The sequence below is a fragment of the Heterodontus francisci genome, unplaced genomic scaffold (genome assembly GCF_036365525.1).
Source record: "Heterodontus francisci isolate sHetFra1 unplaced genomic scaffold, sHetFra1.hap1 HAP1_SCAFFOLD_255, whole genome shotgun sequence".
Lineage (NCBI taxonomy): Eukaryota > Metazoa > Chordata > Chondrichthyes > Heterodontiformes > Heterodontidae > Heterodontus > Heterodontus francisci.
Genome location: NW_027142012.1, coordinates 2,505,768 through 2,577,856, shown reverse-complemented (window position 1 = coordinate 2,577,856; position 72,089 = coordinate 2,505,768). Strand labels below are relative to the sequence as shown.

Here is a 72,089-nt window from a genome sequence, read left to right as displayed (position 1 = left end):
GTGTCTCTGCCTGTTTCTCCTCTCTCAGAACCTCAGTAAAACTCCACATACATCAATTTGCTATTTTAATTTGGCTGCTTTTGGTGATACCACAACTGCAGAGGGTGCACTTCCTTCTGCAGGCTGGTAGGAAACCCATATCCCGCTCTTTAACGGCATATTCTGTCTACTTTGTATACTAAATTGATGAATCCCTAATAATTCATCAAATCTGACATTGATTACTGTTTGAAAGTCTGCAGGTTTACTTTCCTCCCAGGGCTGATTAAAAGTTCGAGTTTCCCTCAGTGTTTTGGAAATATCAAACCCTGATCCCACACCCAGTAAAGTATTTTACATGATGGGACTCTGCAAATGTTGTTTTACTCAGTGCACACGGTACCTTCATGTTGTAATAAGATGTTATAATCTCTATTCAGATAACTCTCATGGCACAGGGGCAAAATTTCACTGGGTCAACATTCTGACCAAACACGAAAACATTACAGAAAGTGAGGCTCACAAATTCAACACAAGTTTCCTTTTCTGTGTCTCGCTGGTCTGTTCTGATTTTCTGTTGGGTGACATCAGCCTAGATTTTGTGTTCAGACCTGAACCCACAAACGTATAACTCAGAGGCAGGATTATTACCCACTGAGCTACAGCTGGCTCCAATGTTCCCAGAACATTTAGTTGTTGTGCACGGCAAGTTTTTTTGTCCCACGTGCAGTCCCTTTATATTTTTAAGAATCTTCGAAGACGTGTGTTATTTATCACGGAACAGGACCTGCGTGGTACCTTCCAGGCTGCTGCACACAGCTTTGCAGGAACACTGACCGACACTCTCCATCCCAATCTCTTCCTCTCTGTAATCTCTCCCCATTGCTATCCTTCCCTCTCTCTGTTATTCCCTCTCTATATCTATCCCTGTCTTTCTCACTGTTACTCTCTCCATCTGGATGGAGGAGGAGAAAGAGAGGCATATATAGAGGCAGCTTTACTCGGTATCTAACCCCACACTGTACCTGTCCTGCGAGTGTTTTATGGAACAGAGAGGACAGAGATTTGCTCTGTAGATAACTCCATTCTGTACTTGGCTTGGCAGCATTTGAAGGGACAGTTTAGACGGAGCTTTACTCTGTATCCCTGGAATTTTGAAGTGTAAGGGGTGTTTAGTTTAGATTAGTTTAGAGATACAGCACTGAAACAGGCGCTTCGGCCCACCGAGTCTGTGCCGACCATCAACCACCCATTAATACTAATCCTACACTAATTCCATATTCCTACCACATCCCCACCTGTCCCCATATTTCCCTACCACCTACCTATACTGGGGGCAATTGCTAATGGCCAATTTACCGATCAACCTGCAAGTCTTTGGCATGTGGGAGGAAACCGGAGCACCCAGTGGAAACCCACGTAGACACAGGGAGAACTTGAAAACTCCACACAGGCAGTACCCAGAATTGAACCCGGCTCGCTGGAGCTGTGAGGCTGCGGTGCTCACCACTGTGCCACTGTGCTGGGTGAATTGATCAAAGTTTACAAGACAATACTGGAAACTGATGGGGTAGATAGAGAGAAACTCTTCTCACTGGTTGGAGGAGTCTCGGACGAGGGGCACAGTCGAAAAATCGAACATTAGTCGAAGACCCTTTCAAGGGTGAAATTTATTAACACTTCCACACACAAAGGATGGTGGAATTTTGGAATTGTCTTCCACAAATGACCACTCCCTATCTCTGCAATCTCCTCCAGCTCCACAATCCACCAATATCTGCCATCCTCTAATTTTGACCTCTTGAACATCCCCTATTTGAATCGTTCCACCATTGGTGGCCGTGCCTTCAAGCTGCCAAGGCCCTAACTCTGGAATTCCTTTCCCAAACCTCTCCATCTCACTCACTCTCTTTCCTCTTTGAGGATTCTCTCTCAAACCAACCTCTGACCAAGTTTTTGGTCATCTGGTCTGATATCACCTGAAGTGACTCCGTGTCAAGTTTTTATTTTCTTGATTCATTTGTTGGATGTGTGCGTTAGTGGCCAGGACAGCATTTATTGCCCATTCATAATTTCCCTTGAGAAGGTGGTTTTGAGCCTCCTTCTTGAACCGCTGCAGTCCATGTGGGGTAGGTACACCCACAGTGCTGTTAGGAAGGGAGATCCAGGATTTTGACCCAGTCACAGTGAAGGAGCAGCGATTAGTTCCAAGTCAACAGTGTATGAGCTAGCGATAATAATACCAACAGAAGAACTAGGAAACTGCTGGTGTGTTCCCATACGTGTTTCTGTTTGTTTGCTCTCTCTCTCCCCTCCTTCTTTCCAGACCTCCCTGTCCTCCTGTCCCTCTGTGTTTTGAGAACCTAAGAACAGAAGGAAGTGGGTGCAGGAACAGAGAGACCTGGGGATGTCTGTGCACAAATTGAAGGTGGCAGAGCTAGTTGAGAAAGTGGTTAAAAGGCATATGGGATCCTAGGCTTTATAAATAGAGGCTTAGAGTATAAAAGCAAGGAGGTTATGATGAAGCTTTATAAAACACTGCTTCATCCTCAACGAGTATTGTGTCCAATTCTGGACACCGCACTTTCGGAAGGATGTGGGGGCTTTAGAGAGGATGCAGAAAAGATTCACGAGCAAGGTTCCAGGGATGAGGGACTTCAGTTACGTGGATGGATTGGAGAAACTGGTGTTGTTCTCCATAGAGAAGAGAAACTTGAGATGAGATTTGATAGAGGTGTTCAAAATCATGAGGGGTCCTGACAGAGTAGATGTAGGAGTAGGAATGCAGCACATAGGACATTCCAGACCCATTTCTGTTGAGTGATTACTTAAACAAGTGAATTGACCATTTAATATTTTTAACTTACTTAACCCTTGCGTTCCCACAAAGATCAAGCTGGCAAATTCAACAGTGGCCACTTTGACTTCATCCCATCGTGTCTTTTGTACATTCTGACAGGATTGCAGGTATAACTGTAGTCATAGTATTCAGCTGAAAATTGATCAGTTACATTGTTATTTCAGTCCATATTTACAGTACACACGGTATCTTACTGTTGTAATCAAGTCCCCAATGGGGCAAAATTTCACTGGCTCAACATTCTCACCAAATACTAAAGCATTCCACATTGCAAGACTCACAAATTCAACACATGTTTCCTTTTCTGAGTCTCACTGGCCTGTTCTGATTCTCTGAGTGATTACTGATGCTTATCCTCCATCTGAGCAGTCGTCCTAATCCCGTTCCGAAGAAGGGTCACTGACCCGAAACGTTAACTCTGCTTCTCTTTCCACAGATGCTGCCAGACCTGCTGAGTGAATACAGCATTTCTTGTTTTTGTCCTAATCCCGTGTGCCTGTCCTGCTCCCAAACCCGGCATCCACTTATGTTAAGGCAAGTGATACAGGAGCATCTCAGTGACTGAGGCAGGTGAGTCTTGAGGCTGAGCCGGGCACAGCCGGGTTAATCCGACACTCCAGGGAATGTTTAAACGGAGCTTTACTCTGTATGGAAGATATGCTGTACCTTCTCTGAGAGTGTGCGATGAGGCAGTGTAGATGAGGAGAGTTATTCCTTACCCATTTTAAACATGGAGAAGTGAATATCCAAGAGATTGTTTCAAATGTGATGAGGGTTTCTGCCTCTACCACCCTTTCAGGCAGTGAGTTCCAGAGACCCACCAGCCACTGGGTGAAGAAACTATTGATGTGTTTCGTTCAGTTAAGCTTGATGTCAATGTTTCCCCAGGATGTTGATGCTGGGGGATTCAGCGAAGGGATAATGCTTTGAATACGAAGGGGAGGTGGTTGAATTCTCTCTTGATGCAGATGGTCATTGCTTGGAACTTGTGTGACGTGAATGTTACATGCCACTGGTCGGCCCAAACCTGAATGTTGTCTGGGTCTTGGTGCATGTGGCTCTGGATTGCTTCATTATCAGAGGCAAAATACTGTGGATGCTGGAAATCTGGAAAGCATCGAGCTGAATCACTAACTCTGTTTCTCTCTCCACAGATGCTGCCTGACCTGCTCAGTATTTAAGCACTTTCTGCTGGGATCTCAGCTGAAGATGGCTGGGCTGAGGACACTACCCTGACAAACTCCTGCAGTGAAGCCCTGGGAATGAGATGATTGACTTCCAACAACCAAAACCATCTTCCTTTGTGCTCGGTATGATTCCAACCAGTGGGGAGATTTCCCCTTTTTCCCACTGACTTCAGTTTTACTCGGGCTCCTCGATGTCACACTCGGTCAAACACTGCCTTGATGTTAAGGTCAGTCTCTCTTCCCAGTAGCAGACAGGAGTGAATTGTTCCCTTTGACCCGTTATACACTGAACAAGCTGTGCTTCTTCACAGCATGATGCAGGACTGTACACGGCCCATTAATGTAGCCCATCAAACACTCCCAGAGCAGCTTCAGCACAGCTGAGGAACAGAGTAGAGTTCCTTCAACATTCTCTCTCTGTCTCTCCCTCCTGCTATCTCTGACATTAGGAGAGAGACAGAGGGAGAGAGGGTTAGATATGAAGGCAGAGAGAGGGCTGTCGAGAGGGACAAATTTGGAGAGAGAGAGAGGTTGTTGAGGTGGATGAAAAGGATAATGTAAGATATATTAATTTGATGTTATCCTTCACTGCTGTGCACACAAACATATTAGAGATAGATATGGAGAGAAAAAAAACATCGGGAGAGGGGGAAATGTAAATGAAGTTGGGGCCCAGGCGGATACTTTTGATGATCCAGAAGGAATAGCCTCCATTTTAAACATCCAGCAAGCTATTCCACTGTGGGAGCCATCACACCCAAACATACATAGACACACACACACACACACACAGAAACTCCCGCACAATGATATTGGTTGTGCAAATTTCATGCTGGTTTATTGGTTAATTTTTAAATCGGTGATTGATAGATTCTTGTTAACCAAAGGTATTAAGAGATAAGGGGCAAAGGCAGGATATATGGTGTAAGTTAGATCACAGATCAGCCAAGATCTCATTTGATGCCGGAACAGGATTGTGGGGTTGAATTGCATCTTCCTCTTCCAATATCCCCTGTGAAGTATCCTTCTATCTCTTTTAGTCACCCTGTCAGTCCATGTCTCTCTGTTTCTCTTTTTCTGTCTCTCTCTCACTGTCTGTCTCGATCAGACAGCGTAGAGTGAGATTCACTCTGTATCCACCCCATGAAGTTCCTGCCCTGGGAGTGTGTGATGGGACAGCGCAGAGGGAAATTTACTCTTTGTCAAACCCAACATTGTGCTTGGCTTGGGAATGTTTAATGGGACAGTGTAGCTGGAGATTTACTCTGTATCCCTGGAATTCTGAAGGCTCAGGTGTGATTTGATGATTGTTTTCAAGATAATAAGGGAAACTGATAGGGTAGACAGAGAGTTACAATTCCCACTGGCTGCAGAGTCTAGAACATGGGGGCATAGTCTAATAATATAAACCTCGTCTAAAAACCTTTCAGGAGTGAAATGAAGAAACACTTCAACACACCAGGTGTGATATCAGTTTGAAACTCTCTTCCACAATCAGCAATTGATGCTGAGACACTTGTTAATTTTTAAATCTGAGTTTGATAGATTTTTGTTAACCAAAGGTATTAAGGGACAAAGATAGGTACATGGAGTTAGATCACACATCGGCCATGAGCTCATTGAATGACAGAACAGGGTTGAGGGGCCAAATGGCCTCCTCCTCTTCCTCTGTCCTACGACAAATATCCTGCGATCACTCTCTGTGTCTTGGTCTCTGTCTCCCTCTTTGTCTCTCTTTCTGTCTTTCTGTCTGTCTGTCTCTCTCTCCTCTCATCTGTGGAAATCCACACACATCAGTCAGCCATTTTAGGTTCATTTTCAGTGGCCATTTTATGTTACCACAACACTAGGACATTTATCGCTGTCTATCCCAAACCATCTCACTTTGTCGTCTATTTGTGTTCTCCTCACAGCTTATTGTCCCACCTAACCTAGTATCTCTCTCTCCTTTGCTCCGTCTCACTCACACATTCTCCCCACTCTCTCTCCCCCCCATTTCTCTCTCACCCCATTTCATTCTTTCCCCCCCACCCCCCGCAATCTCTCTTTAAGTGTCCTGTTATCACATCCTTTATTATAGATTCGAGCATTTTCCCTATGACTGATGTTGGACGAACAGGTCTTTAGTTCCTCATTTTCTCTCTCCTTCATTTTGTAAATAGCGGGGTTACATTTGCTACCTTCTAATCTGCCTCTCTCACACTGCCTCTGTACCTCGCTATCTGTCTTTCCACCCCCTCTCTCTCTCTCTCTCTATCTCTCCCTCTCTCTCTTTTTCTCTCTCTCGCTCTATCTCTCCCTCTCTCTCTCTACCTCTGTCCACGTCTCAATTTGTGCCTCCCTCACACCATCTCTCCCTCTCTCTCTGTCTCTCTCTAGCTCTCTGTCTGCCTCTCTATGTCTGCCTCTCTGTGTCTCCTTCTCTCTCTGTGCCTCTCTCACTCTCTATCTGTCTCTCCCCCAGCTCTCTCTCTCTGTCTCTCCCTCGCTCTCTTTCTCAACCTCTGTCCATGTCTCAATTTGTGCCTCCCTCACACCGTCGCCCCGTCTCTCTCTGTCTCTCTCTCGCTCTCTGTCTGCCTCTCTCTCTCTCTCTGCCTCTCTCTCTGTCTCTCTGTCTCTCTCTCTCTCTGCCTCTCTCTCTCTCTGTCTCTCCCTCTCTATCTCTCCCTCTCTCTCTTTCGCTGCCTCTGTCCACGTCTCAGTTTGTGTCTCCCCCACACCATCTCTCCCTCCCTCTCTCTCTCCCTCTCTCTCCCTCCCTCTCTCTCTCTCTTTCTCCCTCTCTCCCTCCCTCTCTGTCTCTGTCTCAGAGTTACAGCTCAGATGATTAACCTCTTTATCCATGTGTTATGAACACGGGACTTTGTCTCTCTCCCATTTTCTAGGATGTTGCCAGGACTGGAGAATTGTAGCTATGAGGATAGGCAGGGGTTGTTGTCCTTGGAACAGAGAAGGCTGAGGGGAGATCTGATTGAAATGTACAAAATTTTGAGGGTCCCAGATGGAGTGGAGGTGAAGGGCAGAGAACCATAGCAGAAAGGTCAGTGACGAGGGGGCATAGATTTAAAGTGATTGGTCGAAGAATTAGAGGGGAGTTGAGGAAAATCTTTTTCACCCAGAGGGTCGCGATGGTCTGGAACTCAATGCCTGAAAGGGTAGTTGAGGCAGAGACCCTCAACTCATTCAGAAGGAGTCTGGATAGGCACCTCAAGTGCGGTAAGCTGCAGTGCTCGGACCAAATGCTGGAAGGTGGGATTAGAATAGGTTGATCGTTTTTCGGCTGGCACAGAGAGGATTGGCCAAGTGGCCACTTTCTGTGCCTTAAAATTTCTATGTTGCCCTCGCCAACTCTATTTTTCCATCTGTTACCCTCTGAATTCCAGTCTCTCCCTCTCTGTTACCCTCTGAATTCCAGTCTCTCCCTCTCTGTTACCCTCTGAATCCCAGTCTCTCCCTCTCTGTTACCCTCTGAATCCCAGACTCTCCCTCTCTGTTACCCTCTGAATCCCAGACTCTCCCTCTCTGTTACCCTCTGAATTCCAGTCTCTCCCTCTCTGTTACCCTCTGAATCCCAGACTCTCCCTCTGTATTACCCTCTGAATTCCAGTCTCTCCCTCTCTGTTACCCTCTGAAGCCCAGTCTCTCGCTCTCTGATACCCTCTGCATTCCAGTCTCTCCCTCTCCGTTACCCTAAGAATCCCATTCTCTCCCTCTGTTACTCTCTGAATCCCAGTCTCTCCCTCCATTTTTCCCTCTGAATCCCAGACTCTCCCTCTCTGTTACCCTCTGAATCCCAGTCTCTCCCTCTCTCTTACCCTGTGAATCCCAGACTCTCCCTCTCTGTTACCGTCTGAATCCCAGTCTCTCCCTCTGTTTCCCTCTGAATCCCAGACTCTCCCTCTCTGTTACCATCTGAATCCCAGTCTCTCCCTCTCTGTTACACTCTGAATCCCAGACTCTCCCTCTCTGTTACCCTGTGAATCCCAGATTCTCCCTCTCTCTTACCCTCTGAGTCCCAGTCTCTCCCTCTCTCTTACCCTCTGAGTCCCAGTCTCTCCCTCTCTCTTACATTCTGAATCCCAGTCTCTCCCTCTCTGTTACCATCTGAATCCCAGACTCTCCCTCTCTGTTAACCTGTGAATCCCAGACTCTCCCTCTCTCTTACCCTCTGAGTCCCAGGCTCTCCCTCTCTCTTACCCTCAGAGTCCCAGTCTCTCCCTCTCTGTTACCCTCTGAATCCCAGACTCTCCCTCTCTGTTACCCTCTGAATCCCAGTCTCCTCCTGCATGTGGCCCCTCTCAAGGGACTGTGTGAGGTTATACAATGACTGACGTGCGCCTCTCACCGAAATGCAGCCAAGCCTCAGGCAGCATGTCCTGCTGCCGTTCCCCAATACACATGACAGGGTGGTCACACCCTTTCCACCAAACACTCCCTCTCAGTCTGCCACATGCAATGTCCAAAGGGTCCAAAGTGTTTTGAGTTGTCGCCTGAGCAACCCGGATCTGGTCATTGACCCACTTCCTGTCCTGGATCCATGTTCTGGGGGTGACCCCACGTCTGCTGACCTCACCGACTATCTCCAGCTAGCTTTGCTTGGTCTGGTGGACAGGTCTCCACCTCCCATCCCTGGGGAAGAGGATCTTCCACCTTTCACTTGCCACCTGGAGGCGAACCTGCAGGGAAGCATCGCTAAATCGTTGGACAGCAGAGGCAGCAGAATGGATCCTGGGGCAGCAGAGGCAGCAGAATGGGCCCTGGGACAGCAGAGGCAGCAGAACGGGTTCTGGGACAGCAGAGGGCTCTCAGGAAGGCTCTCCTTTAAACCAGGCAGCAGTGAATGCAGGGCTGGCAGCCCTTTAAATATGGTGCCAGCACCTGCCGTTGTGTCAGATGTCGGTGCCATCGGCACCTCGTTCCCTACCTCTGGTCCTTGTTTACATGGGCCCCACGCCTCCCCTTCATTAATTGGTCGGCTGCTCCATGATCGGGGTCGGTCGGCCACATTTCACTTGTGTGGTGACGACACCCACTCACGGTGTCTCTGCCGAGAGCCGCACCGTTAGTTTAAAATTCAGCCCATGGGGTCAAGAGTGGAAAATCTCCCCTCTGATTCTCTCTACTTAAATTGATGGAGACACCAAATTAAAACTGATGAAACCAGGGATTGTATCCTGGTTCTTCAATCTCATGTTCTCCCAACTGAGCTATTCCATCCTCACTGTGAACTCATCTTCATTGGAGACAAATCTAACTCCAGGCGGAATTTCCTCACGCGTTCATTCCTCACTTCAGGGGAATGGGACCCGACCAGATCGCGGAACTCAGATTATGTTAATGTTCTGCTCTTGATATCTTGTGTTTGAGACACTTTTATTCAGGTTCATGGAAAAATTCTTCCATCATCCCTTCTCCCACATTCTCTCTCTCTAATTCATTCTTTATTCCTCACAATCCAGAAAGGGTGAGGAATCAGAGCTCACCTCCAAACCCTCTGCACACAGACCTCTGTCTGTTACCCTGTTTGATCCAAGATCCAAGAGACCAGTCAATAAAGTACACTCTTTATAAACACAGAAAGCTGCCTCACAGTGTTGGACACAGAGTTAAATACACTGAAGTCTTTTGAAAAAAGTTCATCTTATGGGTTGTGTAATGATGGAAATATACCTTCTGGAAGTAAATGAAACAGGGAATGGAGCGGTGTGAAACATTTCCAGACCATGTCCAACACGTTTCCACTCAGTGTGAAAACCCACCACGGAAAGAGTGGAACATACAATCATTTGATCACATCATGATTAACATCACTCAGATGCCTGAATCATTAGGTCACTGCAGCTGGCTGCACAGCCAGGAGCTGTGCTGAAGGTAACAGCCATGCTTGTGCAACTGTTAAGGTGGTTGCAAGGTTAAGGTAATGGATGGCTAATCCATTGTGTTCTGCACGCATGGGTTTGAATCGCATCCTTGTTGTTGGTTTGTGAGCTGTATAGTGCATTGTTTCCAATGGGGGACTTTTTGCATAAAGTCAGCCTGGAAACCTGTTCTTGTCAATTTCCAGATGGTGATTCCAGAATTGTTTATACTTTATTAAAATTGAGACAGACAATTGGGATTCTTCACCCAAATTGGACTGGAATGAAGATCAAATTGGGATCACGAAACGGAGCAAGATTTTCCCTCCCTCCCATCCTTCCATCTTTACTTTCTGTGGATTTACACCAAGTGAAAGACTAACGGGAAAAGCAAACGGCGAGGGAGCAGAAGCAGAACATTATCCTTTGGCAAGAAATGTATTTTCAAATCTTCTTGATAGATTAAGTGAATGAGCAATGCTTTGACAGATGAAGTTTAAAATGTGGGGTCATGTAGTACCGACGAAAGATAGATCAGAGTGTTTTTTTGTAAGAGGTGAGATGTTAGAAACTGTGGAGGAGCCGAGACCCGAATACAGAATTACTAAAAGCTAGTGGACTGGTAGAAAAATAATGTGAAAAGCGAACGGAATATGAAGTTTGGAACTCATGTTGCAGTTATATAAAGTTCTGTGCTCCTGAAGCGAATGTCCAAGCCCAGATTGTGGGGAATCTGTGGAGAGTGATTTGTTTTTTATTCATTCTTGGATGTGAGTATCGCTGATAAGGCTAGCATTTATTACCCATCCCTAATTGCCCTTGAGAATGTAGTGGTGAGCTGCCGTCTTGAACTGCTGCAGTCCATGTGGTGCAGGAACACCCACACTGCCGTTGGGGAGGGAGTTCCAGGATTGGTACCCAACAACAGTGAAGAAATGGCGATATAGTTCCAAGTCAGGATGGTGAGTGACTTGGAGGGGAACCTGCAGATGGCGAGTTCCCATGCGTCTGCTGCCCTTGTCCTTCGAGGTGGTAGAGTTTAAGGGTTTGAAAGGTGCTGTTGAAGGATACTGGACGAGTTACTGCAGTGCATATAGAGATGGTACATACTGCAGCCACTGTGTACTGGTGGTGGAGAGAGTGAATGTTTAAGGTGGTGGGTTAGGTGGCGATCAAGTGGGCTGCTTTGTCCTGGATGGAATTGAGCTGCTTGAGTGTTGTTGAGTTTGATGTATTCCATCCCACTCCTGACTTGTGCCTTGTAGATGGTGGACAGGTTTCGATGTATCAGGAGGTTAGATACTTGCTGCAGAATTCCTAATCTCTGACCTGCACTTATAGCCGCAGCATAGATGTGACTGGTCCCGTTTAGTTTCTGGTCAATGGTAACCCCCAACATATTGATGGTGGGGGATTCAATGATGATAATGCTTCTGAATATCAAAAGGTAGATTTTTTTCTCTCTCTCATTGGAGATGTTCACTGCTTGGCACTTGTGTGTCCAGAAGGTTGCTTGTCGCTTATCAGCTCAAGCCTGAATATTGTTCAGGTCTTGCTGCTTGTAGGCACAGACTGCTTCAACTGAGGAGTTGTGAATCATCAGCGAACATTCCCACTTCTGATTTATGTTGAAGAGAAAGCCATCAATGAAACAGCTGAGTTTGTTTGGGTCTACGACACTACCCTGAGAAACTACTGAAGCAATGTCCTGGGATGAGATGATTGGCCTCCACTAACCACAACCATCTTGTTTTGTGCGAGGTACGACTCCAGCAAGTGGAGAGTTTTCCCCCTGATTCCCATTGACTTCAATTTTGCTAGGGATCCTTGATGCCACACTCACTCAAGGGCAATCACTCTCACCTCTCCTCTGGAATTCCACTCTTTCGTCTCTGTTTGGACCAAGCTGCAATGAGATCATAAGAACAGAAGATCAGAAGAACTAGTAGCAGGAGTAGGCCATTTGGCCCCTCGAGCTTGCTCCGCCATTCAATAGGATCATGGCTGACCTGATCATGACCTCAACTCCACTTTCCTGCCTGCCCACATAACCCTTGGCTCTCTTGTAGATACAAATCTTGAAGACATTCAATGACCCAGCCTCCACTGCTCTCTGCGGTAGAGAATTCCAAAGACTAATGACCCTCTGTGAGAAGAAATTCCTTCTTAAATGAAAAACCCCTAAATCTGGAACTGTGTCCCCTAGTTCTAGATTCCACCACGAGAGGAAACATCCTCTCAGGATCTACCCTGTCAAGCCCCCTCAGAATCTTATATGTCTCAATACGTTCTCCTTTCATTTTTCTCAACTCCAATGAGTATCGGTCCAACCTGCTCAACTTTCCTCATACGACAACCCCTTCATCACTGGAATAAATCTAGTGAACCTTCTCTGAACTGCCTCCAATGCAAGTATATCCCTCCTTAAATAAGGAAACCAAACCTGTACCCAGTACTCTAGGTGTGGTTTCACCAGCACCATGTACATTTGTAGCAACACTTCTCTACTTTATTCTCCATCCCCCTTGCAATAAAGGGTAACATTCCATTTACCTTCCTAATTATTTTCTGTACCTGCATGGTAACTTTTTGTGGTTCATGTACGAGGACACCCAGATCCTTCTGCACCGCAGCATTCTGTAATCTCTCACAATTTAAATACTATTTTCCGTTTCTATTCTTCCTACCAAAGTGGATAACCTCACATTTTCCCACATTATACTCTATCTGCCAAATTATTTCCTGGAGCTGAGAGACCCTGGCAGAATCTAAACTGAGCATCGATGAGCAGATTATTGTTAAGTGTGTGGTGCTTGATAGCACTGTTGGTGACATCTTCCATCACTTTGCTGATGATTAATAGTAGACTGATGGGGCGGCAATTGGTCAGATTGCATTTGTCCTGCTTTTTTACAGACAGGGCACACCTGGGCAATTTTCCACATTGTTGAGTAGACGCCTGTGTTGTAGCTCGACTGGAACAGCTTGGCTGAGAGCGCAGCTAGTTCTGGAGCACAAGTCTTCAGTACTAGAGCCGGGATGTTGTTAGGGCCCATAGTCTTTGCTGCATCGAGTGCCTTCAGCTGTTACTTGCTATCATGTGGCGTGAAGCGAATTGGCTGAAAACTGGAAGCTGTGATGCTGGGGACCTCAAGAGGCCGAGGTGAATCATCCACTGAGCAATTTCTGACTGAAGATGGTTTCAAATGCTTCAGCTTCATCTTTTGCACTGACGTGCTCGGCTCCACCAACATTGAGGATAGGGATGTTTTTGGAGCCTCCTCATCTGGTTCGTTATTTAATTGTCCTCCACTTTCATGACTGGATACCTAGTTTCTCAGGGCAGTGTCCAAGGCCCAACCATCCTCAGCTGTTTCATTGATGGCTTTCTCTTCAACATAAATCAGAAGTGGGAATGTTCGCTGATGATTCACAACTCCTCAGATACTGAAGCAGTCTGTGCCTGCAAGCAGCAAGACCTGAACAACATTCAGGCTTGAGCTGATAAGTGACAAGCAACATTATTTGATCTGATCCTGAGGGAGATATCAGTGCGTGGAGCGGTGGGATGCATGGAGAGTGATTCTGAAGAGGATGTCTGAGCCTGGAGAGCAGAATCTGTGGAGAGTGGTCCTCAAAGGATGTCTGTGCCTGGAGTGTTAGGATCTCCGAAGAGGGTCTCCGAGCCCACAGTGCTGGGATCTATGGAGAGTGATCCTGAAGTGGGTGTCCGAACCTGGAATGGCGGGATCTGTGGAGAGTGATCCTGAAGCGGGTATCCGAGCCTGGAATGGCGGGATCTTGTGGAGAGTGATACTGATGAGTGTGTGTAAACCTGGAATGGAAACTTTCTGTGGAGGTACAGGAAGAGGCCATTCATTCCCAGCATTTTATAAAGGTTTAGCATAACTTATATGCTTTTACTCTATGCCTCTAGTAATAAAGCCAAGTGTCCTGTTTGCTCTTAGTTACCTTTTCAATCCTTCTAACATTGGTGTACATTGTCTCTCTGCTCCTGCACCCACTTTAGAATTGTAATGTTTCATTTATATGGCCTCTCCTCATACTTCCTTCCAAATTGTACCACTTCACACTTCTCTGTGCAAAATTTCATCTGTTATGTGAAAGCCGATTTTACCAGTTTTTTTTAAAGTTCCCCTGAAGTGTGTTACTATCACTGGCATAGGACAAAATTCCTGAGCATTCTTTGATGCTATCTCCATAGACAGAGCAATCTTATACGCGAGCTCAAATGTAGGATTTTGTGTGTTTAGTATCTTATTTCACCCACCAATAGAAGCACAAATATGTCACGTAAATCTTGTTCACTGCAGTCCCTGCTGCTGTTTGCTGCCTATATTTACAGACTTTTATCTCAACCTCGTCACCATGTTCTCTAACATATTCAGGGGGCATCAGCAGAGAAAATGTTCACCAAGGATGGCAAGTGCAAGGAAGTGTTTATTTACGCCATTATGTCATGAATATAATATACAAATACATTACATGTGTGAATCATCAAGATGTGTCTGAATAAATGGAACCCCGTTACAATAAACACTGTCACCTTTCAATGTTTAGCTGACAGGTTTGACGGCTTGATGTGTGTGATTCCCTCATTAATGTGTTTGCACAAAGTTCGGGGAAAGACGGAGATATGAATAATTTATAGGGAAATTTTTTAAGCATATCTCCACATCTCTCACTCACAAAGATCTGCAAACACATGGATTCAGAAAGAACCTGAATACAAAATCACCTAAAATAAACACAGCCAGAGAGTCTTACAATAACCTGTAGCTTAGGGAAAGTACATGCTGTTATGGAAGTGATTCTGTTTCTTCTGTTAAAATATTTTTTGAAGAAGTCATAATCAAACGGAATAAATGTAGGACCAGTTCTTTTTCAAGAGAGCACCAAAAGAGCCAATTTGGCAACTATGTTTACTGTTTGTCACATAATTCAAGTTAAATATAGAACAGAAACCATGGTAACAGGGAGATGTAGTTCGTGAAGTCATTCGCACCCCTTGATTGGACAAGCTCGGCAGCAGCAGCGTACACCTAAGACAGCAGAAAACTCACAAGCTTTTGGTTGTAGTCAGTGTGTTTTACCTGCTGGAGTGAGCAGCTGATAAAGTTAGCCTGAAGAAGTGTCAAGGAAGGAGAGAAGACCACAACCCAGCTTGTTTTCCAGAAAATCTTTAAAAGACCCTGAGAAGTCCACTGAGTTAATTCATCTTATCGCATGTCTTTGAAGAATGCCTGCTAAAATTAATTCTCAATGCCTTCTGAAAAGAACTGTTCTAAAATACCCTAGTGACCTGTCTACCTATACTCAGAAGTTAGACTGTATTCCAATTTTGGAGCAACGTATCTCATCTGATGTTTTCTTCAAAAATGAGCAAGTAAACAGCCCAAGAGGTTTTTTTTTGTGTTTGTGACATGTTGGAGAAATGTTCTTAGCTTTGCTAATTATTACTTAACTTTGTAGAAGCAGAAAAGCAGGAGACAGCTTGTAGCTAATCTAACCACAACCAACGGTCATAAAATGTAGACAGAGCAGCTAACCACAATCAGACGTTACGGCCAGATATGGTGGCTGAAGTGGACATTGAATTAAGGAACTAGCTTGTTATTGTTGAAACTGATGTTTTGCTGACCTCGGACCCTGCATGGTGCACAGTTACGTAGGCAGTCTTGTGGGTGCTTATCTAATTGTGAAACTGTTAGCTCTGCCTCTTTTATACTATATAAGTCCACGGCGATCTGTAGCTTTTTGGGAGTAGCACTGGACCGCCTTTAGGTAAGGTGTTATATCCCATGATATCATGCAATAAAGTGTTAGTTCTCAACGTCTGAGTCTGGAGAATTTGTTCAACAATTGGGCACAATCTGGATTTTCTCCAATAGTTTGGCGTAGTTGGCAGGATCCCTGAGTTCACGGGATCCAAAAGAACCTAGTGAAAAAATAATCAACGGGATCAGGGGTAAGTCAACTTTTCTGCAACCCTGATATCCCAATCACCCAGCCTGAGCCGGAATTAAGAGGACAATTGGGTCCCACGTGAAGGCCAGGAATTAAATGGGCGAAGGGAACAAAGGGGTCAAGGAAGAATTGGCTGAAACCTGATCAGAAAAGGTCTAAAATTGAGTAAGTTAAGCTCACACATGGGAAGTGAGTAATTCTGCGAAGGGAAGTTGAAAAGTAGATAAGTGGAAAATGCAGTAAATTTAGGAATCAGGCATAGTCGGCTGGGGCTAATACCTGATCCCATTGAGTATACGAAGTTAACTCTCACACATGGGAAGTGAGTAAAATATGGTGACAAGATATGGGACAGAGATGACTGGGGCTGTAACTAAATTACCAAATTGACCCAACAGGCACATTTTCGGGGCTCCTGAGTACACCCGCTGATCAGGCCCTAGAGAAAGATGCGGGTGACAAGAGTTGGAGAACGAAAATACCATTGACCTGAAGAGACAGGGATGAGCCGGTTAGCTGACCTTGAGAATTTAACATTAACTGCGCCTGTTTGTCTCCTTGTGTGTGGTTTTGTCTTTTGTTTGTGTTAATGTTGTTTATTCCATAGAAATTAACTCATAAAATTAGAAGGTTTTGAGAAAGTAGAAGTAAGAGTGGACTCAATGGCTTCCAAGAAGGAAGGGTTGCCCGCAGGGACGAGTAATCCATGTCCTCTGGAGAAAGGCGACCCACGTCCGTTTCCCCCCTCGAAGAAGACGCAGAAGCGCCACGGTAAATATGTGTTTTAAAGATAGGTATGTTTTAGAGTAAAACAAGTAACTGTGTCTTTGATGCGACTGTGAGAATGTAGGAAGCTTCCGTGAATGAATTGAATATCTGGATTTTACAGTTTGTGTTCTGCAGAACTGACTGTCGTTAACTCTTTGTTGTCTGGCTTTAATGTTAAAAGCATGAGTCTATTAAGTTGTTTGGAATTGAATGAGTGTGAAAAGTGATTGTTGAGTGTGTTCATTTCGATTTAGGATTGTGCACCCAGGAATGGGATATAAAATTGAATTATATTTTAAGTTAAAGTTTTATTTTTAGTTGTTTTTGCAACTGTGAAAAGGCAATGAACAATTTTCTGAGGGATAAGCTTCATCCTTGAAGGTCTGAAGATGTCCGGCAGAAATCTAATTTGGGGTTTGGAACATTGTTTTAATTGGAAACTTTGCTATTGTTTTATTTTACAGTCTAAATTTGAAGACATGTTTTATTGACTGTTATATTGTTTTAAGGGAGAGATAAATAAACAAAGGAGATATAGGAAAGATTCTGTCTGTTTAAAAAGCTGGTGTTAATTTTTTTGTTGTAAGAATGTTAAATAACTTTTTCTTTAGTTTTTGGTTTTATTACAGGCTGGCACCTGAAGAAAGAGCAAGAAAAATGACGTAATTTACCTATCTTTTAAAATAAGCACGTGCTATTCTGTTCTGTTGTGTGTCGTTAATAAGTATTTCTTTCTTTTTTTCTTTTCTTTCTTTTGGGCCTCCTTATCTCGAGAGACAATGGATACGCGCCTGGAGGTGGTCAGTGGTTTGTGAAGCAGCGCCTGGAGTGGCTATAAAGGCCAATTCTGGAGTGACAGGCTCTTCCACAGCTGCTGCAGAGAAATCTGTAATAAGTATTAATTAATAAGTATTATAAGTTAATAAGTCTGAATTGAATTAATACTGTTAAGGTTAATTGACCTGTTTAAGTTGAAGAACTGGAAATGTCATTTGTTGCAACAATGAACTTTCAAGTTTATTATGTCATGTTTTGGAGGAGTCTTAAGTTCCGGACGTGGGACTCACTCATATAACATCGGCAGTTTCGATTTTAAAAAAAAAATATTAATTGCAGTGAATTGGAATTTGGAAACAATTGGAGTTTAATCTAAAAATGCTGTCTTTCCTGATGGAGATGCTTTCCTTTGAAGTTGAAAATGTTACACATGATTTTGTTGTTTATAAACCCTAAGGATACCAAAAGGATTGAAAAAATTTTAAAATGGATAGTTCTTTTTGATCAAATTTTTTTTTTCGTAAAGTGACGTAGCTGAGAATGTTTTGCTCCGCCCCCTTGGAGACAAACAAAGAACTTAACCCGCTGCAGTTTTTGCATTGCTGAGAGTCAAATTTATACATATTGGACATTGCCAAATTTTACATTTCTAAGTTGCCAGATTGAATTGGACAAATTAACCCATTGGGCTCAGGGGCAGAAGCACAATGGATTCTTTTTAAGCAGGTGACGGCAGGTTCCAAGGCCACATGAGAACTGATGCCACAACAAGAGATCCAGCAGCTTTGAGAATTTAAAACTTAATTGCAGACATTAAATATCACAGCATCTTTATCAATGAGACAAAATGCTTGAGAAGGAAAGATAGTTGCAAGCATTTCTGTCCTTAACGTACAAAAAGCACAACCAAGTCTGGGCATAAGAAATTGGAATCAATAAACAAAATTTAATTGATATGAGTGGTTATTTAAAGCACTCAAAGGGATATCTATCTGATATTTAAGAGGACAATCAAAGTTTTAGAAAATAACAAAATCAGTGGTTGAACATTATCAATGGATTCTGGTCCATACAGTTGGCAGAAGAGTGTCAATATAAATTTGCGTTTACGTTCAAGGGATAACAGTACATCTGGACGTGTCTCTCCCAGGGATTTTGTAATAATCCATCGATATTCCACCTTCCTTCAGAAGGTCAGAGTGAAAGTTAGGCTGAAAATGGCACCGATAATGAAGGAAAAGGTTTCTTATTTGGGAATAGTAATAACACAGGGAAAGCATGAGACAGAGCAAAAGTGAGTGCAGCCAATCCTCGAACTCCCCCTAGCGCAAGATATTAAAGCTCTGAGGTAAAAAAAAGGACAGTTCCTATTTCAGGTTGTGAGATTAAACAGACAAGAAGCACCAACCCCCATGGTTAACCCCACATCCGAATTACCGACGAGTAAGGTTACGACCCAACAGCCACAAGTGACTGGTCTCCCTTGCCTTGCATTGACTACAGGACCAGAAAATGGACTTGCGATAATAAAAAACGAATAAAATTGTATATGATATTGTAAAGCTTGAGTTGGTACCGGTAATATTGATTTTCTCAGACATCCAGCTACCTGACTGGTGCCCTGAGAAGACCCAAGAGTTGTACAAGATATTACTGAGACAATTGTTGAGACAGGAATTTGGTAATGAGAAAATGATAAAAAGATTACATAAAATACAATGATGTGTTACCCGATGTTATGGAAATTGGAAAAGAGGTAATTGGTAAGGGCGGCACAGTGGTGCAGTGGTTAGCACCGCAGCCTCACAGCTCCAGCGACCCGCGTTCAATTCTGGGTACTGCCTGTGTGGAGTTTGCAAGTTCTCCCTGTGTCTGTGTGGGTTTCCTCCCACATGCCAAAGACTTGCAGGTTGATAGGTAAATTGGCCATTATAAATTGCCCCGAGTATAGGTAGGTGGTAGGGAAATATAGGGACAGGTGGGGATGTGGTAGGAACATGGGATTAGTGCAAGATTGGTATAAATGGGTGGTTGATGGTCGGCACAGACTCGGTGGGCCGAAGGGCCTGTATCAGTGCTGCATCTCTAAAAAAAAAACAACATTGTCCATTGTCTGAGTGTAGTCTGGAAAACCAGGTGATCATATGTCCTCATCCTATAGATAAATTGGCAGAATCAAAATGTGGATTTAATGCCACTGTAAATTGCACCAGGGAGGCTAGGAAAGCATTGTCAGGACTAACCTATATGGGAAAGGGGAGATATTGCTTAACCACCACAGCGAAGGTTTACCAGTATGGACATAAACGGACTTGTCCGGTGAGCAACAGTACATTTTGGTTCAACCCACAAATACCAACCCGAGTAGGGAAAATGGAGTTGGTCGAGATACATGAACAAAAGGCAGAAACGATAACTGTGACAGAAAGTATTAAGGAGGATTTGACATATTACTTCCGGGACTATGAATATACTATTCAACCATTGCCCACACGCTTGGGTAAAGATAGACAGCAGCTAGAAGCCATTGCAAATTGGAACAACAGTTGAAGATGCTACAAGATGAGATTGACAAGATAAATGATTCTACCTTGCAGGAGGACTTCTGTAACTGGGGTCAGACGTGCAGATACACCCCTGGTTTAGAATCATCTCCCATGTCCTGATAGTGGTTTTGGGTATCATGGTGTTAGATGTGACATACTTAATTTGGCAACTTAAGAAATTAATTAGGCGATGCAAGAGGATGTATGAACACAGGTTGGACAGCTACCCGAAAAGCAATTAGTGTTCGAACTTGCTCTGTCAAAGGTGGGACAATTAGTTGTGCCGTAAAAGGGTAATTGTATAACCTTTTCATATATACTTAAAGTGAGCAAATGAATGATCAATGTACTTTATGAAATTGTATTATGTTTATACAATCAATAATGTAACAGTGATGTTTAAATGAATTTGTAATTGTACAAGTGTACCACCCTTTTATTTTGTAAGCAAGTATTTGAAGCCCCTGCAAAACTTATGCCTTTACAGGGTTCCCGCTGCCCCCTTGAGATATAAGCAGACAACGTATTGAGTGCGACCCCTCCGGATGTTGAAGGCTGTTTCTAGACAAATAGAGACCATTAAAGGCACCTAGGTTGGATCAAGGGAAGGATTCTTAAAAGGGCTGTAGAAGAGTCAAGAGGGGACTGTGAGAAGGGAATTTTAGAATTTTAAGAACAGAATATTATGGGGACATTTAAGCTGAGATGAATCAATCATGTATTGCTAGCTTGGCCTTCCGGCTGCTACAGCGCAATGGCAGAAAAAGATATTATGCTTCAATGATTACTTTAAGCCCCTGCCTCTCCCTCGACTCATGATGATGCTGTATTATCATGGTATGATAAAAGGAGGGATTGTTGGAGAAATTTTCTTAGCTTTGCTAATTATTACTTAACTTTGCAGAAGCAGAAAAGCAGGAGACAGCTTGTAGCTAATCCAACCACAACCAACGGTCATAAAATGTAGACAGAGCAGCTAACCACAATCAGACGTTACGGCCAGATATGGTGTCTGGAGTGGGCATTGAATTAAGGAACTAGCTTGTTATTGTTGAAACTGATGTTTTGCTGACCTCGGACCCTGCATGGTGCACCGTTACGTAGGCAGTCTTGTGGGAGCTTATCTCATTGTGAAACTGTTAGCTCTGCCTCTTTTATACTATATAAGTCCACGGCGATCTGTAGCTTTTTGGGAGTAGCACTGGACCGCCTTTAGGTGAGGTGTGCCACCCCATGATATCATGCAATAAAGTGTTTGATTCTCAACATCTGAGTCCGGAGAATTTGTTCAACAATTGGGCACAATCTGGATTTTCTCCAACATAACAATTTTTTTTTTTAAATTCTTTTTTAAATCCCTTTTATCTTTTCAGTTAACCGGTGTATGTGTGTGTGTGCATGTGGCTCGAAGATTAAAAAAAAAAAGACTTTAAAAGTAAAGGTGAAAAGGAAACTTTTAAAATTTCCACCTGTGTGTTTATGCTTTACTTCATGACGAGTTAAAACTTGTTCTGCAATAAATGAATCATTTTGTTGTTCATTAAAGAAATCTGGTCAGTGTCTTCTATTCTGGGAAAAATAGAGTTTATGATTGACTGTTTCAGTAAGTGGGAAAAGTTAAACTAGATGTTGTTACCTGTGGAGAAGTGGGATGAGAATAAAGAGTGCCCTCCTCTGCCCTTAGTTGTCACAGCATTTGTGATCTGCCTCTGCAGCTTTGTTGGCTCGAGTGTTTGTCCAATAATCAGAAAATCTTGGATTCATATAATTGCTTCAAAAGTTTAGCTATCAATCGTTTACATCTGTTTTCTTGTGAACTTTAACTTTTCTTATGAATTTTATTCACACAAGAAAACAGCTCACTGGTTGCCTTTGTGAAGGATGTGAGTTTGGAATGGCTGTTCCTCCTTGTACAAATGTTCAGTGCTAATATTTCAATGGCAACTCAATCCCCTACAATTTCTTTGAGAGCAATGTATTTGCAGTTGCACTTAACCTGGAAAACAGCTCAACATTAATCTCACTGAAGGAAAGTGTAACCGTGTTGCATGTTTCAGAGTGTTTGTGCCGTTTTGTGTCTTTTTTAACCAAGACTATAACACGACTCAAAGGGGAGGGTTGATCCGAGGTTTAGAATATATTTGTCAGTCAGGAGCAAGAAAAATCAAAAGGAACCAAATAGGAAAACCCAGTCCCCAGATTTGAGAATCTGGAGATCCGCTTTGGGAAGGTAAATCAGAGCAGAATGAAGGGTGAACTGTCCGAATGCCCAGAAGAGATGAAGACACAGCTCAGTGAGCACGTTCCCCTGGTTTATGATGCTGGAACATTCCTCACACAGAAATTATTCAATCAATACTCATCTGCCACGTCGGTCTGAGGCTGTGCCTCTCTGATCACGTGGTGTTAAAGCAATTCTTCCAGTCAGTTAGTTCAGTTGTCATTTCATGAGAAATTCGGTCATCATGACTTTGTCAGTGACCTCATGGTTCAGGTGTCTGAGTGATGTTAATCATGATGTGATGATATGATTGTATGTTCCAGTCTTTCCGTGGTGGATTTTCACACTGAGTAGAAACGTGTTGGACATGGTCTGGAAATGTTTCACACCGCTCCATTCCCAACAGGCCATGTCCTGATGTGATGGAAATTTCATTTGCTTACAGAAGCTGCATTTCCATCATTGCACATCTGGCTGCACAGCCAGGATCTGTACTGTCCAAATAGCTGACAAGGTGGTCGAGAGGTTAAGACGGTGGCGTGCTAATGCATTTTGCTTTGCATGTGTGGGTTCGGATCCCAATTTTGTCGTTAGTTTATCAAGAGTCTGGTACATTGTTGTGGGGGAGCTTTTGTGGAAAGTTGGCCTGGAAACATGTTCTTGTCAATATCTCGCTGGTGATTCCAGAATTGTTTATCCTTTATTAAAATTGAGACAGACAATTGGAATTCTTCGCCCAAATTGGACTGGAATGAAGATCAAATAGGGATCACGAAAAGGAGGAAGATTTTTCACTCCCTCCTGCCTTCCATCTTTACTTTCTCTGGATTTACACCAAATGAAAGACTAACGGGAAAAGCAAATGGCGAGGGAGCAGAAGCAAAACATTATCCTTTGGCAAGAAATTTATTTTCAAATCTTCTTGATAGATTAAGTGAGTGAGCAATGCTTTGGCAGATGGAGTTTAAAATGAGGGGTCATCTAGGACCTACGAAAGATAGATCAGAGTGTGTTTTATAAGTGGTGAGATGTTAGAAACTGGAGAAGCAGAGACCCGAGTGCTGAATCACTAAAAGCTAGTGGACTGGTAGAAAATAATGTGAAAGGCTAATGGAATCTGAAGATTGGAACTCATGTTGTAGTTATATAAAGCTCTGTGCTCCTGAAGTAAATGTCCAAGCCTGGATTGTGGGGAATCTGTGGAGAATGATTTGTTTTTTATTCATTCTTGGGTGTGAGTGTCGCTGGCAAGGCTGGCATTTATTGCCCATCCCTAATTGCCCTTGAGAATGTGGTGGGGAGCTGCCTTCTTGAACTGCTGCAGTCAATGTGGTGTAGGAACACCCACAGTGCTATTGCGGAGGGAGTTCCAGGATTTTGACCCAGCAACAGTGAAGAAATGGTGATATAGTTCCAAGTCATGATGGTGAGTGACTTGGAGGTGAACCTGCAGGTGGTGGTGTTCCCATGCATCTGCTGCCCTTATCCTTCGAGGTGGTAGTGATCACGGGTTTGGATGGTGCTGTTGAACGTTACTTAGCGAGTTACTGCAGTGCATCTTGTAGGTGGTACACACTGCTGCCACTGTGCTCTGGTAGTGGAGTGAGTGAATGTTTAAAGTGGTGGGTGAGGTACCGATGAAGAGGACTGCTTTGTTCTGGGTGGTATTGAGCTTTTTATGTGTTTTTGGAGCTGCAGCTATCCAGAAAAGTGGAGAGTGTTCCATCACACTCCTGACTTGTGCCTTGTAGACAATGGACAGGCTTTGGTATGTCAGGAGGTGAGATACTTGCTGCAGAATTCCCAATTTCTGACCTACGCTAAAAGCCGCAGCATAGATGTGACTGGTCCAGTTTAGTTTATAATCAATGGTAACCCCCAAGATGTTGTTGGTGAGGGATTCAGTGATGATAATGCTGCTGAGTATTAAAAGGTAGATGGTTTGATTCTCTCTCATTGGAGATGTACACTGCGTAGCACTTTTGTGGCAACCAAGTCGCTTGTCACTTATCAGCTCAAGCCTGAATGTTGTTCAGGTCTCGCTGCTTGCGGACATGGACTGCTTCAGTATCTGAGGAGTTGTGAATCATCACCTAACATTCCCACTTCTGACTTAAGTTGAAGGGAAACTCATTAATAAAACAGCTGAGGATGGTTGAGCCTAGGACACTACCCTGAGAAACTCCTGAGGCAATGTCCTGGATTGAGATGATCGGCCTCCACCAACCATAATCATCTTGCTTTGTGCTAGGTATGACTCCAACAAGTGGACAGTTTCCCCCTGATTCCCATTGATTTCAATTTTGCTGGGGATCCTTGATGCCACACTCACTCAAGGGTAATTACTCTCACCTCTCCTCTGGAATTCCACTCTTTTGTCTCTATTTGGAACAACCTGCAATGAGATCATAAGAACAGGAATAGTAGCAGGAGAAGGCTATTTGGCCCCTCGAGCCTTCTCTGCCATTCAATAGGATCATGGCTGATCTGATCATGGCATCAACCCCACTTTCTTGCCTGCCCCCCATAACCCTTGACTTCCTTGTAGATAAAAATACAAAGATGAACAACTGTCTGAGAGAAGAAATTCCTCCTCATTTCCTTCTTAAATGGAAAATCCCTAATTCTGAAACTGTGTCCCCTAGTTCTAGATTCCACCACGAGGGGAAACATCCTCTCAGCATCTACCCTGTCAAGACCCTTCAGAATCTTATATGTCTCAATACGATCACCTCTCATGTTTCTAAACTCCAATCAGTATAGGTCCAACCTGCTCAATCCTCCTCACAAGACAACCCCTTCATCACAGGAATAAATCCAGTGAACCTTCTCTGAACTTTTTTTTTAATTTCCAACATATACTTTATTCGTTAAAAAAACTGTAAAAAGATACATTACAAAACAGTTCAAAAACAGCACCAAGTCAACAATACAAAGATTGCAAAGGAGATCAGTTTCCTTCAGTACAGGAATGAATTGCCTCACAACCCTTCCATTTCATTTTACCTGCCATGTACTTTTTGCAGCAAACAAATATTTTCTGGAATAAAAACAAGAAATACTGGAACCACTCAGCAGGTCTGGCAGCATCTGTGGAAAGAGAAGCAGAGTTAACGTTTCGGGTCACTGACCCTTCTTTGGAACTGACAAATATTAAAAATGTCACAGGTTAGAAGCAAGTGAGGTGGGGGTGGGTCAAGAGATAACAAAGGAGAAGGTGCAGGTTGGACAAGGCCACATAGCTGACCAAAAGGTCATGGAGCAAAGGCAAACAATATGTTAATGGTGTGTTGAAAGACAAAGCATTAGTACAGAATAGGTGTTAACGGACTGAATATTGAACAGCAGCAAGAGCAAACCTGAAAATAAACAGTGGGTAAGCAAACTGAATAAACTAAGATGAAATGAAATAAATGCAATATAAAAGGTTGTAAAAAATGTAAAAAAGCAAAAAAGAAGAAAAAAGAAAAAACAACTAAAAATGAAAGTAAAATGGGGGGCTGTCATGCTCTGAAATTATTGAACTCAATGTTCAGTCCGGCAGGCTGTAGTGTGCCTAATCGGTAGATGAGGTGCTGCTCCTCGAGCTTGCGTTGACGTTCACTGGCACACTGCAGCAATCCCAGGACAGAGATGTGAGCATGAGAGCAGGGGGGAGTGTTGAAATGGCAAGAAAACGGAAGCTCAGGGTCCTGCTTGCGGACCGAGCGGAGGTGTTCCGCAAAACGGTCACCCAGTCTGCGCTTGGTCTCCCCAATATAGAGGAGACCACATTGTGAGCAGCGAATACAGTATGCAACATCAAAAGAAGTACATGTAAATCGCTGCTTCACCTGAAAGGAGTATTTGGGGCCTGGGATAGTGAGGAGAGAGGAGGTAAATGGGCAGGTATTACACCTCCTGCGATTGCAGGGGAAGGTGCAATGGGATGGGGACGAGGTGGTGGGGGTAATGGAGGAGTGGACCAGGTTGTCGCGGAGGGAACGATCCTTTCGGAATGCTGACAGGGGAAGATGCGCTTGGTAGTGGCATCACGATGGAGGTGGCGGAAATAGCAGAGGATGATCCTTTGGATATGGAGGCTGATGGGGTGGAAAGTGAGGACAAGGGGAACCCTGTCACCGTTCTGGGAGGGAGGGGAAGGGTTGTGGGCAGAGGTACGGGAAATGGGCCGGACACGGTTGCGGGCCCTGTCAACAACAGTGGGGGGATTCCTCGGTTGAGGAAAAAGGAGGTCATACCAGAAGCACCGTCATGGAAGGTAGCATCATCAGAGAAGATGCGTCGAAGACGGAGAAACTGGGAGAATGGAATGGAGCCCTTACAGGAGGGAGTGTGTGAAGAAGTGTAGTCGAGGTAGCTGTGGGAGTCGGTGGGCTTATAATGGATATTAGTAGACAACCTATCCCCAGAGATGGAGACAGAGAAGTCGAGGAAGGGAAGGGAAGTGTCAGAGATGGACCATGTAAGGGTGAGAGAAGAGTGGAAATTGGAAGCAAAGTTGATAAAGTTTTCCAGTTCGGGGCGGGAGCAGGAAACGGCACCGATACAGTCATCAATGTATCCGAAAAAGAGTTGGGGGAGGGGGCCTGAGTAGGACTGGAACAAAGAATGCTCGACATATCCCACAAAAAGACAGGCATAACTAGGACCCATGCGGGTACCCATAGCGACACCTTTTACTTGAAGGAAGTGCGTGGAGTTGAAGGAGAAGTTGCTCAATGTGAGAACAAGTTCAGCCAGGCGGAGGAGGGTGGTGGTGGATGGGGACTGGTTGGGCCTCTGTTCCAGGAAGAAGCGGAGAGCCCTCAAACCATCCTGGTGGGGGACGGAGGTGCAGAGCGATTGGACGTTCATAGTAAAGAGGAGGCGGTTGGGACCAGGAAACTGGAAATTGTCAAAATGACGTAAGGCGTCAGAAGAGTCACGGATGTAGGTGGGAAGAGACTGGACCAGCGGAGAAAAGATAGAGTCAAGATAGGAAGAAGTAAGACCAGTGGGGCAGGAGCAGGCTGACACAATGGGTCTGCCGGGACATTCCCGTTTGTGGATTTTGGTTAGGAGGTAGAAGCGGGCTGTCCGGGTTGCGGGACGATGAGGTTGGAAACTGTAGAAGGAAGATCTCTAGAGGAGATGAGGTCAGTGACAGTCCTTTGGACGGTGGCTTGATTTTCGCCGATGGGGTCATGGTCCAGAGGGAGGTAGGAAGAAGTGTCTGTGAGTTGGCGCTGAGCCTCTGCAAGGTAGAGGTCAGTATGCCATACAACAACAGCACCACCCTTGTCTGCAGGTTTGATGACCATGTCGGGGTTAGACCTGAGAGAACGGAGTGCCTCAAGATCAGAGGGGGACAGGTGAGAGTGAGTGAGGGGGGCAGAGAAATTGAGATGACAAATGTCCAGCCGACAGTTTTCAATGAAGAGATCAAGAGCGGGTAAGTGGCCAGGGGGAGGGGTCCAGGTAGAGGGAGAACGCTGGAGGTGGGTGAATGGGTCTGCTGGTCGGGAGGAGGACTCCTGGTCAAAGAAGTGAGCCTGGAGGCGGAGAAATATTTTCTGGATACAGCCCGAGGGGATTTCCATGGATCCAGTCCCTCACTTCACCTTGTGGGGGTACCTTACACAGTGGTCTTCCCCAGTGAGCCTTTGCAGTGGCTGCCCCAAGCTGTAGTGCGTCCCTCAGCACGTAGTCTTGGACCTTGGAATGTGCCAGTCAGCAACATTAGGTCATGGACAACTCTTTGCGCTGGAAGACCAGCAAGTTTCAGGCAGACCAAAGGGCGTCTTTCACCGAATTGATAGTCCTCCAGCAGCAGTTGATGTTTATCTCGGTGTGCATCCCTGAGAGCAGCCTGCAGAGCACAGACTCCTGTTTTACACAGCTGCTTGGGATGAACCACAATAAAAACCACTGCATCTTTTTCTACACCTGCTTTGCAAAGACAGACAGGGCATTCCTCTCTCATTTGTCTTGTTTGTTTGCAGGATTGAACCCTTTGCTGAGTCTATTAGGAAGGATGCAAGCATAAGGGGGGGGGGTTACAATCCGAGGCAGTGGAGTCCCTCAGGTTAAAACTTCCCTGTACCTGGATGACGTCGCCGTCTTTTGCTCGGATCCGCTGTCCGTTCGCAGACTGATCAGCATCTGCGACCAGTTCGAACTCGCCTCGGTAGCCAAAGTTAACCACGGCAAGTGCGAGTCCATGTTCTTTGGGAACTGGGCTGACCGATCCTTTGTCCCCTTCACCGTCAGGTCAGACTACCTGAAGTTGCTGTGGATATGGTTTGGAAGGGCTGGGACGTGCACCAAAACCTGGAAGGAGCGAGTAGCCAGGATACACCATAAGCTGAGCATGTGGGAGCAGCGATCTCTCTCCATTGTGGGGAAGAACCTGGTTATCAGGTGTGAGGCGCTCACATTGCTGTACGTGGTGCAGGTCTGGCCCATGCGCCACTCCTGCGCTGTGGCGATCACCCGAGCCATTTTCCGCTTCATATGGGGTTCCAAAATGGACCAGGTCTGGAGGGACACGATGTTCAAACCCCTGGATAAGGGCGGGAAAAATGTACCCAACGCCGCCCTCATCCTGATGACTACCTTCGTGTGCGGCTGCATCAAGCTGTGCGCAGATCCCCAGTACACAATCTGCAAGTGTCACTACGTGCTGAGGTTCTATCTGTCCCCAGCGTTGTGAAGGATGGGCCTGGTCACATTGCCGCGGAATGCTCCATCCAGTTGGACCATGCCGTACCACCTATCCTTCGTGGGAAAGTTTCTGTGGAAAAACATCTTTGACCACCAATCCTTCAGGTAGTGGTCTGCACGGAATGTCCTCAAGGGCCTACAGGAAAAGGAGATGGTGGATCCAGTCGGATGGTTCCCCGAGCAAACTGCCAAAGTCATTTGGCGGAATGCCTCATCACCAGAACTTTCACACAAGGACCAAGATGAAACTTGGCTGGTGGTGAGAAGAGCCCTCCCCATCAGATCCTTCCTGCACGCCCGAAGTCTCACCCCCTCCGCACAATGCCCTCGAGGTGGCTGTGGTGGGGAAGAGACAGTTGCCCACCTCTTTCTCTGAATTGCCTCCAATGCAAGTATATCCCTCCTTAAATAAGGAGACCAAAACTGTACGCAGTACTCCAGGTGTGGTTTCACCAACACCCTGTACATTTGTCGCAAGACTTCTCTCCTTTTATACTCCATTCCCCTTGTAATAAAGGGTAACATTCCATTTGCCTTCCTAATTATTTGCTCTACCTGCATGCTAACTTTTTGTGATTCACGTACGAAGACACCCAGTTCCTTCTATACCTCAGCATTCTGTAGTCTCTCACAATTTAAATAATATTTAATTTATCTGTTCTTACTACCAAAGTGAATAACCTCACATTTTCCCACATTATACTCCAGCTTCCAAATGTTTGCCTGGATCTGAGAGGCCCTGGCGGAATCTAAACTGAGCATCGATGAGCAGATTATTGCTAAATGCGTGTTGATTGATATCACAGTTGATGACATCTTCCATCACTTTGCTGATGATTGATAGTAGACTGATGGGGCGGTAATTGGTCAGATTGGATTTGTCCTGCTTTTTTTTATGGACAGGGCACACCTGGGTAATTTTCCACATTGTCGAGTAGCTGTTTGTGTTGTAGCTCAAAAAAAAATTATCTTAATAAATTATCGGCTGTAAGCACGTTTGTCATCGGGTTGAATAATTTCTGTGTGAGGAATATTCCAGCATCATAAACCAGGGGAATGTGCTGACTGAGCTGTGTCTTCATCTCTTCTGGGCAGTCAGACAGTTCACCCTTCATTCTGCTCTGATTCATTTTCCCAAAGCGGATCTACAGATTCTCACATCTGGAGACAGGGTTTTCTTGTTAGGTTCCTTTTGATTTTTCTTGCTCCTGAATGATAATATATGCCAACCTTGGATCAACCTTGCGTTGTGTCCCAGTCTTGGTTAAGAGCGACACATAACGGCACCAACACTCTGAAACAAACAACACAGTCACACTTTCCTTCAGTGAGATTAATGTTGAGGCGGTTTCCATGTCGAATGCAATTGTGAACAAATTTCTCACAAAGAAATTGTGGGTGATTTGAGCATTTGCACTGAATTTCTGTGCAAGGAGGGACAGTTTCAAACAGCCATTCTGAAATCACTTCCTTCACAAAGACAAAGACTGTGCTGTCTTAACGTGTCACTCAACTTCACAAACAAATTTGAACTCGAAATTCAGGAGAAGACAGAGTGGTGAATGATTGATAGTGTAATCTTTGGATGAGAAAAGATACTTAACATACAAAATCCAACATTTGAGCTGGCGTGTAAGATTGTTCTTTCCATGGAGATGTTCACTGGAACACTGCAACAGGCCCAAGACAGAAATGTTGACATGAGAGCAGGGGGGAGTGTTGAAACGGCAAGGAAACAGAAGCTCGGGGTCATGCTTTCGGACTGAGCAGAGGTGTTCGACATAATCTGCGTTTGGTCTCCCCAATTTGGAGGAGACTGCAATGTGAGCAGCAAATACAGTACACTAAATTGAAAGAAGTACAAGTAAATCGCTGCTTCACCTGAAAGGAGTGTTTGGGCTTTAAATAATGAGCAGAGAGGAGGGAAAAGGGCAGGTATTATATCTCCTGCGATTGCATGAGAAGGTGCCTTGGGAAGGGGACGTGGTGTCAGGGATAATGGAGGAGTGGACCAAGGTGTCGTGGAGGGAACGATCCCTTCGGAATGCTGACAGGGGAGGGGAAGATGAGGTAGGTGGTGGCATCACGCTGGAGGTGGTGGAAATGGTGGAAGATGATCCTTTGGATGTGGAGGCAGGTGGGGTGGAAAGTGAGGACAAGGGGAACCCTGTCGCAGTTCTGGGAGGGAGGAAAAGGGGGAAGGCAGAGGTTGAGGGTCCTGTCAACTACACTGGGATGGGGGCAAGGGGGGGGGGTTGAAATCTGGTGATGTTGTTGAATTTAATTTCAAACACTCCTTGAACTCTCTGCCGATGAAGACTGAAAAAGGGAAGAACAACCACACAACAAGGGTCTCAAATCCAAGACCCTGAGATTAAAAGTCTCATGTTCTACCAACTGAGCTAACAAGGCCTGATACAGTACTTCTACTCTGATACAGTAAATCCACTTGCAGAAGCCCCAAAGTGTGATATATTCCTCTCACTCATCAATAATAAAACTGAAATCTTTTTACCTTCCAAATGCTGACATCTATTTTGTCAGTATTTATTTCTCTCTCCTTTTTATTTAGTTCATGCATTTCTTCAGAATGTTTTTTTCCATTTATATCTGAGGGAAGAAATGAACAGATCTGGCAGCTCAAAACTGGGCATCCATGAGGCACTGTGGGCCATCAGCAGCAGCAGAATTGTATTTAAACACAATATGTTACCTCATGGCCTGGCATATCCCTCACTCGACCATTACCATCAAGCCAAGGGAGCAATAGTGGTTCAATGAAGTGTGCAGGAGGGCATGTCAGGAGCAGCACCAAGCAGACCTAAAAATGAGGTGTCAACCTGGTGAAGCGACAACACAGAATTACTTGCATGTCATATAGCGGAAGCAGCATGCAATAGACAGAGCTAAGCAATCTCACAATTAACAGATCAGATCAAAGCTCTGCAGTCCTGTCACATCCAGTCCTGAATGGTGGTGGATAATTAAACAATTAACAGGAGTCACAGAGAGTCATAGAGTCACACAGCATAGAACCAGGCCCTTCGGCCCACCGCGTCCATGCCGACCATAATGCCTATCTATACTAATCCGACCTGCCTGCATTAATTCCATATCCCTCCATGCCTTGCTCATTCAAGTACCTATGCAGATGCCTCTTAAATGTGACTACTGTTCCTGCCTCCACCAGGCAGCTCATTCCAGATACCCACTATTCTTTCTGTGAAAAATTTACCCCTTTGACCCCCTTTAAACCTCCTCCCTCTTAGCTTAAATCTATGCCCTCTAGTTTTAGTCACCCCTACCATGGGAAACAGACTCTGGCTATCTACACTATCTATGCCTCTCATAAAGTGTGACGTAGGAGTGAAGAACGAGTGGCCAAGAGGAGGGAAGTGGCATGGCCTAGAGCTAATGGCTGGAGTGGGGGTTGGGGGGCTGGGAGCGAGTGGCAGGAGAGCTGGGTGACGCGAGCGGGGAACAATCATCCAGGGGAGCAGCGAGGTGGAGAGCGAGCAGTTGAGGAGAAGAAGCGTCAAGGCCGAGGGGGGAGAGCTCCAACCTCAAAGTCTCCCATTCAGCCGCTTCCTTCAGCTGAGTGAGAGGCTGGATACCCAATGACGCTTTAGCGTGAATGTGCGAAGATGGACCATTTGCGGATATGCGATGATGTTGGTGCTGAGCCATGACATCATCCTGTGCATGTGCCACTTAATCCTGGCAAGATGTAGCTGTGCCTATGTGCAGCTTGGCGCTCTCCGATGATGTCAGCGGGCCGCTCCGTTGACAGGAATCACATTGTGTCAGCAGTGCCCACATCCCATGAAAGAATAAAAAAGAGATTTACCACAATGGTAACAGGGTGAGGGATTTCAGTTATGTGGAGAGATTGGAGAAGCTGGGGTTGTTCTCCTTGCAGCAGAGAAAATTCAGAAAAGATTTGACACATTTGTTCAAAATCATGGAGGTTTTCAATACTTTAAATAAGGAGAAACTGTTTCCAGTGGTAAAAGGGTCAGTAAGCAGAGGACACAGATATCAGGTGATTGGCAAAAGAACCAGAGGTGACATGAAGAACCGTTTTTTACACAGTAATGTGTTGTGATAAAGAAAGAAAAGACTTGCATTCATATAGCACCTTTCCTGACCACTGGATATATCAAAGCACTTTGTGGACAATGAAATACTTTCGAAGTGTAATCACTGTTGTAATGTCAGAAATGCAGCAGCTAATACCCACAAACAGCAATGTGATAATGACCAACTGATCTGATTGAGGGACAAATATTGATCACAACACCAGGGAGAATTGCTCTTCACTTGTTTGAAATTGCAGCATGGGATCTTTTACATTCACCCAAACATGCAGAACAGGTCTTGGTTTAACATCACACCTGAAAGGCAGCACCTTCAACACCCTCAGTGCTGTACTGGAGTGTCAGCTGTGAAATCTGAACCCAGAAGCTTGTGATTTCGAGGTGAGTGTGACCAACTGAGCCACAGCTTTTACCTGAGTCTCAATCCTTCTACCAACAGTTTCTCTCTATCGGGTCTGTCACGACCCCTCATGATTGTGAACACCTCTATCAAATCTCCTCTCTCAGGAGAACAACCCCAGCTTCTCCAATCTATCCACATAACTGAAATGCTAACCACATGTTGCAGAAAGGAATTTTTCCTCATGTTCCTTCTGGTTTTGTGAGTCACTTTAAATCTGTAACCTTCGGTTATTGACCGTTCAGCAGTTAGAAACAGTTGCTCAGTATTTACTCCACCTCAAACCTTCAAGGAAACTCTGTAAAGTAACTGAAAATCAAGTTGTCAGAAGTGGGATTTAAACACATGCCTCCAGTGAAAGCTGCAACCTGAACAGAGAAGCTGAAACTGCTCAGTCACCTCTACTGTTCAGATCTTTTTGACCTGGTCATCTCTTCTGTACTTTGAAAGGTTCACTCAGTTCTGGAACTTATTCAATGTTACTGGAATGCTCAGTGATTGGGATATTAACTCCCCCGGGTTTTCCTGAGCTTGTTCTCGGTGTATGGGGATGTTTGTCCTGGGCCGTGGAATCTTGCATCCCTGTAATGGACATTAACCCACTGATTGAATCTGTATTCACTGCTTTCCGCTGGTGCTGGGTAATTGCAGAGCGTGGGGCTGGAATGTTGCTGCTTGTCCCGGCCTCACTCACTCTGGGAAAGAGTGAATAATTGATGCGTCTGTTTCTGTATCTGAAATGTGACTTCGATCTGCTGTTATTAACCGAGGCAGCACTGCAGAAGGATACGTTAATAATCTCTCATTAATCAACTGCAAACAGTCAGAATGTGTAACTTTGAGCAGCGCTTTCTGCACCGTCAGGGCTGGAAAATTGAGGCAGGGAGAGACACTGTCAGTATCTGAGTGTGCACAGCACTGTACAGAGAAAGAGCCAATATACCGGGGCTGAGACACAGTGCATGTTTTCACATTTAATCACAATAATATCCACAGTCAGGAGCTGAAAATGATGAAAAACCGAATAGCAAGAGCAAAAATAAGAAAACTAAGCAATTCTAGATTAGCTGATGAGTTTTCTCTGTGTTACCTGGTAGTCTACTGTTTTATATTCAATGCTCTCTCCACTGTGGCCAGGGAATGATTTCTTCTCAAGGGCTGAATATTAACAAAACTTCTTGGAATTTAAAATCTTTCAAAATTAATTCCATGGAGCTAATGGGGAAAAGTCAAATAACTGCATCAATTATAGGAGAGCTGGTTGGTGATGACGTGGATGTGTCTGCAGTGTGCAGGACCAGACTGTTTCTATAGATTCACAATGAATGTTCCACCCTTTATTTATAACAGTAAAACTGATTGTGGACAATGGCTATTCTGGTTGCAGCAACCTGAAGATTTAACTCATTGACATCCTGCTTTAGGGGAATCGACAAAGCACAACACCCAGCTCTGTCAGTTAGTATGCTTATTTATTAACCCACAATTTGTTGGTTCAAGCACTTAAAAGGATGAGGCTTTATTAATTTAAACTCTTCTACATCTGCTGTATTACTCTTGCTGTTGATTCTTCAAAGATAAGGTTAATCAAGTCTTTCTTTGTGAAATCTATGCTGACTGTGCTTTATTATATTTTCATTTTCATATGGATTTTCTACTTTTGGGGATTATTGTCTTTTTTATTGAATTTATTTTTATTTATTGCATTTATTTCCCATCCCTAATTCCCTCGAGAAGGTGGTGGTGAGCTGCCTTCTTGAACCACTACAGTCGATGTGTTGCTGTTAGGAAGGGTGTTCCAGGATTTTGACCCAGCCACAGTGAAGGAACGGTGATATAGTTTCAATTCCAGGATGGTGTGTGGCAAAGAGGGGAAATTGCAGGTGGTGGTGTTCCCATGCATCTGCTGCCGTTGTCCTTCTAGGTGATAGAAGTCACGGGTTTAGAAGGTGTTGTGTAAGGAGGCTTGCTGCGTTGCTGCAGTGCATCTTGTGGATGGTGCACGCTCTGTGTTGGTGATAGAGAGAGTGAATATAGTGAATGAGGCGTCAATCAAGTGGGCTGCTTTGTCCTGGATGATGTTGAGCTTCTTAAGTGTTGTTGGAGCTGCACCTATCCAGGCAATGGAGAGTATTGCATCACACTCCTGACTTGTGCCTTGTAGATAGGGGACAGGCTTTGGGGAGTCAGGAGGTGAGTTACTTGCCGCAGGATTCCTAGTGTCTGACCTGCTCTTGCAGCCATGATATTTATATGGCTACTGCAATTCATTTTCTGGTCAATGGTAACCCCCAGGATGTTGATCGTGGGGGATTCAGCAATCGTAATGCTGTTGAATGTCAAGGGGAGAGGGTTAGATTCTCTCTTGTTTCAGAAGGTCATTGCCTGGGACTTGCGTGACTCGAATGTGAAATATCCTTATTGTAGGGTATTGTATTGTACTGCACAGTGAAAACACTTGGAAAGTCCTTCATTGGCTGTAAAAGGCTTTACAAAGTCCTGTGGTCGTGAAATGCATGTGTTGCTTTTTCCATTGTTATCAATGTCATTTTGATCAAAAGATAGGTTTAGTGAGCACAAAGTTTAAATCAATGTTGATTCAAATAATGTAAAAGCATCTATATTCTTGCACTATACTTAATAATCACCATCTTCCTTTCCTTGCAGAGTACAATGTTTTTGACCCTGAAATTGATTCCACAATCTCAGTCCCTCAGACAATTTCAGCCCAGTTCTGATGAAAGATCACAGATCTGAAACGTTAACTCTGTTTCTCTCTCCACAGATGCTGTCAGACCTGCTGAGTATTTCCAGCATTTTCAAGAGTCTCGATTTAATGAATAGGAAACTTGTTTCAGATCAGATTGGGAGACAGTGTGAAACCACTCCATCGTACTCATGTCTGAGATTCTGAGGACAGTTGGCTGTTAGTGGAAGACATCATTAATTAAATGTACCTAGCAACAGCTCAGACCAATTATTATTTTACAAGGTGGTGTGATGGCCATCCATGGGTTAAAAGTAGGGATTTTGTCAGGTTTCAGTGTGCAGGAACACGAGAAGACCTCAGGGGTAAAGGCTCAGATCATCGACCAAGTTCTCCATCTGATGAGGGATCTAGACTGGACAAAGAGGACCGTGACACTCTGAGACCAAGCTCGACCAGTCCACACACCTGCTAGAGCTGTAAAGTTATATTCCCCAAGTTTGTTCAAGATAATTTTACTTCCAATTATTAAGTACTATTTTACTCTCAATAAAAGTTCTGGACTTATTAATCAAGTATCCTGTTGCTTTAATTGGTTAAAGTCAGCCTAAAGAGATTGTCCACAATAGACTTTCCAGAACTGAAAGATAAGTCTGCAAGGATTGCTAATTTTACAGCCCTGTTTAAAAAGAGAGATAAACCCAGGAACTACAGACCAGATCGTCTAATGTCAGTGGTGGGGAAACTTTTAGAGACAATTATCCAGGAGAAAATTAACTGGCACTTGGTCGAACATGGGCTAATAAATGACAGCCAGAACAGATTGGTTAACAGAAGATTGTGTATGAATTAATTAATGAATTAATTTATTTGATGAAGTTTCACAGAGAGTTGACCAGGGTGGTGGGGTTGATGGTGTGTGTCTGCACTTCAAAATTGTGTTTGAAAAAGTACCATAAAATAGACTTGTTAACAAAATTTGAGCAGATGGGATTAAGGAGCCAGTGGCAGCGTGGATACAAAATTAGCTGAGAGACGGAAAGCATAAAGTAGGGTGATTCAGAATGGAGGGACTAATACAGTAATGTCACTGTTGTTGCAGTGTGTGCAGTGTCTGACCCTGAGCTGTCCAAGGGATGGGGCTGTTTGTGATTTTCCTGTGGGGTGTATTATCATCAGGGTATCTCTCTGAGATGTCCCAGGGATGGGGCAGTGTGTGATATCCTTGTGCATGTCATGCAGGCCCACTGGCGTGTGGTTCCATCCTGATGCCAAAGAACAGAGCCCCATCTATGGGCAAAAAGTCTCACTTCCCTGTGGGTGTCTTGAGAGAGAAGAAGGCTTAGGGAGTAAACCTGGACAGTAAATCCGGAGTGGAGTCCCGTAGGCGGTTACCTGTTACTTATCAGGTAGTTTTCCAGCAACTCCGACAGCAGAGCTGGTACCAAACAGTACTGTTTTTTTTCCTTTCCTTTGGACAATACTAGCAATGCTGAGAGGGGGTCCTGATGCTCAGTGTCTCCATACTATTTGCCCAGGCCTGTGCCCTGGAGAGGACACTCCAGCTTCGTGGTTAAACATTCGCAAAACATGGGAAGAAACAGTTACCGATTATAAGCTCTCACTCAATTGGTGTTGAGTATGAGCACCAGGGGTTACTTTGGACAGTGGGAGAGATCATCGCGTCTCATTGGAGAACTACCACCTACTCCAAGCTGTGCAGCCCCCAGTCAGTTAGGTGCTGTCCTGCCACGACCTACTTGCTTCAATGGGTGCTTGCAGCTTAGAGAGATATCTCTCAACTGGCGGATTGATAATCTATGCACCAGGCAAGACAAACTCAGCAAAGAAGACACCAGTGCTTCGCATCACAAACTGGAATGTAATGACCATGTGTCCTGGCCTTACTGACAACCTTCTGCAGGTTGATGACACACACCAGACAGCTGTGATTGACAAGGAAGTCACAAGGCTCAATGTGGACATTGCTGTGCTGCAAGAAACTAGACTCATTCAAAGTGGATCCCTCAAAGAGAAACACTACACCTTCTTCAGGCAGGGGAAAGCCCAAGAGGCAACTCGTGAGCATGGAGTGGGTCTCACAATAAAAAACACGCTACTTGCAATGAGTGAACCCCCCACAGTTGGCTCAGAGAGACTTCTTACCCTTCACTTGTCAACAAGCGCGGGCCCAGTTAATCTCATGTGCATCTATGTCCCGACACTCACCTCCACCCCAGATGTCAAGGATCAATTCTATGAGACACTTGACACTGCCATCAGTAGAATTCCCAGCACTGAGGGACTGTACCTTCTAGGAGACTTCAACACAAGCTTGGGTACTGACTACAGCTTGGCCAATGAGCATAGGGCACCAGGGGAATGGCAAGATGAACAAAAATGGACAGAGGTTTCTGGAGCTATGCTGTCACCATGGACTCTGTGTGACGAACAGCTACTTCCAGGTCAAGCTGTGCCACAGGTTGTCCTGGAGACGTCCGAGATCATGCCACTGGCACCAGCTAGACCTTATCATCCCCAGACGTACCACCCTCAGCAGTATCCTCATCACACGCAGATATCACAGAGCTGACTGTGACACTGACCACTCCCTGGTGTGTAACAAGGTCAGGCTTCAGCCAAGGAAGCTTCATCCATCCAAGAAGAAAGGTCGTTCTCGGATCAACACTAGCCGAACCACTGACCCAGAAAGGACCCAGGAGTTCCTCAACATCCTCGATCAGGCTCTTTCAGAAAACACCCAAGGCCTCAGTGCAGTGTCAAAGTGGAATCATCTGCACGCCACCATCTATAACTCTGAACTCACTGTGTATGGGAAAAGAGATGGGAGGAATGCTGACTGGTTTGAGGCTTATTGGACTGAAATGGAGTCAGTTACTGCAACTAAGAAGAGAGCCCTCATGAACTACAAACAAGTCCCCAGCAAACAAACTCTAGATGCTCTCAGAGCTGCCAGAAACAAGTCTCTGCAGACTGCTCAGCACTGCACCAATCAATACTGGTTAAAACTCTGCAACAACATCCAATCTGCCGCTGAATCTGGTGGATGCTAGAGGGACATATGAAGGAATTCAACACACCAAGGTTCCTTAGACAGCACCTTCCATACCCGAAACCTCTACCAACTATAAGGACAAGGGCAGCAAATTCATGGGAACACCATCACCTGCAAGTTCCCCTCCAAGCCACACACTATCGTGACTTGGAACTATATCGCCTTTCCTTCACTGTTGCTGGGTCAAAATCCTGGAACTCCCTTCCTAACAGCACTGTGGGTGTACCTACCTCACACAGACTGCAGCGGTTCAAGAAGGCAGCTCACCATCACATTCTCAAGGGAAATGAGGGATGGGCAATAAATGCTGGCTTAGCCAGTGATGACCACATCACATGAATGAATAAAAAAATAATTATGAAAGCAACGTGCCCAGCAGTAACTAAATCAGCACCTTTGAAGACAAAGACAGGGACGATCATCACTGAACCGAACAAGCAGATGGAAAGGTGAGTGGAGCATTACCTTGAACTCTACATAACGGAGAACATTGTCATTGAAGTAGCTCTCAGCACCATTCCAGACTTCCCTGTCGTGGAGGAGTTGGACAGTGACCCCACCATAGTAGAGCTCAACAAGGCCATTGACCGTCTTGCCAGTGGTAAGGCCCTGGGAAATGATGGTACTCCACCTGGAATCATCAAAAGTGGAAAAGCAGCTCTGCTGCAGCATCTCCATGAACTTCTGTGTCTCTGTTGGAAGGGGAGATCTGCGCCTCTAAACATGCGTGATGCAAACATTGTCACCTTGTACAACAATAAGGGGGAATCGCAGTGACGGCAGCAATTACCGAGGCATCTGCTTGCTAAGTATTGTGGGGAAGGTCTTTGCTCACATTGCTCTGACCAGATTGCAGACCCTGACATCACACATCTATCCTGAGTCTCAGTGCAGCTTCAGAGCTGGTAGATCGACAGTCGACATGATTTTCTCACTTCGGCAGTTACAGGAGAAGTACTGTGAACAGTACAGACCACTCTACATTGTCTTTATAGACATCACCAAGGCCTTCGATCTTGTTAGCAGAGACAGACTCTTCAAACTGCTGTGGAAACTAGGCTGCCCTCCTGAACTCTTGGGCGTCATCTCTTCTTTCCACGAGAACATGCACAGTTCCGTCAGTTACAATGGAGCAACATCCGACACTTTCACGATCAGCAGTGGGGTAAAACAGGGCTGTGTCCTGGTGCAAACTCTCTTCAGAACGTAGGAGGAGGCAGTTTCACCTGTCGAGCCTGATCTGTCATTCAATTACATCCTTGCTGATCATCTACCTCAACACCACTTTTCCGCGCTCTCCCCATATCCCTTGATGTCATGAGTATCAAGATTTCTATCAATTTCTGTCCTGAACATGCTCAATGATTGAACTTTCACAAACCCCTGAGGTAGAGAATTCCAAAGATTCACCACCCTCTGAGTGAAGAAATTCCACCCTATCTCAGTTTTAAATGGCCTTTTAAATGAAACTTTAAGGAATACAAGCCCAGTTTCCTCATAAGACAATCCCACCATCCCAGGGATTAGTCTGGTGACCCTCCGTTGCACTCCCTCTGTGGCAAGTATATCCTTCCTTAGATAAGGAAACCAAAACTGTACACAATACTCCAGCACAATCTCACCAAGTCTCTATACAATTGCAGCAAGACATCTTTATTCCTGTACTCATGACCCCTCGTGTTAAGGCCAACATACCATTTGCCTTCCTAATTGATTGCTGCACCTGCATGCGAGCTTTTAGTGTCTCATGAACAAGGACACCCAGGTCCCTTTGGATATCAACACTTCCCAAACTCTCACCATTTAAGAAATATTCTGTCTTTCTGTTTATTCTACCAAAGTGGATAACTTCACACTTATTGACATTATATTCCATCTGTCATTTCATTCACTTATCCTGTCCAAGTCCCCTGGAAGCCTCCTTGTAACCTCCTCACAGCTCACATCCTTTACAATTGGCATATTCTTCTCCATGCTGCGATTTTAAACTTTCAGTGACTCAGATGGGGGTGTCCACCTGCATACCAGAGCTGATGACAAGCTGTTCATCTTGGCAAGACTGCGCACCAAGACCAAAATGAGTCAGTTCTTGGTCTGTGAGGTGCTCTTTGCTGATGACGCTGTGCTGACATCCCATAATGAAGTTCATTAACAGCAGCTTGTATATCGGTTCTCCCTGGCCTGCAAGGTGTTTGGACTGACGATCAGCATCAGGAAGATCAAAGTTATGGGCCAGGACGAGAGACTCCACCTTCCATCAACATCGACAGGCTCACTTTGGAGGTTGTCAACAGCTTCACATACCTTGGATCAACAATCACCAGCAATCTGTCCCTTGATACTGAAATCAGCACCAGGATTGTCAATGCTGCTGCTGTCATGTCAAAGTTGAGAAGACGAGTGTGAACCGACAGCAAACTGATCGAAAATACAAAACACCGTGTGTAACAGGCTTGTGTTCTCAGCACCCTCCTTTAGAGTAGAGAAGCATCAACAACTTATACAAGCCAAGAAAAGCAGCTGAACAGCTTCCACCTCCACTGTCTCAGATGGACATTGGGCATCTCCTGGCAGGACAGAGTGACGAATGCAGAAGTACACCAGCGTGCAGGGATCCGCAGCATGTTTGCCCTCTTGAGTCAGCGGTGACTCTGTTGACTGAGTCATGTGTGCTGAATGGATGACGGTCGCTTTTCCAAAGACACGCTCTATGGTGAGCTTGCTATCAGCACGAGACCAACAGGTCACCCACATCTGTGATACAAGGACATCTGCAAAGCGAGATCTCAAGCTGACTGGGATTGGAGTCAATGCATGGGAAGTCCTTCCTGCTGACTGGAATTCCTGGAGAAAGGCATTCAGGAAGACCATGGGAAAAGCAGAGGCCAAAAGAAATGACCAGATGGTGGGAAAGAGAGCTCAGAGGAAGGAAAAATTATCAGTCGACCTCGGGCCAATGATATTCATCTGGACGAGCTGCGGAAGGGATTGTCACTCACGAGTCGTCCTCTCCAGCCACAACAAACCATGTTTCACACAGAAGTGACGTACACCCCGGGTGTAGCCCATCGTCTTCCGAGACAGAAGGTTGCCTATTACAATTACAACTACAGCAACAACGACAAGAGCGAGTCAGAGGCTGGGAACACTGCCGTGACGAACTCAGCTCTTGACTCGCCAAAGCCTGCCCACTATCTACAAGGGCTTCCTCTGATTTCAATTGCACGCACATTTGCGATCTGGCTCTGTAGCTTAGTTGGTTAAAGCACCTGTCTAGAAAACAGGAGATCCTGGGTTCAACTCCCAACCGAGCCTTATTTCCCAGTTGCAACATGCTTGAAAAGTTTCATTATCAACACTGACATCTGTGTCTTGTGAACTTTAATTCAAAATACTTGATGAATTTCAATCACATAGAAAAACAGCCTTTGTGAAGGATATGAGTTTAGAATGGCTGTTTCTCCTTGGACAGAATTTCAGTGCTAATACATCAAAGTTAACTTCTTTGACATAAATTTGTTCACAGTTCCATTCAACCTGGAAAACAGCTTGATATTAATCTCACTGAAGGAGAGTGTTTGTGTCATTATGTGTTGCTTTTAACCGAGACTGGGACATGACGCAAGTGGGAGGGTTTATCTGAGGTTTGGAATATTTGTCAGTCAGGAACAAGAAAAATCAAAGGAACCAAATAAAAAACCTAAGTCTCATGTGGTTCCCGAGAAACGGTGAGAAGATATTAAACTTTGTTGTATTTAATACAACTGTGTGAACTTTGATCTTTGCGGCCTTTTATAAACAGTATTTGAAGGGTCTCAGTAAAAATGTTCAGTGTTGATGAGAGTGGGGTCTGGGTGAGCAGCTGCTTCATGTGACAGGGTCAGGACTGGATGCAGGAAGTTCTCTGACAGTCTCTCTCTGATGGGTTGAGTTGATTTTCAACTGGCAGCTGTTGCTGTTTTGATAATTCAAGTTCCCTCCACCGATTTTGTGGACAGACAGTGCAGTATGAGGATGTAAAGGGTTAATGCTGAAGACAGTGGGATTAACCCCTCCCACAATCAGAGTGATGATGTAACAGTCACATGAGATGAGGTTTGGGAGGAGAGAGCAGCACCAAGGATGCTAGTTTCGGAGGCCTGATGAGTGTGTATATAGTATTGTGTAAATTAGAAAAGAGCTCTTAGTTCTTTCAGCAGGAAATGTGTCCAGAAAATATCACGAAACTCACAATTTCATTATTCAGGAGTTGGAACACAGGGATATTAACTCCAAGTGACAGTAGTGGTTTCATTTAACAAAAGAAAAGGAGAGAATAATATTGCTCATTGATTGAAATCCCCCAGTGAGGAGACAGTTAAACAGGTGATATGTTGGGGCATCCTTCGATCCAAGGTTTCGGCAGCATTTAATCTCCCTTTTTGGTGAAATTCTCTGTTTTTTGCATCTTTTTTTAATCCAGCTTTTATGGACCAGTGAAAAAACTGAAAAAAGTGAACAGATCCATCCTTTCTTTTCTTCCTTCTTCCCATCAGTTTCTCTTTTCGGTCCCAATTTAATCTGCTGTTTTATCCATTCCAATCATAATTCAACATTCCAATCTAATCTATTTGTTATTCCACAGTGTCTCTCCATGTGTTTTATTCTGTTGTATTCTCTCACAGTCTGTTTGATGATCAATTTTACATCTCTCTCTCTGTTCTGGTGAAGATCAGAAGCAGTGTTATCTGTTTGCAACACCCGACAAGTCGGCCTGAGGCTGTGTCTCATCGATAATGTGGAGTTAGGAACATAGGAACATAGGAGCAGGAGTCGGCCATTCAGCACATCGAGCCTGCCCCACCATTCAATATGATCATGGCTGATCATCCACTTCAATGCCCTTTTCCCCACACTTTCCTCATATTCCCTTATGTCATTTGTATTTAGAAATCTGTCAATCTCTGCTTTAAACATACTCAATGACTGAGCTTCCACAGCCCTCTGGGGTACAGAATTCCAAAGATTCACAGCCCTCTGAGTAACAACATTTCTCCTCAAAACTGTCCGAAGTGGCAAGCCCCTTATTTTGAAATTGCGTCCCCTGGTTCTCGACTCCCCAACCAGGGGAAACATCTTAGCTGCATCTACCCTGACTGTCCTTTAAATATTTTGTAGGTTTCAATGAGATCACCTCTCATTCTTCAAAACTCCAGAGAATACAGCCCCAGTTTCCCCAATCTCTCTTCATAGGACAGTCCCACCATCCCAGGAACAAGTCTGATGAACCTTCTTTGCACTCTATCTATGGCAATAATATCCTTCCTAAGGCAAGGGGACCAAAACTGCACACAGTACTCCAAGTGCAGTCTAACCAAGGTTCTATACAATTGAAGCAAGAATTCACTACTCCTGTACTCAAATCCTCTTGTGATAAAGGCTAACATACTATTAGCCTTCCTAATTGCTTGCTGCACCTGAATGTTAGCTGTCAGTGACTTATTGCCATGGATACCAGGTCACCCTAATACTCTATACCTCAGTTAATAAAGGAAAGGATTCCATTTACCTGCTGAACCAGCTTATTGACCTGCACTGCTACTTCAGGGATCTGTGGACATTCACTCCAACGTCCCTCACTTCCTCTACACCGTTCAGTGTTCTCCCATTAATTGTGTATTCCTTTGCCTTTTTTGACGCCTGCTCTCGCTGTTCCCTGCTCTCCGAGTGAACTCTTGCTCCCTCTCTCTCCTGGGCTCTTTATGCTCCACTCTGCTTTCACTGTTTCCCGCTCTCTTAATGTATCAATATTTATTTGCCTTGTGTTTAATTTAAAATATGGATCAACTGTATTTTACAGTTGTAGGTTTTATTTGGTAGTCCTGTACAAGTTGTGGATTGGTATTCAATATTAAGCTCTGTGAAAACGATTGTGAATGAAAATATAACTTTCAATCTTATACATGGGCTGGTCTGCAAGCTCCAAGTCCTTCATTTTGTCGTAATGGCTTGATACTGTGTCTTTCAGTCTTAATCTCTGTGGGATTTTTGAACTGGTATGTAATGCATAACTTGGTCTAACGTTCTGATGTACATTATTGGGATTCATAGGATCATAGGAAATAGGGGCATTAGGCCATTCAGCCCATCGAGCCTGCTCCAACATTCAAACAGATCGTGACTGATCATCTACCTCTCCGCCATTTTTCCCTGCCATCTCCATATCCCTTGATCCTGTTAGTATTTAGAAATCTATCGATTTCTGTCTTGAATATGTTCAATGATTGATCTTCCACAGCCCACTGGGATAAAGAATTCCACAGATTTTTCACCCTCTGAGTAAAGAAATTCCTGCTCATCTCAGTCTGCCCTTATTCTGAGACTGTGTCTCCTTGTTCGAGACTCACTAGACAGAGGAAACATCCTATCCATATCTACCCTGTGACACCCTGGAAGAACTTTGTCTGTTTCAATGAGATCACCTCTCATTCTTCAAAACTCTAGAGAATTTAGGCCCAGTTTCTGCAGTCTCTCATCATAAAACAATCCCACCATCCGAGGGGATGAGACCGGTGAATCTCTGTTGCACTCCCTCTGTGACAAGTCTATCCTTCCTTCGATAAGGAAACCAAAATTGTACAGAATACTCCAGGTGCGGTCTCATCTAGACTTCATACATCTTTACTCATGTACTCAAATACGCTTTCAATGAAGCCAACATACCATTTGCCTTCCGAATTGCTTGCTGCACCTGCATACTAGCTTTTCGTGTCTCATGAACAAGGACACCCAGGTGCCTTTGGACATCGACACTTCTCAACCTCTCACCATTTAAGAAATACTCTGTCTTTCTGTTTATTTGACCAAAGTGGAGAACTTCACACTTATTCACATTATATTCCATCTGCCATGTTCTTGCCCATTCATTTAACCTGTCCAAATCCCCTTGAAGCCTCCTTGCATTCATTCTGTACCTTTCAATTCTGTAAATTTTGTCTGTTCTATTTCAGATTTTATATTTAAAATGTGACCATGGTGACAGAGTTTATTTAGATCTGATAGTGAGTTTGTTTTTGGACTGTGATTGATGTATCAACCTGTCAGCTGTACTGAATTGGAGTGAAATAGAAACAACTTCTGTCTCTCCTGCTGTTGTTTGACTGTTGGATTGAAAATGTGTCTCTCTTGACTTTGGGATCAGTGTCTGTCTGACTACTTATTTTGTTTGCTCCAGTGGAACTGATGAGCTGGCAGTATCTCTGTGCTTTGGGAGTGATCCTGTACCGACTGTGTGTTGGAACGAGATCACTGCACTTTTCCTTGTGTCCAAGAATCACCACATCTATTCAGGTTCCGTCATGTATTTTCCTGCAGGAATGAAAGAACTGGTGAGATAGAAGATACAAAAGCGATCAATGTAATCGTCCCAATAATAATCATTATGAACAATCATAAAATGAAAACCAAGAACACAAACGGTGTCAGTGTCTGCCTCCACTGCAGTACTGCAGTATTCAGCTTCTGTTTACCAGGTGTTTGCAGTGGTTTTACAACAAGTTTGTGATATTCAGAAACAACACAAGCCCTGCACTGCTCAATGACTGGGACTGTCCGATAGAGCAGTGACCTTTACACAGTCACATTTCTATTTCAACGGAAAACAAGCAGCCACTATTTAAAATGTGCCTTTCACACTTCTCACCTGGTGTCTGCAATAAATGCTCTTTGTCTAACTGTCCACATCGTTATTTTGCGGCTATTTTTCCCCCACTGTTCACAATCCAACAAACAGTGAGAGACTGGAACTAAAGCAGGAAAATTCCCTCTCCTTTGGGTGGTGAAATTGTCAGTGATTTTCAATAGTTATTTCTTCCCATTGTGTCTCCCTGAGCCTGTACAGACACTGTCCGAGAATGAACTCTCCCTTCCCCGTGTCCCCGGCTCACTCCATGTTCCGGGAGCAGCTTCTGCTCCACAGTGTCTGTTACAAACAGTCCCCGACTCCCCCTCAACTTCCCACCACTCAATGCTAATCTCTGAGCACATCTGCGGACACGCTCCCAAAGCAGTGGCTGCTGGAAGCAGATGCTGTTTGTTCCCTTCCCCCGGGCCCGGGAAGTCTCCATTAGCAGCTGATTTAAAGCATCTTCCCCTGATTGAGTGAATGGCCTCAAAGACTGGGTTGGGGAAAGGCTGCGGATGCGCTCCACTCCTTATTGTGACGTCCCACTGGGGCGGGGCTGCATCGCGCGTGCGCAGATCTCTGCAGCAATTCAGCATTCAAACATCAATGGGAACTTTCCCCATTTCACCCTCATCAAAGTCCCAAAGAAAGTGAAGAGGGGCTTGGACTGGAGGGAGGGACGGGGTAGGGGGAACCTAGAACCCAGAAAGCTGCCCACTTGCCCCATTTAGATGCTCAATTTGCGGTCATTCCCTGCAGGGGGTTTGTTATTATTGAGCCCCTCCTGGTAAAACAATCCGATAGAAAGAGGGGAGAAAGGAGGGAGCCGGTGTGTTTGCTGGGACCTTGCAGAATTCATTTCAGCAGCAAAAGTCCCGGGTTATATTAACCCGAGTGAAACACGCTATCAGTGAGAGGAAAACCGAACGGCCCTTTTCATCTTTTCATTGGAAACAAAGTAGAGCCGGAAGTGCGGCGAGCAGAGCAGACACACAAGCTCAATGACAGGAGAGCTCGGCCGTCCCTGAGTTTCAGCTCCCAGCTCTTACATTTCCTCATCTACACTGTCTTTACTGTGGATGTTCAAGGGTTCCTTGTCGGATCTGAGGACTGTATCCATTAAACATTCTGAGTCAGGAGATCCACACACTCTGTTACCAAGATTTATGGGTAGGAATGTTTCAAAACTTTGTCTATTAAATCATTGTATTATTCACAGAACTAATGAGGCAATCGGTTCATTATTCAGGCCTTGAACTTGTTTTGGGTAGACCGAAAACTGAAAGCTTCAGCACCTTTCCACTTCTTCACTAATATAACTGATTTTTTTGATGAAGTAACAGAAAAGGTTGATGAAGGGAAAGCAATGGATGTTGTCTATATGGATTTTAAGAAAGCGTTTGACAGACTACCACATAAAAGGCTGGGTAACAAAACTGAGGCTCCTGGAATAGGAGGGTCAGTATCTGCTTGGATTAAAAAATGGATGAAATATCAAGAAAAGCGAGTTGTGGTATTTGGATGTTTTTCAGAATGGAAGATGGTGAACAGTGATGTCCATAAGGGTCAGTGTCAGGACCACCATATATAGAAATGACTTGAATATTGGAATCACAGAATCACAGAATTGTTACTGCCCAGAAGGAGGCCATTTGGCCCATCGTGTCTGCACTGACTCTCCAAATGAGCAATTCACCTGATGTCACTTCCCCGTCTTCTCCCCATAATCCTGCACATTTTCCTTTTCAGATAACAGTCTAATTCCCCTTTGAATGCTTCAATTGAACCTGCCTCCATCACATTCTCAGGCAGTTCATACTTTAACCACTCGCTGTGTGAAAAAGTGTTTCCTCATGTCGCTTTTGCTTCTTTTACCAATGACTTTAAATCTGTGCCCTCTCGTTCTCGATCCTTTCAGAAGTGGGAACAGTTTCTCCCTATCCACTCTGTCCACACCCCTCATCATTTTGAATACCACTATGAAATCTCCTCTTAGCCTTCTTTTTTCCAAGGAAAACAGTCCTAACTTCTCCAATCTATCTTCATAACTGAAGTTCCTCATCCCTGGAACCATTCTCATGAACCTCTTCCATAATCTCTCCAATGCCTTCACATCTTTCCTAAAGTGTGGCACCCAGAACTGGATGCAGTACTTCAGCTGAGGCTAGTGTCTTATACAAGTTCAACATGACCTCCTTGTTCTTGTACTCTATGCCTCTATTACTAAAGCCGAGGATACTGTATGCTTTATTAACCACTCTCTCAACCAATGACATATAACCCCAGGTCCCACTGCTCCTGCACCCCCTTTAGAATTGTACCCTTTATTCTACATTGTCACTCCATGTTCTTCCTACCAAAATGAATCAATTCACATTTCTCAGCATTGAACTTCACCTGTCATCTGTCCTCCCATTCCACCAACTTGTCTATGTCCTTTTGAAGTTCTACACTATCATCCTTACAGTTCACAATGCTTCCAATTTTCGTATCATCCATAAACTTTGAAATTCTGCCCTGTACACCAAGGTCTAGGTCATTAATATATATCAGGAAAGGCAAGGGTCCCAACACTGACTCCTGGGGAACTCTACTACAAACCTTCCTCTAGCCCGAAGAACATCCATTGATCACTACTCTTTGTTTCCTGTCACTCAGCCAATTCCATATCCATGTTACTACTGTCCCTTTTATTCCATGAGTTATAACTTTGTTCACAAGTCTGTTGTGTTGCACTGTATCAAACTCCTTTTGAAAGTCAATAAAAGCAAAATACTGCAGATGCTAGAAATCTGAAATGTAAACAAAAAGTGCTGGAAATACTCAGCAGGTCTGGCAGCATCTGTGGAGAGAGAAGCAGAGTTAACGTTTCAGGTCAGTGACCTTTCAGATGCTGTCAGACCTTTTGAAAGTCCATGTACACCACATCAACAGCATTGCCCTCATCATCCCTCTCTGTTACCTCATCAAAAAACTCCAGCAGGACAGTTAAACATGACTTTCCCTTAAGAAATCCATGCTGTCTTTCCTGAATTAACCCACATTTGTCCATGGGACTATTAATTTTGTCCCGAATTATTCTTTCGAGAAGTTTTCCCACCACCGAAATTGAAATGACTGGGGAGTGAGATGAGGTGAGTTGCTTTAGCAGAGAGCCAGCACGGGTTCGACAGGCCGAATGACCTCCAACTGTGCTTTAGCCATTCGATGATTGTATGATTCTAGCGACAACTGTTGGTGGAGAGGCAATGATGCAGGAATGGGTTGACAGAAAGGGGAAAGTCTGGGCTGGTGTGTGTTTGCAGCATTTGCAGCTTGTGTTCGGGTTTGTGAATGAAGGTGATTTGGAAGCTGTGTTCCAAATTGAAGTGTTTATTGGAAGCAAGAAGTTGATGTAAATAAAGAGTAAAACGTGTTAAGATGAAGCGTGGTGTGATTGTGGATAGCAGTAAATATTGTGCTGGTGAATTATTTGTGTTAATAAACATCCACTGCACCCTCTGCTGCAGGCTGCTGTTTATATCCAGCTGTGTGTTAGTGCTGTGTGTTAACTAGATAAATGTTTGTTTCAACGCTGTTTATAAAGCAATAGCATTGCACTCAAACAGTCCCAGACATAGCAACACACGTACAAAAGCAAAATACTGCGGATGCTGGAAATCTGAAACATAAACAGAAAATGCTTGAAATAGTCGGCAGGTCTGGCAGCATCTGTGGAGAGAGAAACAAAGTTAATGTGAGCTGAGGAAACAGACCTGAACTGTTAACTGTTTCTCTCTGCACAGATGCTGCCAGACCTACTGAGGATTTCCAGCATTTTCTGTTTTTATTACAGCAACACCTTTGATCAGCAGTAGCGGTGATAGTGCGAGCCAGGGGGCAGCTGGGAAGGTAAGTTTCACTATAAAGTACTTACCTGGCGATTCGGCGGACGCGGACACGGGGACTGCTGGGTAAGTGAACTTATATATTCGGGCAGTGGCTAAACCCGAAACACTACACGTGTAGTGTCTCCCACCCATCCTCCTCCTCCAACCAAAAAAAAGGACTCTTGTGTGGAGGGTTTGGTAAGGTAAGGTTTTCCTTTATATTTTTTTATTCTCTGTTGTCAATTTAGAGCAGAGGGGATGGAAGCTAGGGCAGTTGCATGCTCCTCTTGCAGGATGTGGGAGGTAAGGGTCACCACTTGTGTCCCTGCTGACTTCACCTGTGAGAAGTGCACCCAACTCCAGCTCTTCACAGAGCGCGTTAGGGAACTGGAGCTGGAGCTGGATGAACTTCGGATCATGCGGGAGGCAGAGGGGATGATAGAGAGCAGTTATAGGGAAGTACTGACACCTAAGTCACAGGATAAAGGTAGCTGGGTGACCATCAGGGGAGGGAAAGGGAATAGGCGCACAGTGCAGGGATCCCCTGTGGCCGTTCCCCTCAATAATAATATACCGTTTTGGATACGGTCGGGGGGGGGGACCTACCGGGGAAAGCCACAGCGGCCAGGTCTCTCCCACTGAGCCTGGCTCTGCGGCTCAGAAGGGAAGGGTGGAGAATAGGAGAGCGATAGTAATAGGAGATTCAATGGTTAGAGGAACAGACAGGAGATACTGTGGTCGCGAACGAGACTCCCGGATGGCATGTTGCCTCCTGGGTGCCAGGGTCAGGGATGTCTCAGATCGAGTCTACAGGATTCTTAAGGGGGAGGGGGAGCAGCCAGAAGTCGTGGTCCATATCGGTACCAATGACATAGCTAGGAAATGGGATGAGGACCTGAAAAGCGAATATCGGAGTTAGGTTGAAAGCTAAAAGGCAGGAGGAGCAGAGTAGTAATCTCAGGATTGATACCGGTGCCACGTGCTCATGAGGCTAGAAACAGAGAGCGAGTGCAGCTGAACACGTGGCGACAGAGCTGGTGTAGCAGGGAGGGCTTCAGTTATTTGGATCATTGGGATACCTTCTGGGGAAGGTGGGACCTGTACAAGAAGGACGGGTTGCATCTGAACTGGAGGGGCACCAATATCCTGGGCGGGAGGTTTGCTAGAGCTCTTCGGGAGGGTTTAAACTAGTTTGGCAGGGGGATGGGAACCGGAGCTATGGATCAGTGGATGGGGTAGCTGTTGAACAGGCAGATACCGAGTGCAGAGAGTCTGTGAGGAAGGTTAGACAGTTGACAGGGCAAAGTTTCAGCCAGTATGATGGGTTGAAGTGTGTCTATTTTAATGCAAGAAGTGTCAGGAATAAGGGTGATGAACTTAGAGCATGGATCAGTACTTCGAGCTACGATGTTGTGGCCATTACGGACACTTGGAGATCACAGGGGCAGGAATGGATGTTGGATGTTCCGGGGTTTAGATGTTTCAAAAGGAATAGGGAGGGAGGTAAAAGAAGTGGGAGTGTGGCATTGTTAATCAGGGATAGTATCACAGCTGCAGAAAGGGAGGTCATCGAGGAGGGTTTGTCTACTGAGTCATTATGGGTGGAAGTCAGAAACAGGAAAGGAGCAGTCACTTTATTGGGAGTTTTCTATAGACCCCTCAATAGCAACAGAGACACGGAGGAACAGATTGGGAGGCAGATTTTGGAAAGGTGCAGAAGTAACAGGGTTGCTGTCATGGGTGACTTCAACTTCCCTAATATTGATTGGAACCTCCTTAGTGCAAATAGTTTGGATGGAGCAGTTTTTGTCAGGTGTGTCCAGGAAGGTTTCCTGACTCAATATGTAGATAGGCTGACTAGAGGGGAAGCTATGTTGGATTTGGTGATTGACAACGAACAAGGCCAGGTGGCAGATCTCTCGGTGGGAGAGCATTTCGGTGATAGTGATCACAACTCCCTGACCTTTACTATCGTCATGGAGAGGGACAGGAGCAGACGGGATGGGAAAATATTTAATTGGGGGAGGGGGAATTACAATGCTATTAGGCAGGAACTGGGGTGCATAAATTGGGAACAGATGTTCTCAGGGAAATGCACGACAGAAATGTGGAGGTTGTTTAGGGAGCACTTGCTGCGACTGCTGGATAGGTTTGTCCCGATGAGGCAAGGAAGGGATGGCAGAGTGAAGGAACCTTGGATGACAAGAAATGTGGAACAGCTAGTCAAGAGGAAGAAGGAAGCTTACTTAAGGTTGAGGAAGCAAGGATCAGACAGGGCTCTAGAGGGTTACAAGGTAGCCAGGAAGGAACTGAAGAATGGACTTAGGAGAGCTAGAAGGGGACATGAAAAAGTCTTGGCGGGTAGGATTAAGGAAAATCCCTATGCGTTCTACACTTATGTGAGGAACAAGAGGATGGCCAGAGTGAGGGTAGGGCCGATCAAGGATAGTGGAGGGAACTTGTGCCTGGAGTCGGAGGAGGTAGGGGAGGTCCTAAATGAATACTTTGCTTCAGTATTCACTAGTGAGAGGGACCTGGTCGTTTGTGAGGACAGCGTGAAACAGGCTGATATGCTCGAACAGGTTGATGTTAAGAGGGAGGATGTGCTGGAAATTTTGAAAGACATGAGGACAGATAGGTCCCTGGGACCAGACGGGATATACCCAAGGATATTAAGGGAAGCGAGGGAAGAGATTGCCGCGCCTTTGGCGATGGTCTTTGCGTCCTCACTGTCCACTGGAGTAGTACCAGATGATTGGAGGGTGGCAAATGTTATTCCCTTGTTCAAGAAAGGGAATAGGGATAACCCTGGGAATTATAGACCAGTCAGTCTTACGTAGGTAGAGGGCAAATTATTGGAGAGGATTCTGAGAGACAGGATTTATGATTAGTTGGAAAAGCATAGTTTGATTAGAGACAGTAAGCATGGCTTTGTGAGGGGCAGGTCATGCCTCACAAGCCTTATTACATTCTTTGAAGATGTGACAAAACACATTGATGAAGGAAGAGCAGTGGATGTGGTGTATATGGATTTCAGCAAGGAGTTTGATAAGGTTCCCCATGGTAGGCTCATTCAGAAAGTAAGGAGGCATGGGAAACAGGGAAAGTTGGCTGTCTGGATACAGAATTGGCTGGCCCACAGAAGACAGAGGGTGGTAGTAGATGGAAAGTATACAGCCTGGAGCTCGGTGACCAGTGGTGTTCGGCAGGGATCTGTTCTGGGACCTCTGCTCTTTGTGATTTTTATAAATGACTTGGATGAGGAAGTGGAAGTCTGGGTTAGCAAGTTTGCCGGTGACACGAAGGTTGCTGGAGTTGTGGATAGTGTGGAAGGCTGTTGTAGGTTGCAACAGGACATTGACAGGATGCAGAGCTGGGCTGAGAAGTGGCAGATGGAGTTCAACCTGGAAAATTGTGAAGTGATTCATTTTGGAGGGTTGAATTTGAATGCAGAATACAGGCGAAAAGACAGGATTCTTGGTAGTGTGGAGGAACAGAGGGATCTTGGGGCCCATGTCCATAGATCGCTCAAAGTTGCCACCCAAGTTGATAGGGTTGTTAAGAAGGCGTATGGTGTGTTGGCTTTCATTAACAGGGGGATTGAGTTTAAGAGCCGCGAGGTTATGCTGCAGCTCTATAAAGCCCTGGTTAGACCACACTTGGAATATTGTGTTCAGTTCTGGTCGTCTCATTATAGGAAGGATGTGGAAGCTTTAGAGAGGGTGCAGAGGAGATTTATCAGGATGCTGCCTGGACTGGAGGGCATGTCTTACAAAGAAAGATTGAGGGAGCTGGGACTTTTCTCATTGGAACGAAGAAGGATGAGAGGTGACTTGATAGAGGGGTACAAGATGATGAGAGGCATAGATAGAGTGGATAGCCAGAGACTTTTTCCCAGGGTGGAAAGGGCTATCACCAGGGGGCATAATTTTAAGGTGATGGAGGAAGGTTTCGGGGAGATGTCAGAGGTAGGTTCTTCACACAAGAGAGTGGTGGGTGCATGGAATGCACTGCCAGCGGTGGTAGTAGAAGCAGATACATTAGGGACATTTAAGCGTCTCTTGGATAGGTACATGGATGATAGTAGAATGAAGGGTATGTAGGTAGTTTTGATCTTAGAGTAGGTTAAAGGTTCGGCACATCATCGTGGGCCGAAGGGCCTGTACTGTGCTGTACTGTTCTATGTTCTATGTTCTGTAACACAGGTGTTGGGAGGCTCAGCCTGGCTACGCAATGTTACAAGGACGCTGAGTGACACCATCGACAACGGGACAGAAAGAAAAACACACAGAAAACTAATAGACTGTGAGGAAGCAAAAGTGTGGAACGGAGAGAGAGAGACAGACAACGAAACTGAGATGGAGAAACAAGGCATTTGTATGATTGTGCTCTCCCTGTTGTCTAAAGGTATTTCCTGTTGTGTAAATATGTTTTCTGTTGTGTAAAGATGTACCCTGTTGTTGTGTAAAGGTTTTCCCTGTTATTGTTTTATTTTCTGTTGCTGACCGTCTCCTCACTGTGACCATTTGCCCTGGTTTTATTGTGGCCAACATCACCATCTGGTGGTGGAGAGGAGGCTCTGCAGGAAGGGGTTGACAAAGTGGGAGAGACTCGGCTGGTCCGTGTTTGCAGTTTGTGTTCGTGTGAGCAAAAGTGATTTGTTACTGATTGATGTGTTCACGAGAAGAAAAAAGCTGATTGCAATCGAGCGCGTCGTGCTTTTTTCGGGAAACACTTGATGTTTTGAAAGTGAACTGTTTGTCTTCCTACCAAACATAAATAGCAGAGAATGGTTTCGATCCATCGACCTCTGGGTTATGGGCCCAGCACGCTTGCGCTGCGCCGCTCTGCTAACTGCTGTCTTTAATTTTAGCTGCCTGTTAGTGAAATATGTTCATTTCCCCAATGTTTTTATCAAAATAGGATTGTGGTCGGATTTTTCAAGAATCCCGGACTCAGCAACACACGTGCTGACAGACTCACCCTCACTGCACAATGACACAAGGACACTGAGTAACAGCACCGAAAATGAGGCAGGCAGAGAAAGACACACAGAAAACCAGGAAGAGATTATCAGGACCCAGAAAGGAACAGACAGAGAAAGACACACAGAAAAACAGGAAGAGATTATCAGGACCCAGAAGGGAACAGACAGAGAAAGACACACAGAAAACCAGGAAGAGATTATCAGGACCCAGAAGGGAACAGACAGAGAAAGGAACTGAGCAAACCAGCAAGAGACAGCGAAAGACTCATGATTTATGTAATTGTGTTCTCTGTTGTGTAAAGATGTTCCCTGTGTTCTTTTAAAGATATTTCCTGCTGTGTAATATGTTCTCTGTTGTGTTACTGTATTCGCTGTTGTGTAAAGATGTTCTCTGTTATTGTGCAAAATGGTTCCCTGTTGGGTAAAGGTCTTCTCAGTTGTGTAAATATGATCCGTCTTGTGTAAAAGTGTTCCCGGTTGTTTAAATATGTTCCCTGCTCTGTAATGTAGAGCTGAGTCTGCACTAATGGAATTGCTACAGTCTCTTCCAGTCTGATACTGCATGAGGGCTGGAATATGATCCAAAGCACAGTCTATACAAATTAAATTGCTATTGTATCTTTTAGTTTCACAATCCGGGGGAGTTTTAAACTGAATTCTCAGTTTGTATCTCAGGTTATACTATCTTTCAGATTCTCTCAATCTGATATCACACTTGAGATTTAGACTTAAGAAAGGATGTACTGGCATTGGAGGAGTTCAAAAGAGATTCAATCAGCTGATTCCTGAGATGAAGGGGTTGACTTATCAAGAACGGCTAAACAGGTTATTCATTCGTGTTTAGAAGAATGAGGGGTGATCTTTTTGAAACGTACAAGATTCTGAGGGGGCTTAACAGGGTGAAGAAGGGTCTCTGACCTGAAACATTAACTCTGCTTCTCTCTTTACAGATGCTGCCAGACCTGCTGAGTATTTCCAGCATTTCTTGTTTTTATTAACAGGGTAGATGTTGAGAAAATGTTTCCACTAGTGGGGAATCTCAAACTAGGCGACATAGTTACAGAATAAGGGGACACTCATTTAAACTGAGATGCAAAGGAATTTCTTCTCTCAGAGGGGAGTGAATGTCTGGAATTCTCTACCCCAGACAGTATTGGAGGCTAAATCACTGAAAGTATTTAAAGAGGATGTAAATAGATTTTTGAAATATTGGAGAGTTGAGGGCTATGAAGAACTGGCATGAAAGAGGAGTTGAGGTCTGGGGCAGATCAGCCATGATCTTACTGAATGGCAGGGCAGGCTTGAGGGGCCGAATGGCCTACTCCTGCTCCTATTTCTTCTGTTCTTATGTTATGTTATATCTAATGTATATGTCAGGATGCACTATGGGAATTAATACTGAAACTTATAAACTCATAATGTGTGTAAATATTGGGCTGATATTTAACTTGAATCTCAGAGTACATCATTGTGGTTAATTCTGTCAGTTTGAAAAGGGAACTCTGTGCCATAATGAAAACAAGAAATGCTGGAAATACTCAGCAGGTCTGGCAGCATCTGTGGAGAGAGAACAAAGTTAATGTGAGCTAAGGAAACAGACCTGAACTGTTAACTGTTTCTCTCTGCACAGATGCTGCCAGACCAACTGAGCATTTCCAGCATTTTCTGTTTTTATTACAGCAACACAGGTGTTGGGAGGCTCAGCCTGGCTACACAATGTTACAAGGATGCTGAGTAACACCATTGACAACGGGACAGAGAGAAAAACACACAGAAAACCAATAGACTGTGAGGAAGCAAAAGTGAGGGACAGAGAGAGAGACAATGAGACTGAGATGGAGAAACAAGGCATTTGTATGATTGTGTTCTCCCTGTTATCTAAAGGTATTTACTGTTGTGTAAATATGTTTTATGTTGTGTAAAGATGTACCCTGATGTTGTGTAAAGGTTTTCCCTGTTATTGTTTTATTTTCTGTTACTGACCGTCTCCTCACTGTGACCATTTGTCCTGGTTTTATTGTGGCCAACATCACCATCTGGTGGTGGAGAGGTGGCTCTGCAGGAAGGGGTTGACAAAGTGGGAGAGACTCGGCTGGTCCGTGTTTGCAGCTTGTGTTCGTGTGAGCAAAAGTGATGTGTTGCTGATTGATGTGTTCACTGGAAGGAAAAAGCTGATTGCAATAAAGTGCCTTTGGAAGCATCTTGTTATTATGGGGAAATACTTGATGTTTTGAAAGTGAACGGTTTGCATTGTTACCAAACATAAACAGCAGAGAATGGTTTCGATCCATCGACCTCTGTGTTTTGGGCCCAGCACGCTTCCGCTGCGCCAATCTGCTAACTGCTGTTTTCAATTTCAGCTGCCCGTTAGTGAAATATGTTCATTTCCCCAATGTTTTTATCAAAATAGCATTGGAGTCGGATTTCTCAAGAATCCCAGACTCAGCAACACACGTGCTGACGGACTCACCCTCACTGCACAATGACACAAGGACACTGAGTAACAGCACCGACAATGAGGCAGGCAGAGAGAGACACACAGAAAACCAGGAAGAGATTATCAGGACCCAGAAAGGAACAGACAGAGAAAGGTACTGAGCAAACCAGCAAGAGACAGCGAGGTAAAAGCAAAATACTGCGGATGCTGGAAATCTGAAAGAAAAACAATAAATGCTGGAACCACTCAGCAGGTCTGGCAGCATCTGTGGAAAGAGAAGCAGAGTTAACGTTTCGGGTCAGTGACCCTTCATCGGAACGATGAAGGGTCACTGACCCGAAACGTTAACTCTGTTTCTCTTTCCACAGATGCTGCCAGATCTGCTGAGTGGTTCCAGCATTTCTTGTTTTTACCAGCAAGAGACAGCGAGAGACTGATGAACACCACTTGGAGGGAGAACTGAGGGTGGCAAGGGTCCATAATGTAGTCTGGCTGGGGGGTTTCAATGTCCATCACCATGAAAGGCTCGGTAGCACCACTACTGACCATGCTGGCCGAGTCCTAACGGACATAGCTGCTCGATTGGGTCTGCAGTAGGTGGTGAGGGAACTAACAAGAGGGAAAAACATACTTGACCTCATCCTCACCAATCTGCCTGCCGCAGATGCATCAGTCCATGACAGTATTGGTAGGAGTGACCACTGCACAGTCCTTGTGGAGATGATGTCCCGTCTTCACATTGAGAATACCCTCTATCGTGTTGTGTGCCACTACCACTGTGCTAAATGGGATCGATTTTGAACAGATCTAGCAATGTATAACTGGGCATCCATGAGGTGCTGTGGACCATTAGCAGCAGCAGAATTGTAGTCAACCACATTCTATAACCTCATGGCCCGGCATATTCCCCCACTCTAACATTACTAACAAGCTGGGAACCAACCCTTATTCAATGAAGAGTGCAGGAGGGCATGCCAGGAGCAGCACCAGGCATACCTTGAAATGAGGCATCAGCCTGATGAAGCTACAGCCCAGGACTACTTTCATGCCAAACAGCAGAAGCAGCATGTAATAGACAGGGCTAAGTGATCCCACAACCAACGGATCAGATCTACACCCTGCCACATCCAATGATGAATGGTGGTGGACAATTAAACAACCAACAGGAGGAGGTGGCTCCACAAATATCCCCAACCTCAATGATGGGGGAGCCCAGCACATCAGTGCAAAAGACAAGGATGAAGAATTTGAAACAATCTGCAGCCAGAAGTGCCGGGTTGATGATCCATCTCGGCCTCCTTCTGAAGTTCCCAGCATCACAGATGCCAGTCTTCAGCCAATTCGATTCACTCCACGTGATATCAAGAAACGACTGAAGGCACTGGATACAGCAAAGGCTACGGGCCCTGACAATATTCCGGCAATAGTACTGAAGACCTGTGCTCCAGAACTTGCCGCGCCCCTAGCCAAGCTGTTCCAGTACAGCTACAACACTGGCATCTACCCGGCAATGTGGAAAATTGCCCAGGTATGTCCTGAACACAAATAGCGGGACAAATCCAACCCAGCCAATTGCTGCCTCATCAGTCTACTCTCAATCATCAGTATAGTGATGGAAGATGTCATCGACGGGGCACTTGCTTCACAATAACCTGTTCAGTGATGCTCAGTTGGGTTCCGCCAGGGCCATTCAGCTCCTGACCTCATTACAGCCTTGGTTCAAACAAGGACAAAAGAGCTGAACTCAAGAGGTGAGGTGAGAGTGTCTGCCCTTGACATCAACGTAGCATTTGACTGAGCATGGCATCAAGGAGCCAGAGTAAAACTGGAGTCAATGGGAATCAAGAGGAAAACTCTCCACTTGTTGGAATTGCACCTAGCACAAAGGAAAATGGTTGTGATTGTTGGAGGTCAATCATCTCAGCTCCAGGACATTACTGCTGGAGTTCCTCAGGGTAGTATCCTCGGCCCAACCTTCTTCACTACTTCATCAGTGACCTTCCTTCAATCATAAGGTCAGAAATGGGGATGTTCACTGATGATTGCAAAATTTAGCACCATTCGCGACTCCTCAGATACTGAAGCAGTCCATGTAGAAATGCAGCAAGACCTGGACAATATCCAGGCTTGGGCTGATAAGTGGCAAGTAACATTCGCGCCACACAAGTGCCAGGCAATGACCATCTCGAACAAGAGAGAATCTAACGATCTCCCATTGACATTCAACGGCATTACGATCACTGAATCCCCCACTATCAACTTCCTGGGGTTTCCCATTGACCAGAAACTGAACTGGAGTAGCCTTATAAATAGTGTGACTACATGAGCTGGTCAGAGGGTAGGAATCATGCGGTGAGTAACTCACCTCCTGACTCCCCAAGCCTGTCCACCATTTACAAGGCACAAGTCTGGAGTGTGATGGAATACTATCCACTTGCCCGGATGGGTGCAGCTCCAACAACATTCAAGAAGCTCGACACCATCCAGGACAAAACAACACGCTTGATTGGCACCCCGTCCACAACATTCACTCCCTTCACCACTGACGTACAGTGGCAGCAGTGTGTACCATCGACAAGATGCACTGCAACAATGCACCAAGGCTACTCAGGCAGCACCTTCCAAACCTGCATCCTCTATTGCCTAGAAGGACAAGGGCAGCAGATGCATGGGAATACAGCCACCTGAAAGTTCTCCTCCAAGCTACACATCATCCTGACTTGGAACTAGATCGCCATTCCTTCACTGTCGCTGGGTCAAAATCCTGGAACTCCCTTCCTAATAGCACTGTGGGTGTACCTACCCCACATGGACTGCAGTGGTTCAAGAAGGAAGCTCACCACCACCTTCTCATGGGCAATTAGGGATGGACAATAAATGCTGGCCTGGCTGGCGACGTCCACATCCCATGAAAGAAATAATTAAATACAATAACAGCTCATCTCAATTCCTAGTATTTCTAAATCCCACCAGTCCAACAGAAGCTGAACAATTATTGCATGTTGTGATTGACGGTCTGGTCTGTAAACTGCACTGTATCACAGATTGCTGACATTTGCTAACTGGAAGTGAGAACTGCAAAATCGGGACAGTAGTTCACATAGTCTGTCAGAGTGAAAGAATCAGGCAATTTGAGGTAATAGAATTTGTCTGTAAATGTAACACTCATATTGCTTTATATTTTTATATTGAAAATAAAAGTAATTATTTCGAGAAAATAGTGACATGTTGTCCAGACTTTGGTAGCCAGTTGTTTTCGTCTTGCACTCAGCAGGGCAATCCACAAGAATACCAATTTAAAGGAAAACAACAACTTTCTTCTGTATGAGAAGAGAGTGCTGATTGGTTGGCAAGTGAGCTCTGATTGGTCGAGGCATTGCCATTCAGAATGCATCAGTTTATGGTAACTGACAGATAACTGCCCAGCTTTGTTTGAAATTTAAACCAGGCAGCTTGACTCTGATTGGTCAAGGCATTGCCCTTTGGAATGAGCCAGTGAATGGCTGTCACTTATTTTGTTTAGCTGAAACTGGCACAATGTGTGTGCATGTTCTTTCTGTCTGCAAAGAACAGGGCCCTGTGTATTAATATATGTAGCTTACAGTACACACCAGTGCACCACACTGCGAGCCCCACTGACAGTCTTAAATCGGTTGTCTGTGTAATTCTTAGCACACTGAGAATTATTTAGCAAATGTCGTCCTCTTGTGGAATCACATCTCATGTTGGATACTGTGTTTTGAGTTTTGCAAGCATGGGTTGGTTGGGTAGGGCCCATTGCGAACAGCGGAAGGGACATGTTATTTGATACAATCCACCAGTTTTGGGATGCACGGTCTAGAAACCTAGCATCACACTGGTATTGAAATTCATATATCACGTTACTTATTTGTGTGATCGGCAGGACGTCTCTTTTGCTTGACAGCAGCATCCTGTTAGTGGCGAACACCACACTTGTTGCTCCTGCATAGGAACAGTAGGAAACAGCTCGCTTCACCTGTTACTCAAATACTGGTGATATATTACCCTTCCAGGGTAATTTGAGGGAGACTGGGCACTTTTCAGGGCTCAAAATGACGTCCTTCAGCCCATTTATAAGTTTGTGTGATATACAGTGAGAAATGATCTGATCAGTGTCGCCATTGTAATGCAGGATGTCTTTGATTCGCCCTATTTCAGCATCAAGCTTGCATGGTGAGCAAATGGCTCAGCCCTATTTATGAGGTTGTCGATAAGACCAATCTTATAGCGCGTGGAACTGTAATAATCCCAACGCGTGTATTGACCAGTGAAGGTATGTTTGCGGTAGACCGTGGTAGAAAACCCCTTAGCAGATTTCTCAACTAGTACATCAAGGAAAGGGAGCTCATTTGACAGCTCCATTCCAAAGGTGAATTTGAGTGTAGGATGGAGCCCATGAAGACGTGCAAGGAAATTATCTCATGCAGCTGCGGATTCAAATATAGCAAACGTATCATCCACATATTGGAAATATGCAAGAGGGAGGAGGTTAGGTGTCATTCCCTTAAAAACAGGTTTGTCATGGAATCCAACAAAGATGTTTGTGAGAGCTGGGCCTAGAGGGGATCCCATGGCAACACCAGCGATACATGGTGTCAATAAAACTGAACCCAACTGTGCAAGTTGCCGAGTTCATAAGTTCAATGAATACTGATTCACACAATGGTGACGGGTCTAGATCGCCATGATATAGCACTGCAGTGCAAATATCTATGGCTTCCTGAAGTGGTACATTGGTGAATAGGCTAGCAATGTCAAATGACACATGGACACGGCATTGCTATCGATAGGCAAGTCCTGTATGGTCTTCGCAAATGTGAAGGAATCCTTCACTGTGCATGTGGAGAACTTGCTCAAAAACTGGTTGTAACAATTTGCCCAACCATTTGGCAAATTCATTTCAGGATACTATTTACATTACTTCAAATAAAGGAAACACAACGACACAAAGAATTGAGAACAACGCTGAAAGTTTCACAGCAAATAGACAAATGGGAAATGGATGAAATACAGAAAGAAAAAGCCTAAAATACTGAAAACACTCAGCCAGTCCGGAAACAACTGTGGAGAAGAGAAGCTCGGGTTAATGGTCCAGTTCTGTGACCCTTCTATATACCTGAAACATTGCTCCTACCTTCCTCTCTCCACAGAAACTGCTGGAACTGCTGAGTGTTTCCAGACTCTTCTGTTATTATTCAGATTTCCAGTGTGTGCAGTATTTCTCTTTTTGAAAATAAAATATTCCCTGAGAGGAATGGAACTTTACATAAAAAATAGGAGTGGGCCATGCGGCCCATCGAAATAGCTCTGCCATTCAATAAGATCACAGCTGATTTCCGACATCAACTCCATCTTACCACACCAGCACCTTGATTCCCTTAGTATCCAAAAACCTATCGATCTCTCTCTTGGATATACCCAATGATTGAGCATCCACATCTCTAGAGTCACAGAGAGATACAGCACTGAAAAAGGCCCTTCGGCCCACTGAGTCTGTGCCGACCAACAACCACCCATTTATACTAATCCTACACTAATCCCATATTCCTAACACATCCCCACCGACCCTATATTTCCCTCCCACCTACCTAAACCAGGGACAATTTATCATGGCCAATTTACCTACCAACAAGTCTTTTGGCTTGTGGGAAGAAACCGGAGCACCTGGAGAAAACCCACACAGACACAGGGAGAACTTGCAAACTCCACCGAGGCAATACCCAGAATTGAACCCGGGTTGCTGGAGTTGTGAGGCTGCGGTGCTAACCACTGCGCCACTGTGCCGCCCATAATGTGTGATCTCACCAAGGCTCTGTCTAATTGCAGTCAAACTTCTTTATTCTTCTAAAAACTCTTCACAATGTTGAACACAACTATTAACTGCCATTCTGCTCTAAGAAGAAGGACCCCAGCTTCACACACCCCAGACCCCTATTCTTTCCACATTAGCTGAATTCCTGCATCTCTGATACATTCTAGTAAATCTCCTCTGCACCCTCTCTAAGGCCTTGACATTCCTGCTAAAGTGTGGAGCATGGAATTAGACACAACGCTCTAACTGAGGCCTATAACCAGTGAGATTTATAAAGGTCCAGCGTAAATTCTTTATCTGTGTCCCGTACTCCCATTTCTGGTTTCTGACTCAATGTCGGCTCTGAGCTGTTGAAACTGTCTGAATAAATATTTCCACCCAACAAAGCGCTCGGAATATGAGAAAGGACAAAGTGAGTGACCAAGTACATCAACTCCAAGGAAAACTCCACCATGTAGTGAAAACACTCGAAACACAACGGCTCTTTTAAGAGCCACCCACAATCTCTCTGAAAAAACTGCACCAACATCTCTCTAGAATTGGTTTATTTCATTGGTTTTAATGCTCAGTAACTCTCTGGAACTTTCTCACGGTCTTTGTGTTTTCTGTTTCAATCTGGTATGGAGATTCTGGGAAGATGAGTTTCACTGCCTGGGAGGATCTTTGTGGTTTTCCTGCAGAAACACAAAACAAAGTCTCTTTTCAGAGTCACCCACCGCCTCATAGGGACAGCAGTGACATGGGAACGGGAGCTGGGGTGTGTTTTATGCCGGAAATATCAGGTAATGATTTATGTTGTGCTCTCGTTATAGTCCAATCTCTGAATTGAGCCTTTCCACCACACCAGGGTTATGGGGAGAGTTTTCATCGTTTCTTTTCCAAACGTACAGACGATGTCATAAAGTTACTGATTTATCCAGATGGCGGATTCTCCCCTCACAGTGAAAAGTAACATCACACCTTCACATCTGCCCATTGTTTTATAATTGAATAATTAGTCAAATGGAATTATTTGTGATGTTATTTCCCCCGAGACGGTGTTTCCTGCAGTGAAACTGATCAGTTTCAGCTCAGTCATTCAGGGACCTGGAATTCCTGCAGTTTGAGCCCGCTGTCACCCCAGCCCACTTCTGATTGGTCACCCTCTTCTCATAAAGTCAGTGACAGCACATGAGGAGGCCATTCGCCCCATTAAATCCATGGCGGGTTTCCAATCTGTTCAGTCCCCGACTCAATCCCCAAATCCCTGCGGGTCAAAATGAGCATGGCAGGACTCGAACTTGCAATCTTCTAATAACATCATAGAATATACCGAAGTCAGACACTTTATCCATTGGGCCACACAGCCATTAGCTTACATGAATGATTCAATCAGAGAACCTCGAAGCACAAAATACAAAAAATCATTGGTTGAAAATGTCAACCTGGCAGAATATTTGAATTTGTGAAAGCCGCCAATTTCACTGTGGAAAAGAAGTGATCGACTGGAAAAGTACATAAAAATCTATTTTCCCGTAGCGGTTTAAATAAACTTTTACCGACTCAAATTGCTGGTGCTATTTTCTGAACAGCTTTATTTTGCCAATTTTTGTCAACTTCTCATCCGTAACTGACAGTGAAAGACTCCGTTCAGCAATCTTTCACACGACAAATAACTCAAACTCGGTGTGGAAGTAATAAATTACAGACGATTGGTAATTCCCCTTCACACAGGCTTCAGGGGGACAGTGAGAAGACACTGAAATAGTTGCTTCATCCTTTTAAAAGGTTCCCATTCTGTCCTGTTACTGATGTGTTGGAATCAGATTTGTATTTAACAAGTTATTTCTGTGAAAACAAAATCCTCAACAGACCAGCTGGGAATCTAGGAATCACTGTAGTAAAATAAAAGGCTTTTGATTGAGAAGATGGGACCTTCTCACCAGCAGCCGGGTTACATTCCCCTCACATCCTTACACAGTGAGCTGCTCATTTCCCTCGAGGGCAGCACAGTGGCGCAGTGGTTTGCACCGCAGCCTCACAGCTCCAGCGACCCGGGTTCAATTCTGGGTATTACCTGTGTGGAGTTTGCAAGTTCTCCCTGTGTCTGCGTTGGTTTCTTCCCACATGCCAAAGACTTGCAGGTTAATTGGCCATTATAAATTGCCCCGAGTATAGGTAGGTGGTAGGAAAATATAAGGACAGGTGGGGATGTGGTAGGAATATGGGATTAGTGTAGGATTAGTATAAATGGGTGGTTGATGGTCGGCACAGACTCGGTGGGCTGAAGGGCCTGTTTCAGTGCTGTATCTCTAAAATCTAAATAGACAGCAGCAGTTGGAAGTTCAGTAAAAGGATCGGTTCATTGAGACAAGTTTCTGACTGGCAGGTGGTGCTGAATATTAATACAAGAAGGTCCTGGAATGAGAAACAAGTGTCCAGAGTGGGGTCTGAAATCAGGACAGGGAAATGGCCAGCACTGACACAGATCATTTCATTATTACATTGATATCTGACTGTCCATAAGGAGAAGCGAGTTAAACACATGATGGTGAAAGGAATGGAAGATGACGCTGGTTGTTCCAGATGAAGAGGGAGAGACAGAGGTGTGGGTACAGCAGACTTCAGACAGTAATCAGCCCTTTTAGATACTGTGGGTGGATCTGAAAAGAGCCTTTGGGATAGGGAAAAAAGCTCTTTGTTTAAAAACCCTCAAATAGCGACCTTGTAATTGGTCAGGTTACTAATGTTTTAGTTAGTGTAATTTATTAATAATTACTAATTAGAAAGTGCTGTTTGGACAGAGTGTAAAGCTGTGAATTGATGTGTGAGGGACTTCACTGACTAGGGGAAAGAGGTGCTCTTTGGTCTCTCTTTTCTTTTCTGCCTTTTCAGCCTCCATGGTACAGGGGAAGAAGCTGATCGGTGAGTAACAGGTAAATTATTCTACTTATTACACTTATTACACGAGCAATAATGAGTTTGTAAATCTAAGTAATGGCAGGGCAGCTCGAAAAGTAAAAGTTCGACATTAGGGGAAGGCAAATTTTACAAAACTGAGAGGTGATTTGGTGGATGTGGACTGGATACAACTACTTGAAGGAAACCCCAAGGATGTTTTCTCAGTCCATTAAGAGCAAGAGGATAACTAAGGAAAGGGTATGACCTATCAGAGATGTACAAGGGAACTTCTGAGTGGATCCAGAAGATGTGGGCTGGGTTCTGAATGAGTTTTTTGTCTCTGCCTTGACAAAGGAGAGGGATGATGCAGACATTTTAGGAAAAGAAGAGGAGTGTGAAATATTAGATACGATAAGCATAATGAGAGTGGAAGTACTAGAGAGTCTGACATCCTTGAAAATGAATAAATCACCAGGGCCAGATGGTTTGCATCTGAGGTTGTTAATGGAAGCCAGGGAGGAAATAGTGGATGCGCTGAGGATCATCTTCAAATCCTCACTGGATATGGGGGAGGTGCCGGAGGATTGGAGGTCTGCGAACGTTGTACTATTATTTTAAAAGGATGTGAGGGATAGGCCAAATAGTTATAGACCGGTCAGTCTGACCTCGGTGGTGGGTAAATTATTAGAATCAATTCTGAGGGACAGGATAAACTACCACTTAGAAAGACATGGATTAATCAGGGATAGTCAGCATGGATTTGTTAAGGGAAGGTCATGTCTGACTAACTTGATTGAGTTTATTGAGGAAGTAACAAGGAGCATTGATGAGGATCGTGCGGTGGATGTAGTTTACATGGATTTTAGTAAGGCATTTGATAAGGTCCCACATGGCAGACTGGTCAGTAAAATGAAAGCCCATGGGATACAGGCGAATGTGGCAGGTTGGATCCAAAATTGACTCAGTGGCAGGAAACAAAGGATAGTAGTCAACGATGTTTTTGCGAATGGAAAGCAGTTTTTAGTGGCGTTCCACAGGGCTCAGTGTTGGGTCCCCTGCTGTTTGTGGTATATTTTAATTATTTGGAATTAAATGTGGGAGGTATGATTGGGAAATTTGCTGATGACACAAAAATTGGCCGTGTAATTGATGGTGAGGAGGATAGCTGTCGACTTAAGAATGATATGAATGGATTAGTTGAGTGGGCGGAAAAGTGGCAAATGGAATTCAATCTGGAGAAGTGTGAGGTAATGCATTTTGGGAGGGCAAACAATGTAAGGGAATACACAATAAACGGGAAGATATTGAGAGGGGTAGACGAAGTGAGAGACTTTGGAGTGCATGTCCACAGGTCCCTGAAAGTGACAGGATAGGTAGATAGAGTGGTGAAGAAGGCATATGGAATGCTTTCCTTTCTTGGTCGACAAAAGCAGGGATGTAATGCGAGAACTGTTTAAAATGGTGGTTTGGTCACAGCTGGAGTATTGCGTACAGTTCTGGTCATCACATCACAGAAAGGACAGAATTGCTGTGTAGAGAGTACAGAGGAGATTTTCAAGAATGATACTGTGGGTGGCTCTGAAAAGAACCTTTGGGTATTTGATAAAATCCTGGCAGATTGACTTGGTTTTGGTGCCCGGAGCGCTGGTTTTCTTGGGCAGCACCATGGCCTAGATATTAGGCAGCACCCAGCCATGAGTGATGGTCACCCCTCCCAGCAGCTTGGTGAGCTCCTTGTCATTCTGGACAGCCAGCTGTAGGTGTCTGAGGATGTTGCGGGTCTTCTTGTTGTCCTGGGCTGCGTTACTGGCCAACTCGAGGATTTCAGCGGTCAGGTACTCGAGCACAGCAGCCAGATAGACCGGGGCTCCGGCACCCACATGCTCAGCATAGTTGCCCTTTCTCAGGAGCCTGTGTACACTGCCCACCGGGAACTGCAGTCCAGCCCGGGAGGAGGGAGACTTGGCCTTGGACCGAGCTTTCCCGCCGGTCTTTCCTCTTCCAGACTTTTCTTTTCCAAAAATATACTTGAGGACATTCCGTGCAGACCACTGCCTGATGGATTAGTGGTCAAAGGTGTTTTTCCACACAAACATTTCCACGAACGCACAGTCCAACTGGATGGAGCGTTCCGTGACACTGTGACCAAATCCATCCTTCGCAACACCGGGGTCAGATTGAACCACATCACGTAGTGACACTTGGTGTTTGCATACTGGGGCTCTACGCACAGCTTGATGCAGCCACATACTAAGGCGGCCATCAGGTTGAGGGCGACGTTGAGTGCATTTTTTCGCCTTTATCCAGAGGTTTGAACATCGTGTCCCTCTGGACCCTGTCCATTTTGCATCTTCAGATAAAGCGGGAAATGGCTCGGGTGACTGCCACAGCGCAGGAGTGGGGTATGGGCCAGACCTGTGCCACTTACAGCAACAACGTGAGCACCTTGCACCTGATGACCAGGTTCTTACCCGTAATAGATAGAGAACGCTGCTCCCACATTTTTTTTTAATTTCCAAAATATACTTTATTCATAAAAATCTGTAAAAATTACATTGCCAAACAGTTTCCAAACAGCACCAAAAAATACAAACATTGCAAGGGGGATCAGTTTCCTTCAATACTGTCATGAGTTTCTTCCCAACCCTTGTTGCATTTGTGATTTTGTCCAGTGTTTATTTGCGCAGTGTCTCACTGTCTTTTGCACAACTGCCTTGGCTAATTTCAAGTCATATAATGTTCTGGTTGCTGGTTTCATGTTGTACATCAGGTCGGTTCTGCTTTTTGCTTCAATCACAGATGTCATCTCTGCTGAGTAGGTGGGGAAGAGACAGTTGCCCACCTCCTTCTGGAATGTGTCTTTGCAAAGCAGGTGTGGAAAGAGATGCAGTGGTTTTTGTCGAGGTTCATCCCAAGCAGCTCTGTAACACAGGAGTCTGTGCTCTGCGGGCTGTTCCCAGGGATGCACACCGAGATAAACATCAACTGCTGCTGGAGGACCATCAATTCGGTGATAGACACTCTTTGGTCTGCCCGAAACTTGCTGGTCTTCCAGCGCAAAAAGTTGTCCACGACCGAGTGTTGCAGACTGGCACATTCCAAGGTCCAGGACTATGTGCTGAGGGACGCACTAAAGCTTGGGGTAGCCGCTGCAAAGGCTCAATAGGGAAAGACCACTGTGTAAGGTCCTCCCGCTATAGTGAACTAAGGAACTGGACCCATGGGAAACCCCTCGGGCTGTATACACCAAATATGGTTTTGCTGTAAAATGTACATGGCAGGTAAAATGGAATGGAAGGGTTGTGAGGCAACTCACTCCTCTATTAAAGAAAACTGATTTCTTTCACACTTTTTGGAATGTCATCGAGTCATGGAGAGATACAGCACTAAAACAGGCCCTTTGGCCCACCGAGTCTGTGCTGACCACCAACCACCCATTTACACTAATCCTACATTAATCCCATATTCCCTACCACATCCCCACCTTCCCTCAATTCTCCTACCACCTACCTACACTCGGGGCAATGTACAATGGCCAATTTACCTATCAACCTGCAAGTCTTTGGCTGTGGGAGGAAACCAGAGCACCCGGCGGAAACCCACGCGGTCACAGGGAGAACTTGCAAACTCCACACAGGCAGTACCCAGAACTGAACCCGGGTCGCTGGAGCTGTGAGGCTGCAGTGTTTTTTTTCCAGATTTTTATGAATAAAGTATATTTTGGAAAAACAAAATTCTTAATGAAGTAGGCGCAGTCGATGGGTGCACCTCCTTCACTATCTTTCACCGCCACCCTAACGATGTTACACACCCCCTGGCCTAGAGCTCTGGTGTTGGTTGCAGCCATTTTTACTTGACGTTTTCCTGGGACAAGTACTAAATCCTCAACTGACAGGGAAACCACCACCACGGTAGATCTCCAATCCCAAAGGGCGAAATGCCCTAAATACGGTGCTGAAACCACCTCCCAGCCCCCAAAAAACACAAAAACAGCACCTGTATTATCAAACGCCACTGATCACGGTCTCTCCCCTGCCAGCGAAGTCCACGCATTTAGGTGGAGAAGTGCGTACTTGGAGCTGCGAAGAAACGAGCACGAGTGTTTATAGCAAAAAATAATTGGGAGCTGAAACACTGTCCAGCAACAGCTAGTAAATTCTATTTTTGATTCATATAATCAGGGGTGAGTGCAAAAGCAGACCCCCAACTATCACAAATTCTGCAGTTGAGTATCCCACATTTGAAGACATCACAGGCATCAGCAAACCCACAGTACAATAGGTTAGCCTCATCCTGGGAGAACTTTTTTCTTTATTTCCAAAATATACTTTATTCATAAAAATCTGTAAAAATTACATTCCCAAACAGTTTAAAACAGCATCAAGTCAAAAAATACAAACAGTGCAAAGGTGATCAGTTTCCTTCTATACAATCATGAGTTGCCTCACAACTCTTCCATTTCATTGTCATTTTACATTTACAGCACACAGAATTTTCCCGATACAGTTCGAGGGGTTTCCCATGGATCCAGCCCCTCAGTTCAGCTTGGTGGGGGGACCTTACACTGTGGCCTTTCCCCATTGAGCCTTTGCTGCGGCTGCCCCAAGCTTAAGTGCACCCCTCAGCACGTAGTCCTGGACCTTGAAACGTGCCAGTCTGCAACATTCCGTCACAGACAACTCTTTGCACTGGAAGAGCAGCAAGTTTCTGGCAAACCAAAAGGCATCTCCCACTGAATTGATAGTCCTCCAAGCAGTTGATGTTTGTATCAGTGTGCGTCCCTGGGAACAGTCTATAGAGCACAGACTCCTGTGTTATCAAGCTGCTTGGAATAAACCATGACAAAAACCACTGTATTGCTTTGAACTTTTTTTTTATTTCCAAAATATACTTTATTCATAAAAATCTGCAACAATTACATTGCCAAACAGTTTCAAACAGCACCAAAAAATACAAACATTGCAAGGGAGATCAGTTTCCTTCTATACTATCATGAGTGCCTTCACAAACCTTCCATTTCACTATTGTTATGCCAATTACAGTTTCACATTTACAGCAAAAGAAAATATCAACAAAACAGTTCGAGGAGTTTCCCATGGATCCAGCCCTTCAGTTCAGCTTGGTGGGAGGAACCTTACTTTTTTTTTTTCCAAAATATACTTTATTCATAAAAATCTGTAAAAATTACATTGCCAAACAGTTTCCAAACAGCACCAAAAATACAAACACTGCAAGGGAGATCAGTTTC

General features: G+C 44.8%; 1 non-coding gene across 1 annotated transcript; it reads left to right on the top strand.

Moving 5' to 3' along the window:
* The first annotated feature begins 42,413 nt into the window (after positions 1 to 42,413).
* On the top strand, positions 42,414 to 42,487 carry trnas-aga (transfer RNA serine (anticodon AGA)). Its single transcript has one exon. It is a non-coding gene; the product is annotated as a tRNA-Ser (tRNA).
* The last annotated feature ends 29,602 nt before the right edge of the window (positions 42,488 to 72,089 follow it).